This window comes from Pan troglodytes, chromosome 1, assembly GCF_028858775.2.
Source record: "Pan troglodytes isolate AG18354 chromosome 1, NHGRI_mPanTro3-v2.0_pri, whole genome shotgun sequence".
Lineage (NCBI taxonomy): Eukaryota > Metazoa > Chordata > Mammalia > Primates > Hominidae > Pan > Pan troglodytes.
The window spans coordinates 50,150,162-50,222,250 of record NC_072398.2 but is presented as its reverse complement, the minus strand read 5'-3'; the positions used below and the strand labels follow the sequence as shown (position 1 = coordinate 50,222,250).

At 34.2% G+C, this 72,089-nt stretch overlaps 1 long non-coding RNA gene across 1 annotated transcript; it reads right to left on the bottom strand.

Annotated features, from left to right (window-relative positions):
* Positions 1-26,986: 26,986 nt before the first annotated feature.
* On the bottom strand, positions 26,987-67,717 carry LOC129135772 (uncharacterized). The gene is made up of 2 exons (XR_008536890.2): positions 67,320-67,717; positions 26,987-30,583 (listed from the first exon to the last, which is right to left on the bottom strand). It is a non-coding gene; the product is annotated as an uncharacterized LOC129135772 (long non-coding RNA).
* Between the last annotated feature and the right edge of the window lie 4,372 nt (positions 67,718-72,089).

Below are 72,089 nucleotides of genomic sequence, written 5' to 3'. Positions count from 1 at the left end.
AGTAATGGCAAGTGGCTTGATTTTCCTCTGTCTTTAAATACAACTTTTTACTTTAAAGTTAACATTATATTGAAAGCACAATTTTTGTAAGCCTCTGTAATTACTAAAGATACCTTATTTGAAAGGACAGTAAAATTTTAAAATTAGATGCACATACATCATCACAAATTTGGAAAAATTTGGGGGGAAATAATGGAATTAAAATATACAGTGCATACTGAGAAATTCAAAACAGATGTCTCCTAAAATTTAGTATATTTACATCGTTGTAAACAGCATATCTTTCCAAAACATGACATTTCATCTTTAGGAGAGTTTTTGTGTGTCTATAGGATGATGCGGTGAGAGAGGGAGAATACGTTCTATTCAAAGTTCTACATCTGATAAAACCAAAATTGAGTTTTTACAAATTATTTTAAGTATGACAATGTTTCTAATTGAAGGAATTTACAAGTGAATAAAGTAATAATTTGCTTTAAGCTGACTTATTTTCAGGCTTTTATATGTGTAGTATAGAATATTTGTTTAGCCCTCACTCCTTGATTTTTATATTTTTGAAGATTTTAGAGACTTTTAAACAAAAATGTGTACCAGAGGTGTTTCACAATATTTCTCTCCACCAATAAGGCTGAATTTGGAGGCTGCACCAATTGTCTTATTTTATGGCATTATAGTTTGCTTTGGAATTCTCAGAAGGGTATGTTCAGGTCCTTGCTGTAAAACTGTGGAAACATAAGGGAAGTCTTCAGGAATCTGAAGTTCAAATTTCCAAGCAGGAATAACCCTGCCACCTTTTCAAATCTTTTTTTAGTTTTAGATGCAAACATGGAAACTAAAGGCTCTACTTTTATTGGAAATTTAGTAATTTTCTTTTTTTTCTTTTTTTTAAATATATTTTTATTATACTTCCAGTTCTAGGGTGCATGTGCACAACGTGCAGGTTTGTTACACATGTATACATGTGCTATGTTGGTGTGCTGCACCCATTAACTCATCATTTACATTAGGTATATGTCCTAATGCTATCCCTCCCCACCTCCCATCCCACAACAGGTCCCGGTGTGTGATGTTCCCCTTCCTGTGTCCAAGTGTTCTCATTGTTCACTTCCCACCTATGAGTGAGAACATGCGGTGTTTGGTTTTTTGTCCTTGCGATAGTCTGCTGACAATGATGGTTTCCAGCTTCATCCATGTCCCTACAAAGGACATGAACTCATCATTTTTTATGGCTGCATAGCATTCCATAGTGCATATGTGCCACATTTTCTCAACCCAGTCTACCATTGTTGGATATTTGGGTTGGTTCCAAGTCTTTGCTATTGTGAATAGTGCCACAATAGACATACGTGTGCATGTGTCTTTATAGCAGCATGATTTATAATCCTTTGGGTATGTACCCAGTAATGGGATGGCTGGGTCAAATGGTATTTCTAGTTCTAGATCCCTGAGGAATGGCCACACTGTCTTCCACAATGGTTGCACCAGTTTACAGTCCCACCAACAGTGTAAAAGTGTTCCTATTTCTCCACATCCTCTCCAGCACCTGTTGTTTCCTGACTTTTTAATGATCGCCATTCTAACTGGTGTGAGATGGTATCTCATTGTGGTTTTGATTTGCATTTCTCTGATGGCCAGTGTCTCTTGGCTGCATAAATGTCTTCTTTTGAGAAATGTCTGTTCATATCCTTTGCCCACTTTTTGATGGGGTTGTTTGTTTTTTTCTTGTAAATTTGTTTGAGTTCTTTGTAGATTCTGGATATTAGCCTTTTGAAGGCTGGTTCAACAAACACAAATCAATAAACGTAATCCAGCATATAAACAGAAGCAAAGACAAAAACCACATAATTATCTCAATAGATGCAGAAAAGACCTTTGACAAGATTCAACAGCCCTTCATGCTAAAAACTCTCAATAAATTAGGTATTGAAGGGACGTATCCAAAAATAATAAGAGCTATTTATGACAAACCCACAGCCAATATCATACTGAATGGGCAAAAACTGGAAGCATTCCCTTTGAAAACTGGCACAAGACAGGGATGACCTCTCTCACCACTCCTATTCAACACAGTGTTGGAAGTTCTGGCCAGGGCAATCAGGCAGGAAAAAGAAATAAAGGGTATTCAATTAGGAAAAGAGGAAGTCAAATTGTCCCTGTTTGCAGATGACATGATTGTATATCTAGAAAACCCCATAGTCTCAGCTCAAAATCTCCTTAAGCTGATAAGCAACTTCAGCAAAGTCTCAGGATACAAAATCAATGTGCAAAAATCACAAGCATTCTTATACACCAATAACAGACAAACAAAGAGTCAAATCATGAGTGAACTCCCATTCACAATTGCTTCAAAGAGAATAAAATACCTAGGAATCCAACTTACAAGGGATGTGAAGGACCTCTTCAAGGAGAACTACAAACCACTGCTCAAGGAAATAAAAGAGGATACAAACAAATGGAAGAACATTCCATGCTCATGGGTAGGAAGAATCAATATCGTGAAAATGGCCATACTGCCCAAGGTAATTTATAGATCCAATGCCATCCCCATCAAGCTACCAATGACTTTCTTCACATAATTGGAAACAACTACTTTAAAGTTCATATGGAACCAAAAAAGAGCCCGCATTGCCAAGTCAATTCTAAGCCAAAAGAACAAAGCTGGAGGCATCACGCTACCTGACTTCAAACTGTACTATAAGGCTACAGTAACCAAAACAGCATGGTACTGGTACCAAAACAGAGACACAGACCAATGGAACAGAACAGAGCCCTCAGAAATAATACCACACATCTACAACTATCTGATCTTTGACAAACCTGAGAAAAACAAGCAATGGGGAAAGCATTCCCTGTTTAATAAATGGTGCTGGGAAAACTGGCTAGCCATATGTAGAAAGCTGAAACTGGATCCCTTCCCTACACCTTATACAAAAATTATTTCAAGATGGATTAAAGACTTAAACGTTAGACCTAAAACCATAAAAATCCTAGAAGAAAACCTAGGCAATACCATTCAGGACATAGGCATGGGCAAGGACTTCCTGTCTAAGACACCAAAAGCAATGGCAACAAAGGCCAAAATTGAAAAATGGGATCTAATTAAACTAAAAAGCTTCTGCACAGCAAAAGAAACTACCATTAGAGTGAATAGGCAACCTACAGAATGGGAGAAAATTTTTGCAATCTATTCATCTGACAATTTAGCAATTTTCTATCAAAGCCTTTAATACAAATAAATAAATACTTTTTTTGTTGTCCTAACTTCCATGAGACAGAGAGAGCGTGTGTGTGGGAGGAATGGAAGGAAGAAAGAAAGGAAAAGTAGGGAAGAGAAGAGAAGGGAGGGAAATGAAAGAGAGGAAAAGAAAGGGAAGAAAGGAAGTAAGAAAAGAAAGGAAAGAGGAAGGAAGGAAGGAAGGAAAAAAGGAGAGAAAGAGGGAGAGAGAAAGAGGAAGAGAAAGACAATGGAGAGGTTTCTAATGGGCATGGTGCCACTGTAACAGATGGTCATGGGTGTAGACAGCCAGGAGAGGCCTATGAGCATCAAAGGACATAAGGGCTAAAGGCAAGGCTGATCTGGGACCACCTAAACATCTACCTTTCCTGTATGAATTGAGAGAATATTTACTAATGGATTGACTGGAGTCTTTTATTTTGTTCTTTAATCTAAACAACGGCTCTCTTGAGATTCCATACCTGAGCTGAGCAGGAATAAACTCTTGTACTTACTACCACTGCAGAGTTTTATATTTGGACAATTGGATAGTACTTACATGTCCCATTAGCTAACAGGTTACATTTATAGTCAAATATATGTTATGCAATAGCAGCTTTATTTTAAGAAAAAAATATTTTAAATTGCTTATTTTGGTTTTCTTTTGTGAAACTGAAAATTATATAAGTCTATGGTTTAATTTCAGAGAATGTCAATGTAAGAAGTAGATACCTAATAAAGCCTGTATTATACTTTAGGCATTACTTTGATTATAGATTATCAGCTGAAAGTGAGTATAAATTTGGGTTATTTCTCACTTAACTATACAACTATACAGATTCTGTGATAAAAAAGAAATCTTAAGAAGTAACCCTAAAATTAATATCAGGTAATAATGAAAACCTATCCACACTAATTCTATTTATTTTATTATAAAGAATATTCTACCTAGGTTATACTCCTTATCAAAATAGTTTAACTCTTAAATTTCTAGTTCTTTGGATGTTAACCACATAGTCTAATAGAAGCACTTAATTTCATAAAATGATGACTAAGAAAATGTAACAGACTTGCCTAAAACCCCACAAAAATATAAAGACACAGCCAGGAGTCAATGTATAATCTGGAGTCATTTCTAATAATCATTTCCTCTTTTTTAGGGGCTCAGTGAAATTTATGGGTTGGGCAAAAAGTCTCTTCCCAACTTTTAAGACTATGATTATTGCTTCAGCTCTTGTTCCATTTTTTGATTCATCTTACGAGTTTATTTTTATTTTATGTCAGTGCAGAGATAATACCTAGAGTGTTACAATGTTTCATTATAACAATACAAACTTACTGCCCTATTCTAATTTTTTTCTCTCTCTTTTGTTTTGTTTTATTTAACAAGTACACTCAAGAATCTAAAACTTTGCAGTGCCTTCAGATCAGTGTCATCACACTAGTACCCATGGAAAGCCAGTATCTCCAGCCCTTCCCTTCTGTCTCTCAGCCACAAGGAAATACATTTGATCTCAAAATGTTGTAAAACATCAGCATCCATTCATTGTTTTCTTCTGAAGAGCAAGGACACTTAACGGATTTTTCTGTATTATTTTATGTGAGACAACGCGTTGAATGCTTTATTCTTTGTAATAAATAAAATGCTTACCTGGTTCTTAAACTTCTCAATATTTTTTCTCCCTTCCTCCTCCTTCTCTTCTTCAAATAAATCACTTATTTTTCAATATTTGAAATGGTGAATGGTAAACCAAGACTTGAAGACAGAGCCAAAATTTGCCTTGCAGAAATATACATCAGACCTTAAAATAGTATTTTTTCAATATATCTTCCCATTAATTAATTGGTATCTTTAAAAAATATTTAAAAATTCAAATTATCTTGGATTCATGTGAGAGATACTTATGTGATATTTACCAACATTTCATATTAATATATATATTTAGGTAATTTGTTAACAATTATATCACTTTGAGAGTTATTTATGCTTTTCTGTCTTGTCTCCTACCTCCAGCCCAACCTATATACATTAATATAAAAATAATTAGACTCTTAAAAAAGTAAAATTATGCTAAGTCTACAGAACAATAGAAAATGAGAAGTGGGAATTCCATACAACAGAAATTTTCTGAATTCTTGTCTGTCCAGGCACAAAGCTCATTTCTGAGGTCTGCAATTCTCTCTATAAAATCCGTGTGCATTGTCAGACATGAGAACGGGTCCTGGATCCCTGTTGGCATATGTGGCAGAGTCATGGCCCTCTTCGTGCCACTGCAATTACCAGAAGAATCAATGAGCAGAATAATGTGCTGCCTTTTTCTCTAGGATTTCTTGCTGAGATGATTTAGGCAGTAGATTTCCCCAAAATCAATGAAGTTCTAGGTGACTTTTTTTTGTTTTTGTTTTGTTTTTGCTTTCTATGTTTGTTTTATGAAACACTCACTGTAAGTAATTTCTCTGAATCATTATATAAAATAAAAGGAAAATAATTAGGAAAGGTCAGATAGAATACTTTTTTTTTCATTTTAAATTCATTTCATTTAAAATGTATTCATTTAAATTAAGAATGGCCTAAGTTAAGAATCATTTTCCGTTTGTTTGAAGCAGGGAACAGTCATGTTGTAGTCCAAGAACTCTGACAGCAAATTTCAGGATGGCAAGGGCTGACCCTTTTTGCTGCGTCTAATGAGCTGGGAAGGCCTGAGGTGGCAGTGTTCATTCACATCCACCAGGGTCCTTTGCTGCAGGCTCTTTTGCCTTCCGTGAGGAAATGCAGAATCAGAGCCCCTGGGTACAGCGCACTTCTCAGCGCTGGGATTTTAAAAAGCAGATGTAACCTGAAGAGGCTGATCATGCGGTGGATTTGTTTCTTCTAGGGAATATTCCAAGGGGCCTCTTAGCTTTGCCCGTGCTCAAGTGACAGCTTTCAGGTGATATGGCCAAAAACCAAGGCAAGTAATCCGCCTTAGGCTGTGCATTGTCCCCACCCAGGCATTTCTCTCAAGAAGGACTCAGCCCATAAATCAGAGACAGAAAGTCTGTCTCAGAGGAGCGTGAAGGACCCATTGTCCGCAGCACTTGGCTGTTTGTTGAATGTGTGATTACAAGCTGGAAAAACGCAGCCCTTGCAGAGGCTCCAGTGCCTGAATTATATAACAGCGATTAATTAGGACAACCAAATTCCAAAGTTGTGAAAAAATGAACAAGTTTTTAGAATGAATGGGATTAATTTATGGTGTATAGTAGGCAGTCTGTCTAATTGATGTACCCTTTAGACAAGTAAAATAATTAAAAGCCTATATATTCTACCAACTTCATGTGAATTTTTTCAATCAATTTCTGTAACTCCTTTTGGAACTAAATATAGCACATGCTTTTTAATATGACAAAATCTGCTAAGTGTACTAGATGCTTACTCTTACGTAAAGAATTGAACTAAATAACAAAGTATAAGCATGGCTTCTAGTTTTAAAAATCCTCAAAAACTAGGATTTTGTTTGTGTGTGTGTGTGTGTGTGTGTGTGTATGAAAACACTTTCCTCTTTCTCAGGTAAGGTTGAAAGAAGATACTTTGGTGTTACATTGAAATGATAGCCACCTTCACAATGAGTTACTTGGTGATTTAAAAATTTTCTCTTCAGAAATGTCATCATGTTTATTGAAAATTCCAGAGAATGTGCTGAATGTGGAAAATAATAATGAATAAAAAAGTCTTCATTGATAAGGCATATAATAAAGCATAATCTTTTAAAAGTTACCTTTCACTTTCTGGCTTAGAATAATTATAAATATATATAGAATTTAGATTGAGGTAATCAACAATACTGGATCATTTCCTCCAAGGGAAGGCATTTTAAAGAGGTGAAATGAACTGTCTGGTAATATTTTGGAGTGTTTATGAGAACAAACAGTAGCTGGAAATAAACAAATTCTGTGAACAGAATACTGTTGTTATTCTATTGACTCATTATTTAATAAAATTCAGCTATATATTATAAGAGTGTAAGTGCAGAAAAATTGATAACACAGATTAGGACTAAAATATTTCAGGTTCTATGAGTGTGACTGCTACGTGTAATGTGCATTTTTTGAAAATGACTACAATCCATATTTTTTTTTTCTTTTTGAGATGGGGTCTCACTCTGTTGCCCAGCTCTGGAGTGTAGTGGTGCTATCTTGGCTCACTGCAAGCTCCGCCTCCCGGATTCACGCCATTCTCCTGCCTCAGCCGGGCCCAATCCATCTTTTTATTAGTCTTTACATACTTTCTTAAGTAAAACTTTACACACATCCCTTTCAAACCTAAGCTGCCTTCTGTCTGTGTGTTTTGCATTGTTCACGTCGAGTATATACATAGGGAATGAAATTAAGTGTTCACTTCTCTTTTCATTGTCCTTGTTTGTAACTTATAACTGTGAATCAGTCCATGGTAATAAATAACTTGCATTGAATATTTGTGCGCATGCCTGCTATTCTGCTAAGTGCTCTGATATGGTTTGGCTGTGTCCCCACCCATATCCACCTTTGAATTGTAATAATCCCCACGTGTCAAGGGCAGAGTCAGGTGGAGATAATTGAATCATGGAGGCTGTTTTCTCTGTACTGTTCTCATGGTAGTGAATAAGTCTCACGAGATCTGATGGTTTTATAAATGGGAGTTCCCCTACACAAGCTCTGTTGCCTCCTACCATGTAAGACGTCCCTTTGCTCTTCCTTCATCTTCCATCATGATTGTGCAGTCTCCCCAACCATGTGGAACTGTGAGTCCATTAAACCTCTTTCCTTTATAAATTACCCAATCTCAGGTATGTCTTTATCAGCAGCTTGAGAACAGAATTATACATGCTTTCTCTTCAATACCTCTCAACACTACATCTGGGTAGGCAGTCACATGATTAAATCTAAAGTCCTCACCACAGCTTATATGAATGGTCTGAACTGTTTCTCGCATTTTGTTTCCCATCTTCTTCTTTTCACTCACTCTTCTCTTGTCACAAATGCTTCTTTCCCATTTGCAGAGCATGCTAAATATGAAATAGCCTCAGGGCCTTTGCGCATGCTGTTGTCTCTATCTAGAATGCTTGACCATTAGTTGGAACCATGACTCATGTTTCTCACTTCATTCATGTCTCTAGTCAAAAGTTACCCTCTCAGGGAGGCCTTCCCTCACCACCCAATCAATAATAGTACCTTACTTACTCTATCAACTTACTGTGGTTTTTTGTTTGTTTGTTTTGCTTAATTGCAAATATCACCATAGAATATTACATTAGATACTAATTCAGTCCTTTAGTAAATAGGTAACAAACACCTGATACATACCAGGCACTGTTCTAAGATCTTGGGATATGGCAGATGACAAAATAGACAAATGTCCCTGGGCTTATGCAGTTTACAGTTTAGTGAGAAAGATGAAACATAAAGATAAATAAGTAAAAGACGTGGTGTATTAGAAAAAAAATAGGACTAACACTTGAAAACTAATAGAACAGGGAAGGGAATATGAACTGTGATGAGGGTGGGATTTAAATTTAAAGTAGGTAACCAGTGAAGGTGACTTTTAAACAAGAATTTGAATGGTGAGAGGGAGCTAACTCTTCAGATTTCTGTGGGAAGAAAATTCCAGGAAGAAGACAGCACATGCACATGCACTATGCAGGTAGGAGAAGACGGGTATCATTAGTCTGTCAGTTTATTATGTGTCCCCTACTACCAGAATGGAAGCTCCATTGCAACGGGTATTTTATTTGTGTGGTTTACAACTAAATCTTTATAGCCTAGAATAGAAATCTCTGAATAAATATGTTTGAATGCATTAAACAAATTAATTATTCTCAGTTTACCAGTGAGGAAATTGACACACATTTAACTAATTTGCCCAGAGTACCAAGGTGGTAAGTAGTGGGCTTAAGATTTGAATTTGAAAAAAAAAACACATGTATATTTGTATACCACCACAATCTGTGTTCTAATTAATATCTTCTGCTGTTACGGTAGCTTCCAGTTCTCTCGGAAAGTAAGAACATGTTGTGGGTAGATTAAATGACTGAACTGGTAATCACGGAAGACAAATCACTATTCTGGATATTTTTATTCCCAATTTTAATTTAGATTCAGAAAGGTTACATGAGGTAACGTCCAGAAGTTCCCAAGGTTAAGGCCAGAACCATCTGAATCAAAGGCTCATGTGATCACTGCTATAGAGACTGGCAAGTCATAGATAGTCATGATTGTATAATTTATTACTATATGACTTTGGGCAGTATTCTTTCTTTGTGCTTCAGTTTCCTTAGCCACAAAATGAAAAGATTGGGCTAGATAACCCCTAAATCTTTTTTTCTATTTTTATGGTATCTTATCTTTAAATATTAAGTCCCCAAAAACACTCTGGAAAGGTTTGAATAGTTCTTATCTACCAAAGAGATGAGTAGACATTATCTGTGAAGAGAAACAGACAAGGCATGTGAGAAAAAAAGGGTTATTAAGGGGGGCAACTTGGTATAACAATTCATATGTTAGAAAAAGAGCACATAAATATTAGACTGGTGTCACTGAAAAACAAAGTGAGTAGAGGGAGAAGAAGGATGTTTGAAGCTGCTAAATTTTCTGGGCTCAGAATATGAACAACTTTTAATACCATGGAAGGGAGTGTGGACCTGATTCTGTGGGCAGCAGAATGTCTAGACAATTGCAACACAAAGTTATCTGAGTTGTATATATTTTACATGGTCAGTGATACATCTACTGTATGAGCTACAGTAAAAGTTAATCAGCTTCTAATTTATTTATTTATTTATTTATTTTTGTTTTGAGACAGGAGCTCACTCTGTTTCCCAGGCTGAAGTGCAGTGGTGTGACCACAGCTCATTGCAGCCCTGACCTCCCTGACTCAAGCAATTATCTGGCCTCAGTCTCCCAAGTAGCTGAGACCACAAGCACATGGCATGACGCCCAGCTAATTTTTGTATTTTTTTGTAGAGATAGGTTCGCCCTATGTTGTCCAGGCTGGTTTTGAACTCCTGGGCTCAAGCAATCCTCCTGTTTCAGCCTCCCAAAGTGCTGGAATTAAGGTGGGAGCCACTGCACCCAGCCAATCAGTTTCTTATTTTAAAATATTTTCAACTTGATTTGAATTGTGACAAGTGAAGGTGGAGAAGCAAGAGACAGAGTTTAAAAAGTTATTGGAATAAATTATAAAGGTGTAAAAATAACTTTGGGAGGACTTCCTTCCTCCCCTCTACTTTCTATCCTGTACTGGGTCTTTGTAGACTGTAAGGCGTGGGGTTCCTGCTCTCAAGCAGCCTATCACAGCATAGACAAGAGCATTACGTAAACAACACAGAAACTCATTCCCCAAATCACTTACAAGGTGTAAAGTTAAAAAAAAAAGTTCTAAATTGAATGAGGTGAAATTTAGAGTTTTTAAAAGGCTATGTGGACATGTAATGGCAATTGAAGAGAAGAGTTGTAGGGTTTACCTAAGTAGTTAGTTCAATGGTCAAGAAAATAAAGAACAATGAAAGTTGCAGTTGCCTGTCCTCCCACACATTTATTTTTTTCCCTCCTTTCTTTTCCCTTCCTCCTCACATTTATTTATGCTTTGCATAGCCATCTGTGTAAAAATCTCAAAAAGCTTCCTTTAGAGACTGTGATTCACCAGTCATTGCACAGTATTGCATTTCTTGATGACTCACATGTTGAGTAACCCATGTGCACCCTTCATTTTTAACTGGAGATGTGTCTTTCCTCTAGAGTTGTTGAATATCATTTGTAAGGTCAGTTGCACATTAGTTCCTCTACCACAGAAGCCATAGGAAAAAAATCAATACATAGTTTCCAGCAACACCATATAAAATGCAGTACGGAAATTTAGTAGAAATCCACTTCAAAACAGATAAGTCAAAAAGAAAAAAATGTAAAATGCAAATGCAAAGAAGTAATGTCCATACTTTGACCATATTGGACAATTTCAGATACTTTCAAATCTAAAATTTTGAGTTAATTCTTAAGTATATGTAGTTAAATTTAAATTTAACTACGTTAAGCCAAACCACGTTACCAACATAAAATAATGACTTCATTCTAGAAACAACTGTAGTGCCTATCAATATACTGTATTCAAACATGAAATTAATTGCATATGATAGTGATTGTTTCTAAAAAGCAAAGGAATTATTGCACTGATGGTTTTGATTTGTATATATGTATATATGTAATTTTATATTATATATGTATATATTTTAGTAATATGCATATGTATCTATTTTTTAAATTATATAATTGCCTTGCTTTAAGTAGTATGTATTTTTAGAAGTGAACTAATAAGTCAATATGCCTTATTTTCCTTTCCCAAACAGATCCTCATATTCTGAGCAATGACAACCACAGACACCCGTATTATTTCCCCACTTTGTTCTTTTTCTTTCTTTGTTTACTTGACTGCCTTCCATATTTTTAAATCGAAGCCTTTATTTATTCACCTACCTTCATAATATTTTAGAATATATGTCTTGGTTGCCTCCAAACTGTTCAAGTTTTTAAAACATTTTGGGTCTCACATTTTGTGTATATTTTTACAGTAAATATTTTGAAGTGGGAGGAAGAGTATCGTATAAAAGAATGGCCACTTCCCAAACTTTAAAGCAAATTGATTTTGGAGAAGTATTTTCTCATAGTCAGAATGCAGCTCTTCCAAAATAAATGACTATATCAGTGCTCAATGGCAGCAGGCTTCTTACAAAGTTGATGTCTGATAGATAACTATTTCTATTTTATGTGGAAAAACTTCAATGCAATTAGTTGTTCCATGATAAGAAAAACAAAATTTATTCATTTAAATGATGAAGACATGAGGACAAATAAGCATTCTCATTCAGAAATAAAATTGTGTTGTAATAATATTTCAAAATGTTTGCATTTTTAAATTAATGTTCATATCCAAATTATGTTTCTCTTTTTTTCTAGTCAACTCTATTTTAGTTGTATCTGAAAATATTTTAGCATTATTACCAACTACTTTTTACCAACAAAATGTTTTGTCCTTTATTTCAGCTTTAAGGAATCATTAAGCTCCATTTTGTTTTACGCTAATGAAATAAAAATGTTGGAGGGAGTGAAATCAATTTAATAAAAGCAAAATGAACCTAAAATTGTATGCTCCAGGAGACAGGCACTATATGAGCATTGATAAGAGCTTGTTATAGCATAGGTATTACTGACAGGTTTAGAATATAGATCTCTTTAGTTGAAAATGAAGCCCAGTAGTTGTAAAGGTGATAAACACTCTTGTAACAACAAAGATGTAATAGTATTATGTTTTTTTAAGAGAAATACAGGAAGGGGTTCTGGGACTTTTTAAAAAGAGTACCATTCATATTTTATGAATTATTATGTGAACTATTATTTATTTCATAGTTCCACATTTAAAAATTAACAGTGCCTTTTGCTCCTTCTTTTTGGAAATAGATTATGATGAAAGGAGCAAAGATATTTTGATGAAGTGACTACAGGGTGAAATTTTCAGGCCACATAAAGAGAAGGATAAATTCACTACACCTGTGCTTGTTCTTTTGCATGAGCCTGTGGAAATGATAGTCCAGTTCTTTGACAGGAAACTGGATTAACCCAAAGGATAATGAGTAGTTACCTTTAGGGGATTTCCCTCATGTGTTAAGGCATGAATGATATTTCTATTCACTAAAATTCAAAAAGAACTAAACTACAAACAGTCCTCATGATAATTACTGAACTTTTCCATGCATAGATAAGCACTTTGGAAGATACCAAAGTGTATTATCTAGAGTTACTCATAAAGATGAGTTTAGGTGGCAACCCCTGAAAGATCTGGATTTGAAGCACCTAAACAATTCCTACCCTATCAGTTCAGGACAAGAAGGATTTGTATCTAAGCTCAAAAATATGTTTAGTACCACAAAAGCATTAATGCTCCCTATGACTATATTGAAGGAGATTTCTGCAGTAATTCTTAAGGTCCATGGGTCTGGATGTTTGAGAACTTTTCCCAAACTCATCAAATCTAAATGTGATGCTCAGTCCCCTGATTAAAGCAATATGGCATAGGGCAAGTTACATACTTAACTTAATATTTAAAATATGCATTCAGTATACACAGTTAAGATTTTATTGCCTGGGATAAAATACTCTATGTTAATATCAGTAAAAACTAAATGGTGGTCATGGGTTGCACAGGTTACGGAAAAAGTATACATTAAAAACCAGAAGATTTTCTTAATCCAGTCTATCATTGTTGGACATTTGGGTTGGTTCCAAGTCTTCGCTATTGTGAATAATGCCGCAATAAACATACGTGTGCATGTGTCTTTATAGCAGCATGATTAAGAAAATGTGGCACATATACACCATGGAATACTATGCAGCCATAAAAAATGATGAGTTCATATCCTTTGTAGGGACATGGATGAAATTGGAAACCATCATTCTCAGTAAACTATCGCAAGAACAAAAAACCAAACACCGCATATTCTCACTCATAGGTGGGAATTGAACAATGAGATCACATGGACACAGGAAGGGGAATATCACACTCTGGGGACTGTGGTGGGGAGCGGGGAGGGGGGAGGGATAGCATTGGGAGATATACCTAATGCTAGATGACGAGTTAGTGGGTGCAGCGCACCAGCATGGCACATGTATACATATGTAACTAACCTGCACAATGTGCACATGTACCCTAAAACTTAAAGTATAATTAAAAAAAAAAAGAAAAAGAAAAAAATAAAAAATAAAGAACTGTTAAAAAAAAAAAAAACCAGAAGATTTGAGATATTATTATACCACTTATCAGCTATGAAATCCTAAGGAAATTATTTAATATCTCAAAGATCTGTTTCTCAAGAGTAAACGAACAGCTGCCAACTCTGCTATCTACTGCATGGTGTTTTGGTGAGGATTCATTTAGCTAAGAAAGGCAGAATCTATAGTGGATGAAATGCATTTTGATACCAGGAAGACTAAAGTTTGAACTTTGATATTGCCACTTTTTAATTGAAGGGACTTGTACACTTTACCTCTCAAAATGTGTTTCGTCACCTGTAAAATGGTCAAGAAAGAGTTGAGCCAGACTGACTTGACTATCTATCTATCTATCTATCTATCTATCTATCTATCTATCTATCATTTATCTATCTGTCTATTGGCTTATCTATCAAATAATCATCTGATTGTATTGGCAAATATTAATGAAGTAGAATAAAGTATTTTTGATTAGTATTCCATGCAAATGTATCCCATTATTAAGTGGAGTAGCATGAAAAAAAGTGTTTATAAAATCTGCTATTCAAATAAGTAACTTTATGTCTATACTTAAAATTCTAATGGTTTCATATTATTGAAATTAGAATATAGCAATTTGGATATTCTATCAATAACACTTGTTCATTTTTAGAAAATTAAATGCATTCAAGTAACAAAAATATTGTAAAAGAAAATATATAAAACGTGTATTGTCTCTATCCTTCCTTCTGCCAATCTAAAGAAAGTATTCTCAGGGTGTTTTGTTTTGTGACAAGTTCCAGCTCTATTACCCAAGCTGGAGAGCAGTGGTGCGATCTCGGATCACTGCAACCTCTGTCTCATAGGTTCAAGCGATTCTCCCACCTCAGCCTTCTGAGTAGCTGGGACTCCAGGCACATGCCACCATGCCCTGTGGTGTATCTTTTATTTATTGTAGAGACAGGGTTTTGTCATATTGCCCAGGCTGGAGCTCAAGCGATTCGCCTGCCTCAGCCTCTCAAATTGCTGGGATTACAGGCATAAGCCACCATGCCCAGCCAGTCTCAGAGTTTTCTTTTAACACCTAGGATGGCAACTTCCCAGGATGATAACGAACGGGAGTTCTTAAAAATCTTCATAGCTAAAAATAATTGAAAGCAAAGACTAAAAAATATATTTGTATACGTCTGTTCAAATAAACAGTATTTACAATTATCAGAAAGTGGAAGCAACCCACTGCTCTCTGTTCATCAATGGTTGAATGGATAAATGAAATGTGATATACATATATAAAAATCTTATGATTATATATAATATCTTATGATTTTATATATATTATATATATATATACACACACACACACACACAGACAATGGAATACTACTCAGCCTTAATGAAGAATATTCTGCTACAATACGGATGAAACTCAAAGACATTATGCTAAGTGAAATAAGTCAGTCACAAAAAGACAAATATTACATGGTTTCACTTACATGAAATAACTAGAGTAGTCAAATTTATAAAGACAGAAAGTAATATGGTGGTTGACAGGAGATAGAAAGAGGCAGGATAAGTGTTAGGTGTTATTGTATAATGAGTACAGAGTTTTAGTTTGAAAAGGTAAATAATAGAAGAGGTAGAGATGATTGATGGTGATTTTGCACAATGATGTGAATGTACTAAATGCCCCTGAACTGTACACTTAAAATGGTTAAAATTGTTAAATTTATATCATTTACATTTTACCACAATAACAAAAATCTATCTAGTAATTTTCTGTACATTTCTCTACTTTCTTATACTTATGATTGTAATTATAATCTTCAGGTTTGGTGTTAATATTTAGTATTTCCAAAAGTGGTTTGAAAAGGGTATGGGAAGAAAAATGAAATGGGTCATTTTTGCATTGGCTCAGTCCTTTAATTTTAATCTCCATTTCCTGAGTTTAAAATAAATTTGTTTAATTAATATTAAGATAACCAAAATGGATTCTGGCTTTGCTTCCTCTTCTAGATAATAGATTTGGAGAGAATGGTTGTTGATTGGTTTAGCAAGGCAGGTATTTTATAAAACCACTCAAGTAGCTACTTATACATAGAATTGATGCCTGTGTATAAATAATACTTGTAAAAATGATGAAAGTAATATTAGAAAATATTTAGGTCTTTTAAAAGGAAGCTTGTCTAATTTTATATTAATTTCATAATATGCTTCACATATATTCATTAGAGTTTTAAAGTTTACCTTCCACATATATACCCTTAATCTATCCACAAACCTATGACTCAGAAATTTCTATTCTAGTACATACTTTAGAGCATTTATTGCCCATGTGCACCAAGAGATGCATACAAGAATACTTGCTGCAACAGCTTGCTTAATTCCAAAGCAGATAACAATTTAGATGTCCAAAAAGGAGGACAAAAAATAAATTAAGAATGCTTACATAATTTAATACTATACCCCAAGGAATAAAATAAACCTAAAACTATATGCAACAATGTAGATGACAGTTAGAAACATATTTTGACTGAAGAAAAGCCAGTAATAGTAGGAATATGTACAAAATATTACCATTTTTGTAAAGCTCAAACCAAGCTAAACTTTCATTTGAAAAGGTAACCCTGAAATTCAGGAGGATGGAGAACCATCGTGAAAATCTGTGTAGGTGATGCGCTGCACACTTTAAGGGGCATCGTTCATATCAGAACTGTATGTAAGGGTAGGCATTCCCTAGATTTGTAAAGTACACAACCTGCACAACTGTATGTGGAGACTTTGATAATAGTAACCTCTGAGGGAGAGAAGGCAGAGAAGTACAGAGGTTGCTTTATCAATTTTGATGCTGCTCTAGTTCTTAAATTGGATAACAGATTTACAAGTGTTCATTATATTGCACATAGTCTTTAGTATTTATCAAATAACATATTTCCAGAAATAATTCTGGGAATTATCCTAGTGTTGTGGGGTAGAAGAGAATGGGGATATAAAATAACTATTTTCCACACAAAGAAAAGTGTTCTTTCTACTCTATTCTTTTGCCTCTGAAAACCACTATTTTTTTTGCTCCCAATAAGAAAAAAAAGTATTTTAATGAAAATATTGCATCATATGTTCCCACTTAGCTACACAATATTCTGACAATAATTTCTTATTTGACAATGATTTCTTATCAAACGTCAGCCAAGTATGGAGACATCCAATCCTAATTCAATGAAAAAGTGTTATAATAAATTATCCCCATTCTCAATAAATACCTTCTGCATTTTTTACCTGATTCCTCAGCTAAGTAAAATATGTCAAAGTTTCCTTGGCATTTCCAGATTGAGAAAGACTTTACTCCTCAAATCTGTTATGTTTCCAGTAGCCCCCTTTATTTCTACTCTATATGTGGCAAACAGAAGATGTGATTTTCTACACAAAAATAATAGGTATAAAAGTCAGTCAAAATCAGAATCAATATATTGTAATGTTTGGCTTTTTCCAAAACAGATATACATATTCTCATAAATATTCTCAGTTGATTTTATCTAAGATAGTGTCACTTTAAAGAAATGCCTCCCATGGGCATGTTAAAATCACTTATCCTCAACAAGCATATTGCATCTCAATCTTAAAATGAACATGTGATTTAAAAATTCATTATATTTTCAAGTTATTTAAATCTACTCTTAAAAATGCATGAAACTCCCTGTTGTATTCTGAAGCACGAAAGCAAAGTTATCCATCAGTTACTAATCTAGCATATGCTCCTGAAAAAAATGTTTTACTTTTTAAAATGGCTGTAACTACTTATCAAGATATATAATATTGGATATCAGGAAGGTGTAGGTTAATTGTGTATTCCTGATTATATCTATTTTTGAGAAAAAGCTCATTGCTTCTGTAGAAAATGTAACATCTAGGAGGGTGTACAGCTCAGGAGTAGAGTATTGGACTGCAGATCAAGAAAATGTAACATCTTATTTTTATATGTACAGGAATATTCTGAGTAAAATGCTAATTTTCAGCAAGTTTTTATTGTTAAGTTACTATAATAAACATTATGTTAGAAGTACATATTCAAATGAAAACTTGTCTCTCCAGTGACATTTGAAACACACCATCTGCATTATGTGCTATAGCAGAATTCAGAGAACAGCTCTTTTCTTTTATATATAATAGTCATTCTATTATAAATCAGTTTAACATAAAATACTTTGCTTAGAAAAAGCGATGCTTTAGCTATAATTTTCTGATGGGAACACATTTTTATTTTTCATGTCACAAAAGTCTGTAGTATGCCATGTGCCATGTGATACATTAGAGAGAAGAAAATCCTAAAATCAAACAAACAAAAATGTGGAAGAACGAAAAGGATAAAAAAAATCTTTAAGTTGGTTTAAATTTATTAAGTTAAAATAATGTAAGCCAAAGTATGTCTGTCTATCTTGATTAGTTCAACTCGTAAACCTAGTTAAAAAGGTAGTTTACTCAATTTTTCTTCCAGAAGAGAAAAATGAGGGCAAGTACAGTATAGAAGAATTTTTAAATGAGACATACTGACAGAATATAACATGGTGTCCCATCAGATGATGTGGTGTTTTGACTGCATGGCTACAGAGGGCTATAATTTAAATGCCATTAAAGACACATAGGCTTTAGCACGGAGACAGGAATACTGTAAAATCTTTTGGTCTGTAGTCACAATGCAGATAAAATTGTTCCTTTGATCTTGCAATGCCAAAGTCTGTTGTCCAGAAGGGAAATGTCTTTGTGCTTCTGTCTTAAACTAAGACAGATTTCATTTTTTTAATCTAAGCCATTCTGTGAACACCATGTAAAATAAAGTGCATTTTATCAAGCAGAGCTTAGTTTTCTTCCATTGTTATTTTAGGTTACATTATGATTATGTAGTGCTCAAAAAAATGTGCCCAAAATACACACATCTGGGTTTAAAATGATGAGACGCTAACTTCAAATGTCTTGATGTGGACAGCTTAGTGGCATTTGTATGCTAGGAGTTAAGAACATTGTAGTTCTCTTCTTTATATGTTTTTCTTTTTAAGCAATAGTGATATATTTTGTCATAAGACTAAGCAGAACATAAACACACACATTTGACCTCTGTAAGAAACCTCAGCAGCTAAAAGTCTGTAATAAAATACATGCTGCATGATTTGCAGAATCACACCCAATGCTCTCCAGATCAAGTCTCTAAATTAAAAAAATTGTAAAATGTTAACAATTTTTAAGCATTACATTGTAATTTTAAAGGTATATACTACATTATTAAGGGGAAGCTACACTGTGGGAGATTCTCGTAATAGATTCATTATGTCTTATTTCTTTAAGAAAACTAGAAAAGGAAGTAGTTGTTGTGATTTGCACATAGTCTTGATGGCTCATTGTACATGAACTATTACATTTATGCCAAATACATATGTAATTTTTGAATGACAGTATGTCAATGATAGCTTCCAGCACCCAGTGTATTTTAGGTCTTAATGGCTTATATGGTGATTCTCCTTTATATTAAAAGATGAGCAATATTATTTTTAAAAAGTAGATAGTGAGTTCGATTTAGAGATACAGATATTTTTGCCAAGATTAAATCTAGTATTAAAAATGTTACTTATCTCTCTATTCTAATTAGACTTAAGAACTATTTCCAGTTTCTTTCCTAGGTGAAAATTTGGGGATGATTAAAGGCTGTATGTTTATTGGCTAAAACTAACATTTCCATTCTGTCAAAATTTATGTTATCAGGTGAGAAACTTTTGATAATAAACTTCACTAAAGTCAGGTTTGAATAGCTTAAAGGCAAAACGTCTTATGCATAAATCATATGCTTATTTTATTTTCTGCCTTGATACATTTTATTATATTATGGCATAGCAAAATTCTTGAATGCAAGTTTCTGACCAAGAGGTCTTTGGAAAATAAAGAGTGATTTTTAAATGTGTAAGAAAAAGGAAAAAAAAAAAACAGCTTAATCAGCACTATTTCTGGCACAAATCATGCTCAAAGTGAAGCAATTCAAACATATTGGGCATTTCTGCACAACACTCATCAACAAGCAAACAGTCAAAATCAAAGCCTGTAACTGAACTCTTCAATCATATTGTTATAAATATTTGATAATTTTAACCATTTGTCATGTAGCAAAGGATATCTATAACTTTTAGCTGAAAGGATGTGCTTTCTTTGTTCTAAATATTTCAGATCAGTTTGTATTTAATAGAAACAGAGGCTCAGTTTGCTGTCTGGCCCAAAGTGGAGATTAATGGAGATGCTTCTGTTGAAAAGCTTTTACTTAGTGTGTATTATTACTCAACTTTGACATATTATTAGTAAAGACTTTAGAGGATGAGAACAGTGTCCCAGGCATCCTCTTTGTGTTTCCCCTAAAGTCCAATACATGTGTCAAATGATGAGTGCCCTGACGGTAGAATGGTGTGCCCATGTCTCCTTTGTGTAAGTGGATCCCTTGGCAATTAAAAGTACATCACTGGCGTTTTGTCCAGACCTCTGCAAAACATCAATGATGTGTAAAGACACCATTTTATAAAAATAATTCTGCTTTGCTGATTCTGAAAATAATTTATCTGACTATGAATGTCCAGGAACAACCCAAGATTGATACAGCATTTTTTTGTGACTCATTGCAGGCTGATGAAAAGTGAATTTTAGTTAAGATAAGAAAGGCAAGCAGCATGAATGGCAAGAAAAACAATCCTAGAAAATGTGTTGTATTTTTTGTGTCTGATTTTGAAATAGCTTTTTAAAAACTTCCTATCAACGTCTTTCTAGAATCCATAATTGCTAATGGTTACAAGTATCAGCCCCAGGCAAATTGCCTAGTGAGATTTTCTGCAGCAGTGAAGGTAAACAAACCAGTCACTTTCTAAACAAACATTGCTTTTATGGCTATTTAAGCCTGCAGTATACATTGGAGCATTAAAATAATATGAGAATGCACAGTATCTTCTGGTTATCATAGGAACACTTGAATAAAAGTGATCAAATGCTTAAACATACACAGAATCAGTGTAATAGAAAAGATATTATAAATACATTGCAAAACTATTTTTAACAAGAAGAGGATATTAGAAATTAGAGTCACTGAATACAAGGCATCAGAAATCACTTAAGATGAACTATTAAATTGTGTGTGATAGAAAAAGAGAATTAAAAAAGAAAGAGAATAAGAGAGAGGAGATTGAGATTTAATCACTATAAGTGTAAAATTCCAGAAGAAATAATTAAGCAAGGAGAAATATTAAATTTAATTGGAAATTAGGTCAAATAAAAATATACAATGGAAAACTTTGCCATATTTTAAAAGAATGTAGGGAAGAGGGAAAACGGAAATAAAAAATAAAATTATAAACTAAATCAAAATCATATGTAATTAATTATATTTTTGCAGAGCTTTTCTGTGAATCAAAACAATCCTCAATCTGTTCTGTAGCAAGACAGTTTAGTTTCTTGGAGATCATTGGCAATCATTTTGATTACCAAAGTAATTGTAGGGCAGTACTAAAATCCATTTCATTCTTAATTTGATGAACAAAAGACACTAATGCTCTTAAAATGAGAATAACAATTATTTGTAGCCATTTCAAAGATAAATTTGCAGTAAATCAATCCAGCAGTCATCCCTTTGATTATTTTTAAAGAATAAGAGAAATCTGAATAAAAAATATATAGGTTTATCAGCTCAAAAACACAAAATAACTTTAGGCATTTGGTGACACTAAAATGCAGTTAGATTTGCCCAACATTTAATAGTTCTGCTCTTCTTTTGCAGGTCTCGATTTCTAGAAAATTAATAAGTATCTGAAAATCTCTGCTAACAGAGGTGCTGTGTGGGCAAATACAGAGCAGGATGATTCTCACAATACTTACTTTCTAACTCAAATTAATTAATTCTCTTCCAATGATTTAAATAGGAGCATATTTTTGGGTAAGTCTTCTTCCGTGTTGATCATTTGAGAAAATGATGGCAGAAGTGAGTATGAGCAGAATGAGGTTTAATTCTCTAATATACTACTCTATATTTAAAATGATTAAATTTGGAATATGATATCATTAAGAGAAAGACAACATTAACACCTGTAAGTTGTTCAGATTGTGACATGTTGTACATTTGTGTATAATTTCAAAATGTGGTTGCCACAAAATAATGTGTTCACCAATATCCAAGCTTTTTGAGCTGCCAGAAAATATCAAAACAATTGGTGCTCTTTGGAATGTGTAGTTAACTTCCTGCTAGGAGAGGAGTCACAGCTGCTACAGTAGCAGTGGGTTTCCAGATGTCAAGGCTGTGAGGATAGTGAGGTAATTGCAGGAAGGAAGGGATACAATTTTGTTATTACAGATTACCCTCCCCATTGAAATCTCTGGATACAGCATTAGTATCAGTGCTTTGGATATGCACATTGTGAACTGGAGGTCTTCATGTTGAAGTGTAGAGGTCTGTACATTTGCTTCAGTCGGAAAAGCTGGGCCAGGCTTATTAAAATTTGTGGGAAACAGAGTAAATGCTCTCAAAGCTGTATTATTGGATTTATAAAGCATCCATAAGTGTTAATATGTTTTATCAGCAAAAGTTGGTTTTATAAGGACAATAACCAAATAACAAAGTTTAGCTATAAATGTTCCAGTACTATAGCTCATCCACTGAATTAAGAGAAAACAAAATGTTTAGATACCGATAAATTAATCAGCAAATCTGCTTAAGTCCTTCTTTGTATACTAGTGACTGAGTAGAGGAAACAGATGATGATTTTTCCAGTATTCAACCTAGAAGAATTTCTTTCTCAACTTCCCATGCTATGTAGTCAGAAGAGTACAAATTACTGAAAACTCTGTTTTTCATTCAGAAGCTACAATCATGGTGCCATATTTCCATATGGGAATTTTAAACACTACAGTATTTTGACATATTTTATTGTCAAAACCAATACATATTTGTCCACACAAATTAAATTGAAATTAATTGAAGAAATTCAGTTTGATAATTTCTGGTGTTTTTTTTCTGTTGAGGGGTCTGTATTACTTATTGTACTGAATGTACATATTAGCTTAAGTTTCTCTGTAAATGAATGAAATAATTGGTGCATTAGTTTCACCTAAAACAAGGCAGGGTTGAGGATATTCTGAGACTTATGTGAAGTTGACAATTCTTGATTCATTCTACCAGCCATGAAGAGAGAGACTTCTCATCTCACTCATAACAGATACACCATCCTCTGCTGAAACTCTAAGCTTTTCATAGTTTTTGAGGGCAGTTACATATCACTATTGAATCACACTGAGCTATTCATGGTCAACTAATAGCCAAAAGTCCCATGTGCCATTCTTATTTCATGTCTCCCACATTCTATGGAATTTTGAAGTTAAGGCTAGAACTTTATGCCTGTCTTGCTAAACCTGACCTATTATATCTGACTAAGGCACACTGGATTGTACAATTCCAGAGAGTCCCATTCCTATCATTAACTCATAAGTGTTCTTTCTGAAGTTACACAGCCTCTATGGCCGCAGGTGGCCTTGTCTACCTTTGAATTTTGCTTTTAAATCATGGATAATTTATTCACTACAGCAGATGTCCTCTAGTTTAATTAATAATATACCTTAAATTTAATAGAATCCTATCAACGTTTAAATAAAATTATTGAATTAGTGGGGTCTTAAAGTACACGTAGGTGATGACTTATAGAAGGACAAGAGCTATTGGGTACTTTAGGGAGGGCTGAAGACTGAGGACATAAAATGATTAATTCTTTTGCGGCAGGTGAAATAAGGATAATTATGGGAAAATATAAACAAATATTGATAACAAAGTATTTGCTAGTCTAGGAGAATGAACTTTGACTTTGTAGTAGGCATTTGAAAAAAAAAAGATTTTAGCTAATTCAAATCCCCATTTAGGAGTTGATTATCAGTTTTGTTTTTCTTTTAAGGTTTCCTGTCTTTCAATGGCATGTAAAGAATCTCTCATTAAAACAACCACTCTCCTAAGTCATTCTTTCCAGTGGTAATGCTGATGTGGTCTGTTGCAAATGAGAAAACCCAAATGAATACAATTTATTTATTTTTATCTACACCGCCTTTGCTATTTTAATAAAGAGAAAGTTCTCAAGTCAAAATAAGTTGTACCTAAAATTAAGCATGTCTCCAGAACAATGACTCTCTATACTACTGCATCACCGGAGAACTTGTTAGGAACGCAAGTTCTCGGAAACTCTGAACATCAAGCCCAGCAATATGCATTCCAATAAACCCTCCAAGTAATTCTGACGCAGCTAAAGTTTGAGAAACTTTGGCCTAGCCAATCTATGGTAGCTGAGTGTTTCTTCAATAACTAAGTTGGAAGAAATAGTGACCCAGTACTTGGTTAAAGGAAATTGTAATTTCTTTTCAATATGAACATATTCACTGTAAAAATGTTTAGTCACATTTCAAATATACTGGCAAGGATAAGTTCTCATATCCACTTTTCCCCTTTATTGCATGCCATATTATTTGTTTTCAGGGAAAGACTTTACTGTAATTTAAAAGTGCAACATACAGGAACAAAGCATTGTTACTCTAAGCTCTTCATAAAGAAAAAAATTGAACTATAATCATGCCACCATCTTATTATTTAGTTACTACAAGTTGGACTATAAATCCTCCCAAGTTTAATATCTGAATTTTGATACTACAGATTCATGGTAATATGTTTAGCAACATTACAATTAATACCTGAAAGGAACTGATCCCACATCTATCCTCAGAGAACAATGCTGGGTCTACAAAAGAAAAATCTATTTTAATATTCATGGATCTAGATATCTTATTAAAACCTCAAATTTTAAAAATATAATAAAAGAGAAATATTGGTATATTTAAATTTGGGGGCCTTCACATCACCTAGTAGAAAGTTTTAAAGTAAGTGACCTGGTGAGGTGAGGAGGCTCATGCCTGTAATGCCAACACTTTTGGAGGCCAAACTGGGAGGATCACTTGAGTTCAGGATACCAAGACCAGCCTGAACAATACAGGAGGATTTCATCTCTGCAAATAATTTTTTTTAAAAATAGCTGGATGTGGTGGCACACACCTGTGGTTCCACCTACAATGGAGGCTGAGGTAGGAGGATCGCCTGAGTGGGGGAGGTTGAGGCTGCAATGAGCCATAATCACGGCACTGCACTCCAGCCTGGGCAACAGAGCGAGAACCAGTCCCAAAAATAAGTAAATAAATAAATAAATAAATAAATAATCCTTAGGAGCTTTGGGAAATTATCCATGAAAGTCATAAAGAATGAAGGGCAAATTAGCTAAGTCGTTCCAGGTGCTCAATGAGGAAGCCATATACACAAACACACACACTCATTAGATATTTATAAATTTATACTGAAGGGAAATCTTCAACATTGACTAAATCTTGAATTGTTCATGTAGCTTTTTTTTAACAGATAAACTAAGCTAAAAGTTACTGGTTTAACAACTTTCACCATTTTTGAAACAATAATGGATCAATTCCATATAATATACTTTTTTCTATTGTGTAAAGCTGAAGATTTCATACTACCTAGATATTTCTCTGTTATTGACTTGCCTCCTAAGCTTCCATGTGACTATTATTTTTTCCTTTCTTATCAATTTATTTCCACCAAAACACACACACACACACACACACACACACACACAGAGAGAGAGAGAGAGAGAGAGGCATATTAAGTTAATAGCTTCTCTGCCATCTCATCTTAGTTTAAAAAAAGTTAACAGTCCATATTTTAGACATGATTATCATGATTATCAGCTCAATTTAATGATGATTTCCCAGGTTCTCTTCAGATTTTATCTTTCACTCTCAATATTTGTGGTCTCCCAAGAAATCTGTGCTTTAATACATGGATAAAGCCAACATTTATGGAAAGACACAATGAAGGCTACTCTTCTGCTAAAATCAGCTCCATGTAGAATCATCATAGTAGGGTCTTGTTTTGTTCACTGCCACAGAAAGTTACCTCTAAAAACCTATTACCATATTTAACTATAATACACAAGAAAACTTTTTCATACCCAAAGGCAAACATTTTGCATCTATTTACCTTATTTACACTGCAAATTTTCAAATAAGGCACAAAATAAGAGCCTACGTTCAACATCTTTCAACATTCAACATGTGTTGTGTAGCAAATATTTCAAGAGATGAATGTACCATTGCGATTCTTATTTTTATATCCTGCAGAAACATTTGCATTGTAGAGCTATTCTTAACTTATTACATAAACTTTCTCTGTGCAAAATTCCTATTAATGTGAATGCAAATAACCAATCAAACTAATTTTGCATAAAGATAAATGAAGAAAGCAAAATCGCCTAGACAAATAGTCTAAGCAGATTTTGTTCTCAAGGGAACATTCGGCAATATACGGATAACACCATAGTGGGAGGGGATACTATTGGCATCTACTGGGGAGAGGTCAATAATGCTGATAAAAATCCTCCAATGCACAGCAAATTTCCTCAGGACAAAGATTTATCTGGTCCAAAATATCAATAGTGGCACCTGTTGAGAAATTCGGGCCCAGAGAAAAATAAAGTGTTCTCTAGGCCAATATGAATTGGCCATAGTTACTGTAATTTCCATGTTTCCTACTTGAAAAATGAAAGCCTTCCATCATAGCAGTGTAACCCTGCAACATGAGTGAAATTCACTTTTCTTATACTCAAAATCTCCACTTCCACTCTAATTCTCAACTCCTGGGGAGAGCTTTCCTTCTAAGTGCAGAAACTATGACTAATTATTACAGACAAGCATTGAATCTTTATTGACTAACTAACATTTTTGCACTGGCATTTTGAATTATGTGGTACATTGCCTTGTGTGAATGTTTAGCTTTGTTAATCACTTTCTTTTACTGAAAAGGAAGTTATTACATTATGAAATTACTGCTCCTTATAAAAAAGTAGTCATTTCACTATCTATATAATTACTATTCCTAATAAGACTTTTATTTCTATTTCATCTCTTTCTAAATTTTCTTTGTGATTGACAATTAGTTGACAAAATACTAAACCACAGCCAAATTTCTAAACAATATAAGCTGTTGATCAAAATATACCTTTCACTGTGCCTTTAAAAAATTCTTGGTTTTTAAAGGCACAGTGAAAGGCATATTTTCTAGAAATGTTTTCTCTACTGTACATTATAACCTTTTTATTTTTTAGCCAAAGGATGTTTCTAGGCTCCCCTGGCTAAAGATGTCACTCAAAATTTAGTGTAATTTTGCAACATAAAGTTAACAGTAGACAAATGTTGCTGTGAATTTACAATTTATCTAGCAATATAAAAATAGAAAATTGGGAATAATGTATTTTTGTGCAATCTGATTTCAAGTTTCATTGAGTTATATCCTTCAGTGCTATTTGTAGAATATGGGCAGGTGATACACAGCTGCACTTCCTGTCCCTGAAGATTCTAGGAAAGGCAGTTGGCGTGAAGCCTAATTATTTCTGCTATATTTGATTATAGATACCTTTATTAACACCACAGATACTGCACACCTACAAACTCTGATGATATCTTCATATCAGTTGTTACAGAGAAGTCTATAGAAGTAACAGGAAAAAATAATCATGTTCATCCTCCTTTGTGATGATTTCCCTGTACTCTTTTGGCTAAGAGAATTCAATTTTCCATATATACAAATTAATTATATGATAGTAGTGTATATTTTTGATATATTATTATTTAAATTATGACAGCCATTGAGACAATTCAGATCTTGATGATATTCATCTGAATTTGGAGACCATAAAATATAAATTAAGCCTGCCGACTGCCACATGATTCTGATTTCTTAAAAAAAGTGATTATTTTTATTTCACTGAGATGTGTCCTTGGTGTTTTGAGACTGAAACATATGCTCTGAATAAATAACAGGTAGCACTTAATTGTGGAGATGGAGAACGCTTTAAGTATTGTTATTTCATCAAAATGTTCATCTTTAACTGAAGAGATGACCATATTTTAAACATTTGAATCAAAATATGTTTAGGTTTAGAAAGCTAATCAAATTATGATTACCTAAATACATTGAAGACTTGCATTGTTAATCCTAAGGCAGTCTTGAAGCCTTTTGGAGCAATGACTATTTGCTCTTCTAGTTTTCAAAAATCCTCATTTTCAGTAATATCACCACACACATTTTTGTATGATATTTGCAGTATTAATCTGAGTGGATATTTCCTTTAAAATTTCTTTATTTCTCCAGAAAAACTAGAAAGCCAGTTTAGGGGTAAAATTTAAATTTTAAAAGCCTTGTTTAACAAAAATATTTACTGGTATATTTAATATGTTGGTTTAAAAAATATTATATCTATTAAATCTTCAAGAACAAACTATATTTTCTGCAGAATAAAACTGATTGTCTCCAATAATAGGATCTAGCTGTTTATTGGTAATGCATTTCCTCCCCACCTCACCACTGCCAAATTTTATGGGAATTCTTATAAATGAGAAGATGAGATTTTTTTTTCTCCTTCTTTTTTCTTTTTTAAGAATACAAAGCTAATAATAGAAAAAAAAACTTCTGATTTCCACCAAAACTGATGAAATAGCTTACCTTCTTTTCTTCTGGGTAATCCCTTTGTTCTGGTTAAAACTACAGAACTGTGAGTAATAAATAACTGGAATACACAAAAGTGAAATAGGGATTGTACTGGTATCCAAAAATATATTTATGTACAGAATTTGGTTGGTTTATATATTTTATACATATACAGAGGTCAGAAGATTTATTAGAAATTCAAGTAAGTTTTGCTATACGAATAATACACTCAGGCAATTCAATATATATTCTTGCCTATGTTGAATGATGGACGGTTACATTTTACTGTGTATATATTTTGATGATTATATTTCTTCTCAAACAGTCCTAACCAGTTTCTGAGAAAGTGTTTTCTTTGCCTAAATATATGCAAAACTATAATTAAGCCAACAGCACTTATAGACAAGCTGAATGGCTTAGGACAGTTGATTTTTTGTGCATCATTTTCTTCATCTGAATATGAGAGTTGTATATACAGTTTCTATACTTTCTACCAGCTCTGAGATTCTGTTAATTCTAATGAAAAATAAGAATAAAGACAAATTATACATTGAAATTCTCAAGATCATAGTGAATATTATGCAAGGTAGACAGGTACCTACATTTATCATTTTGTTGGTGATCCTGCTTCTATCAAAATTCATGCCTCAAATTACTTCATCTACAAATATTCCTGACACCCATACAGCACAACACATTAAAAAATGGACTAGTGGACTGGGGAGGCCCTTCTGAGATGCACTGTCTCCTTTCTAAACATACTCTATTTTCTGGGGACATCCAGCATGGAACAGTAGTCAGAGGCCAAGAACTACAGTAAAAAAAGGGGGTGGGAAAAGAGGAATGAGAGGAAGGAAAGTAAAATATAGAATTGTCAAAGAGGTAAAATCAAGTGGAAAGTGTGGGGACACAGGAATGGGGCAGGGAATAGAAACCAACTGGGAAATGGATTCAGCGAGAACTACCTACAGCACATCTTCAAAACTGGGAGCCTGATTCACTGTCAGACGCAGAAGTGTCTTCTTCCCAGACTCTGAGCTCCAGTAGCCACATCTTTAAATTGCCTGACTCCAACAGCTGATTTGGTTGCCACCACATAAATAGAAATTATAGCTTTCAACCCTTCATTTTATCTCTCTTACCTATAATCCTCTAGTTCCAGTCTGTCTGACCACTTGACAAAGGTTTCTTCGTTTTTGTTCTGTTTTGTTTCAACATTAGTGCAGCATTGGGGGAACACTTAAATACGTTTTACACATAGAGAACAGTAGACAGCCCTGGAAACCCTAGACGAGAAAAGATATATCCTGCTGGGAACATAAAATGGCGCACAGGACACACACTAATGATTCTTGTAATTGAGATTGTCATGTGTCTTATTAAAAGCCATCATTTACCTGGAGGTCTTTCTTGAAAAAAAATGCAAAGATGCTTTACAGATTTTACTTAAGAATGTTTCTCAAAGCCTTACTGATCTATTTTCATAGGTATGTTGTTTGGTTAGGTCCTTCAAAGGGCTTCAAGGTTTACTTTTATATTTAAAAAGAGTGAAGATGAAAGCTATTATTTGAATACAGCATTGCATTCAGTGGCACCAAGATGCTTATTACAAGTGCCCCGATGAGACAGTCGAAGCGTCTCATGGAAGCCAGTCTCCTCTAATGTGTATTTTGGTGCCCGGTCTGCTGGTTCGCGTAAGTGATGTGGCATACATTTGATTAAAGGACAGTAAATGACATCAATTATAAAAGACATCTACTAATGAGAGGAAGAAGAGGAAGAGAGAGACATTGAAAAAACGAATAAGAAATTCTCTGAAATGGAAACAGCAAAGCACTTTGATTGAACTAAAAGAAATGACGTACCTTAATCATGCCCTAATTTTAGGGTACCACCAACCAAGCTACTCACTCTTCTTTGGAAAGATGACGTGTTTCTTCAACTTCTGTACAACTGTCATTGAAGATTTAAATCAATCTCCCTTCAGTTTCCATCATTGATTGTTGGTAATTTTGCCAGGATCTCTGTACAAAACAAAACAAAAAGATATTATGTGAAACTCAGGCCATGCTGAGCAAATTAGCTGAAATTTATTTTTATCCTCTTATGGGGATGTTTTCCAGTTCAACAATCCATAGGGATCTGCCAACTTTTCACATTCTAAATTTTCTCCTTTCTAGGGCTACTAATTTGGTCGCAGAAAACATATTTTTTTTCTCTATAAATAAGCTTTGTCAAATAACAACCAGAGATTAGTGAAAAGATAAACTAGTTTTGGATATTTCTGGCATACTAATTGAATACAAGGTCCACATTTTCTCTCAATGCATATGCCATGCGTAAAAACACTTAAAAATATTACATTAAATATTAGCATAATTGTTAAGGAAATCTAAGATTTTATTCTCATACATCTTATATAAATATACTTGCTTTTTAATCATCCAGTATCTCTAAAGAGACTTTATCTACCTAATAATAATAATATTATTTTATGTTAACATCGTTCTTCTAGTCTATGATAATAAATTTTCAAATAAGAAAATATTAAATGTGATTAAGCAGTGTGGTTTTTCCCCCTTCAATTGGGCTAAATAAAGACAAACAAATCTGTTTCTTTTCTTTTCAATATTGAAGTATAGAATCCTGATATTTTGCTTAAAAAAATACTGTAGAGACTGCTTAGAATTTATAAGTTTGATGACCTTCTTAGGTTAGTCATTACATATCTCTCTGCAGGAATGCATTTCTATTACTTTTTTCTTGAACATTTTCTATATTACAATATGTTTTATTCCCATGATATTCTATATTCAAAGCTCTAGAGACTGCTTAGGAAGCACAACTAAAGATGTGTGAATGACCCTGTTGGCTGAAATGCAAGAAAGTGTATTGAAAAGCTTCACATGTCATCCAGTGCTGTTCTTGCCTTCCAAGGCAGAGGCAGTGCGCTTGGCAGTCTGGGAAAGGGCATAATCTTGCCCGCATTTTCTGGATGGATTTTTGGGTCACTCTGGTTCACACTGGCTCACTCAGCTATTCTGTGTACATATACTTAGTAGTGAAATGACTAAAAAAGGAAGGGTGAGTTAATATCAACCAATCATGTAAACAAATATAAATAAATAAAGCAGATATACTTTAAGAAATTAAAAGTCACAGAGTATCAGATTTAATTTTACAGCATGTGAAACATTCTGAAAAGTGAACAAATACACAAATCAACTGGTCTTTGGTGTAGTGACTACATAGCTTTGGACTGATTTATTTTACTGTATTCACCAGAGACTTCCTGTCCTTATTAATACACTGAACTGTTCTGCATATTAAGCTTAAAAGTTTTAAAAGACAACAAAAGTATTGCACACTCTCTTCAACTCCACATATTAGCATTTTGTAGTCAGTGCTGGCTTTGTAGATTTAGTCCCCATTTTCTTCAGTTGGCAAAATTCTTCATATTACAGACAGATAAACTAAGGCTCTAAAACTCACTAAGATTTCAGAGTAGCTGAATAGGGCTAAAAAGTCCAAATTCCCAAACCAGTGCTCCCATTTGATAAACAAATAGATGAATACTCACATTATTTTAATATCTCAAATGAAATATTAATTTTATTAATTAATATTTTAAACACCTTGGTTAAATACTCCATAGTATTCTTCTTAGATTCGAAATGATACTGAAAATGTATCCTGACATGAATGTTGCTCTGAGACTTTAAGGGTTTGTATAAAACATTTAACAGACATAGGGTTTACCTAATATTCTCTTTCCTTTCAATTTCCTTTCAATTATCTCTCATTAGATTATAAAGTAATTTCTTAGTCTCTTTTCTCTGTCTGATCCTCCTATTGACCAAAGAAATTTAAGAAATTCAGGAGCTAGGAAGGGGATGAGAGGGAACAAAGTGTGTTCTCAATTTTTAAAAAATTTGTTTTAAAACTTTCTTTTTAATTAAAATATCCCCAGTGCAATTTCTTGGTCTACTACTCCTGCCAGCTACTATTAATTATACTTTCACCTGTTAGGGGTCTAACACTCTCTAAAACATATTAAGCCAAGTTTTCTGTAAGTATTGAGCCTATCTGTTAAGAACAAAATGATACTGAATGGATTTGGGTGAATATGTAAGCGGACAGGAAGAAAAGCGTAACCTTCCTTAGTAAATGACAAACTTTCTTTGTCTCCCAGTCCTAGGCTTTGTACCTACACACTGCCTGGTGTGGCGTGGAGGCCGACCAGACGGCCTTCACTGTTAGATGCCAGAAGAAGGGACTGCAGAAGCCAAGGCCCTGGGCACACAAGCTAAAACTTGCATGCTTGGCAAGGCTCAGATGCCAGGTTTGAATCTCTAATAAACCACTCGCTGCCTCTCCAGTAATGATACCCTGGGGCTGCTGGGAGGGGATTCTTTTTATAGGAAACATACTCATAAGGATTTAATATTATCTTTCAGAACCCTTTGATTTAATGGTTTTTTTAAAAAAACTTTTCCCCCTTATTTTGTAGACCCTGTGATGTGAGCCAGTGTTAATTCCTAATCCAACAGTAGTATATAATCAACATCTCTCTACTGAGCTCAATATTCCTTTTCCTTTTCAGCCGTGTGCTTAAAAAAAAAAAAAAAAATATCTTGCCACTGAATGTCTTTTTACAGACTGAAAAGACTTTTAGGTTAAACAACATTTGTTAGGCTTTGATGCAATCAAATGCAATTTCAATCTTGAATTATTCAGCCCTGCCTCTCTGAAATTGCACATATGTGTCAGCTTTCAATTTTTCTCACTAGTGTTTTACACATGAAATCTATTTTCACTGAGAAAATGGAATCTTTGTGTCTTTGTCTCTAGGAGCGCTGCTTTCAGGCATGTTCTGGCAGGGGCTTTGACTGTCTAGGCACTGGGGGAGGGGCCTGGCAGTCATTTGTCAGCTTTTCTTGCATCTGTAATTTCTGGCCACTCAGCAGTATTAGAAGGTCTTAGAAAGGGGGTGAGGAGGGTGCGGGGAAGAGCTTGTCATTGATGAAAGCCAAACCCCGAATAACTGCCCAATGTTAATGACCAAAGAGAGGAGAGTCTGAAAAACTTTTATTGTGCTTTAATGAAAAAGACTTTTTGGAAATGGCTAATTTACAAAATTGCACATGGTAACATTTTCAGATCTCAGTTTAGAAAGCCCCTGTCCATATTGTTTTACCGATTTCATTGCTTTTAGCTTGGCAAGGGCTCATGAAACTATTTTAATTTTCCACCAGTGGCTTCTGGTTATTTCTGCTCTTATTTCCTTGTAACAAAACTGACAGCCCAATTAAACATCTGCATTTTTTAATCTGAATTTCCCCCATAACTATTTTGCTTTTCTTCTAAAACTTCCAGATGTTTTGGTTCCTTTATAATTTTAATGCATGCGAGTATATTTCTTCCCATTTCAAAGAGAGAGAGAAAGAGAGAGCTAGAGGGACTGACCAGATGTTTCTATATGAAAAGCTTTGTAATACACCAATAATCAGGTCAGTATTTTTGTCTCTTTATGAGAATATTTACATTAGAATACATCTCATTGTCTTTCAGCACTTTACAATTTGAGTTGATCTGTGCAACTTATTTTTGTGGGCCATTAGATTTCAGAATTCACATTGTGATCTGTTAATTAATCCTTGTGGCAAATGAAGAAAGTAACCAACTCTGTTATCTCAGTATCTAGTAACCAGGATAGAAGCTGCTGTGATTTGTTTCTTATTACTTGTCTTTTTACCCCCCCCCCCACCCGCCCCGTGGGAAATAAGAAGTTGTAGGTTATGTGAAGCAACCATGTATTTAAATTCATTTTCCAGATTTGTACAAACATGGACGGAATCATCAATATCTTGCCTTGAAGTGTCTGGACAAGAGTTTAAAGAGTCTCTTGTATATTTCAAGAAAAGCTGTTTCCCATAATTAATAACAGGAAGCCTGGTAAACAGACTTTTGCTGACAAATGAAACTGAAACAGTAACATATACACAGAAACATGGGAAAAGAAAACAATGCAGCATTGTATGGTTATTCCAGAAGAGTAGCTCAGTTTGGATACACTTATGCAATACTCACATAAAACCTCAAAGCCCAAGATTATTAATTATATATTTCTGACCATGTAAACACATACTTGCAGAGTACAATCATTTATCCCACTGCTTACTATTTGAAAATGATCTCTGGCTATTTAGACATTTAACATTTAGGCAGAAAATCATTATTTCCTGGAATATAGATTTTCCAGACTATCAAGTAAACATGAAGAAAGACAATTTTTAAAAAAAATTATTATAAGATTGTGAAAGTCCATTCTTGATGCATACTTCTGGAAATGAAATGGGAACACATAATAAGATAATTTTGGTGTAAGTTTTTTTTTGGGGGGGTGAGGAATGTATATCCAATTTGGGGAGCGTATATTTATGAGGTCTCAGGCACACTAAATGCAACAGTCATTAATTAGACCATTCACTGTGCAACTTGACCCACTTGTGCTTAAAGCTCTGGACAATGCTTCCCCTGGAAGTAATGGATCTTTATCTTCCAATTGTATCATAGAATGGGAACTCTCTGATCCCAATATTGACCTTGAAAGTAGCAAACTGAGGTTATCCATGGTGTCCCTGCTTAGAAACATGGAGTTTGAGTTTAAAATTTTTGTTTTTGTTTTCAAAAAAGAATTAGCTGCTTATTTAAGTTAACTATTAGGAATGAATTGCTTGATCCTTAAGTGATTTTTTAAAATTACATGTTAAAGGTGATTATCTGAGAATGGTTAAATGTAAAATAAGCTTAATCAGATATTTATTTCTGTTTATTTTAAGATCAATAAGAGAATAAGCAATGACGGGGGGAATAAGAAAATGTTTTTGTTTTATGATGTATTGTATTGCACATTAAAGGATGTATTTTGACGATTCGAGAGTAATAAAGAGACCTAAACTGTGCTACATAAGTAGAATTACTTCCCTTCTTGGTAGGCCCTTGTAAGTCGTATCTTAACACTAGAAAAAAGAGAATGGAAAGTGTCCCGGGTGGCAAGGGCAGCGGTTTGTGACATGTATAATATACATTCATACAACTGACTTAGGAACTGAAAACCAAATATATTTTTTTTCTTAACCATATCCGCAGTGGATATAAATTTGAGTCAAGGAAGTTACACTCAAAATGGAATAGGTCCAATTACAAATAAATAACACTTGTTTCATATTTTATATATACCTGAGTGAAAGAGAAGTACATATGACACACTTGAACTCTGGAATCTTATATTTATTGTGGAAGTTGGAATCAACCAAACAAATACTTTGAATTTAAAGGAACAGTTGAGTTGGAATAATTATCAGAGTAGACACTTGCTAATTGCAAGAGAAAGTAAAACATTTCCTTGGCTGTAAAATTTCAGTGAGTTTGTAGGTAAGCAAGAACAACATGCAAAAATTTAAAGTGATGAAAGTGTACTTATTTGAATTGCTGTTAAGTATAGGATGGACTCTATAAATTTTTTTAGGTATATATTAGCTTTTGGGGAAGCTTTTTGGGAAAAAAGTGTTAATGAATCCTAAATCATAAGAAATGTCAATAAAGCTGTCGTTTGTTAAATCCTTGTAGAAAGAAAAGAAAGCCAATCAGGTTTCTTACTAGAATTATGCTATTTGCAAATTGATGCTTTGGAAAATATAAAATATCCTTCCAAAAATTTTAGATAAAAGTCTTCTCGGAAAACTTTTAAATATAAACTAACTTTTAAGTAACAATCATAAATTTATATAAAAACAAGGAGGATATCCAAATTTAAAATAATGATTTTCACAGGCAGATTCATTATCATACTCTCATTTCACAATATTTAAAGCTATTCTTGGAAATGGTTTATCATAAAGACCATGTACATGATATGACTTACATTGTTTAGTGATATGATCCCAGAGCCATCCCAAATCTGGTTACACTAATTTCTCAGGTAGATTAGGTTGAATAGAATTCCCAATACCTGGTAGGAATAAAATTTCTCCTCCTTTCTTTGGCTCCATGAGAGCACAATGTACTAGTCTTTAGATGAATCAAACAGGAAAAATTTGGTGTATATATTTCAGAGAACTATGAGCTCTGTGTATGATTGTCAGAGCATCAGTAAATTATCTTGCTTTTGTAGGAAAGTACTAATGAAAGCTTCATTTCTTGAAAATGAGATCTGGAAGAAAAAATATTATTGACCACAGCATTATACATGCCACTGAACTTGGACAAAGATTTTAATCAAAGAGCTAAAATATATCAAGCAAAGTTCCAGGTTAGACTTGTTTAAATGTTCTCATAGTAACGTCTTTTGGTTCAAGTGGTTTGTGTATGGTGTATAAATTTCACTTTTGTTTGCTCATCCTATCATAAACACACGATTGGTGATTTCTCTAGTATACTGTCTTCTAGTTTCCATTTTCTTTTTAGTAATCTGCCACAGAAAACAGTAAAAATCTGCATCTTGACTTCTGCCTTTCCCTCTATTATTAATTTATTCATTTAGTTAGTCTTTTGTAAGTTTCCTCTAACAGGTATTCTACAGGGATAAAACGTATGGGTATAAGTGGAAACTGGAAAAATTATTTCTTGACTACTTGGTGCCTTCTAACACTTTCAGTAGCTCCTATAATCTATCTGATACCTAGTAAATTTCCAATACAAGCAGAGTAATTTCTGTTGTGAATGTCAGGTATGAACAGGGTAATCCCCATCAACAGGGTTTGCTGAAGAGCAAGGAAACAGCGTTGGTACAATTCTTTGACAGAGAATTTAGCAGTTTCAACACCTCCCTTCCTGCTCCCTTTTAAGATTCATTGTTATCATCAAACAAAACTCTAAGACTATTTCAGACTTCCCAAAACAAGGAAGTTCTTTCAAACTCCAACCAGGTTTCTGGAGATCTTTTTGTCTTGCATTGTCGTGTGCTTTGCTTAGAACATCCCAATATATTTCCTGTCATTGTCATCATTCTAAACACTGCGACCTGTAATACACGCTGAGCCCGCTGGAGGAAAACATGTTATTTTGTTAATAATGTGCTAGCAATAGAAATTATTAAGATTGAAGAGCAGTTTTTAAAAATCTATTCAAATGTGAATAAATGATGGTTTTGATAGGACCTACATTAAAGTAACAATTACAATTTTATTTGTAGCATAACTATAGGTCAAGGCTGGACATGCACATTGACTATAAATATCAAGAGTGCTGATTCTTCTGTAATAAACAACAGAACATGCCTAACATATAAAAATCAACCTTTTTATTTTGGCCTTACAATAAAAAACAAAATGGTGAATCATTACTGCTATCCAATTAGCATCCTTTTTTCTAATTTCTCACCATTTACATGTCTTCTTCCTTCAAAGAGAAATCAAATTCGCTTTGCTAGAGTGTAAATTATGTTTATAAATTCAAATTTTGTAGAGCAAAAGTATAACATTTGTCTTGGTGGTTTAACAAGTAGAATATTCATAATATATCCCATCCATAATATATTCAGAAACGAATTTAGCTCTGCTTTACAAAAACTACAGATATTTAAAAATAAAAATAATTTTGAAGTATAGCTGCATTTTTTTTGTTTAAATGAGAACTCATATGATATTGCTTGAGAGAGTTTCTGACTTTTAAGAACCCATGGATTTATTTATAGATTACTTAGCAAATGTAAGTATACATTATCAATTTGTTAAATTCTACTTGCTTCTAGATAAAGGGTTTATTGAAACCTTAAATATGTTGTATAAATACCCTATGAAAGGGAATTAGAACAATGTATAAGCAACTTTTGGGAATTGATGCTCTTCGATTCTACATTTCTGTTCTTCATGGGTTGCAATATCTCTAAAGTGTTCAGTTCACTTTTATTGAAGTGTGATAAATAGGCATGTCAAATTGTATACAGAGAATAGAACACAAATCAGCTCTGCCTGTTTCTGTTGTTTCTTCATTCTCTAAATAAGTATCCATTGCTCAATACAAACAGGGTATGTGCCCTTTTATTTGGCAGGTCTTATTTCTTCATTGACTTCCACATTACATGGGATGGCAATAGAATTAACAGCCATTTATATATCTGGGAAGAAAGATTTATTGGACAGAAAAACAACAATTTTCTTTCCTTTTTAGTATATTTTGTACTTTCTCTTATAAATTCTATGGCAGCAAACAGTGACTGAGTGAAACTTGGTATACAAATTTTAATCTTATAATTTCAGATAACAAAAATCATTTCTTTAACAATATTTATTATGCAAAACCATCAATATTTATTTTTCATTATGCACAATACAGTTTTTATTATACATAATGTGGAAATATTTTTAAATAGTTTGCTCATAAAATTAACACTGTAAATAAAATTTATTGTTTGTATATTATAAAAAGATAATGTTATATTTTATACTATGTTACTAGATTTTTATCTATAATTTCAAGAAGAATTATTTGGTTGTGGTCTTGAAGCTCTATGAGAAAATATTTCTTATGCTAATTATAAGCTTAGTAAACTTAAATATTTGAGATATTTGTGGTTTTGAGTGGCAGAGTATTTTTTTATTATTGTTAATGGGATTAGAAAATTCTGAACTTTGGAACCTAACAAAACAACCAAATAACCATTTCATTATACTCTGTCATCATATTTACGATGCTCATTGGAAGCAGAACAGAACAACGCTAAATAGAAGACAGAAGATGATACACTTCAATTTCTACTCTTACATAATCTTTTGAAAACATCTAAAATTTGCAATCAGGGTTTAAGCATGCCCGACTTTCAACAAATGCAATTCCCAAAAAGACAGAGTTGAGCATCAATAACTCTGACAGGATAAATTATTCTACTTTTAGCAAATCTACGTGCATCCATTATAGCATCTTCTTAGGCAAAAAAAAAAAAAAAAAAAAAAAAGAAATGAAAAAAGTGACTTTTTCCTCTTTCATTGGAAGGAAACCTAGCATATAACCAATGAGACGACTCCCAGTAAATATGCAGTGCCATCTTGATTGCTCTTGGTGACTATCCATACTTAAACAGAGACTGTTCCTTTCTGTATTTTAATAAATCCTTAACTCTGTTTCTTATACTCTTCTATCTCCCATACTTACTTTGCAAATTCCCCTATGATCAAGGATTAGCACAACACTGAGGGCTGAAATGAAAAGAAGGATCTAAGAGAAAATACCTTGAAAGAGACGACAGAACTCATCTTTGATGGAACAAAGAAAAGGTTAAAAAATTCTCTTTGGACACCTGAAAAAAATGTTTTCTTTTTTTTTTTTTTCTTAGAGAATAAGCAGTTGGTGGGAGTCACCAGATTATCAGTTATTTAACCTCTCAGGACTAGTGGCAGGTTTTTCCTTTCTTATTTAGCTTAAATGATTATTTAGGAGTTAGGTCCTCAGAAAGCACGGATTGTTTCCAATTCTCTGTTATCTTTGTACCACTTAGCCAGAATATCATGCATTTTAGGGGCTGTCAATAAATACACAATGCATTAAATTCTCTTTGCATTTCCAGAGGAAGCGGGTAGGGAAAAGAAATAAATGAATGCCTGACTCAAGAGACTGAGAGTCTATTTGAGTGAGGTGTGGGTCTAGTGGAAATCTGCAGAAAAGAATCTTGTAGAGGAAAAATGACTCACAAGTATGTGAGGGGGAAGACTTTTTAATGTCAGTGTCCATATTTCCTGATTAAAGTGAGGGTATTTGCATCATGTTCTAGCATTCTAAATATAAAAGCAGCTAAGAATCTCCAAGAATCCCTTAAATTCTTATTCAAGAACAAAAAGAAATGAATAGTTTAGAACTCAAATATTATAATAAAAAAGTATTCTCTAGCGCAATAAAATCATTACAATAAAACTTGTTAGCTGATTGGTTAGTGTTTTAGAGTGCTGTAAATGCCTAGTAACTGAAAAATGTTTCAGAATTTAAAAAACAGGTCATTGGTTAATGATTCAGAATAAAGAAATACGTGAATGGTCAGGACTAACAATAAAGTTAGACTTTGTCTCCTAGAAATAGTTTGTTAAATGATATCTTTAAGGATGCTTTTAATAATATTTATGCTTTAAACACACATATTTAAAAACAAGACAACACAGAACATATCACTAATAGGATGTATTTTCCCCATAGAATGTGCTTGTTAAAATTGTTCGAAAATGAATTATTGCATGTTTGTGTTCAGCCTAAAAAATGCAAAGCATTGCTAAAATCACTACACTAATCTTTTGAAAATAAGATGCTAACAATTTTTTATGAAGCTAACCATTTAAGTCAATAGTCAGAATTTTTCCTCATGCTAAAAATACGTTACATATTTTAAATCAAAACTCCTCTTGAATATGCAGAAGAAAACTGAGAACAAAATGTGAAATTTAGTAGAAGGAAAAGTAGCTTTGGAGCTCTGGGATCTGTCTTGACTTGTGACACAAAGCATGTCACCCAGGCCTCTCTGAGAGATGGGGTTAATCCTAACAGATGAGCTCCCTAGAGAGTAACTGTGAGAATAATTACCATTATAAATATGATATAATGAAGTCCTCTCAGAAAAGATGCTCTTTACATCTGGCGGAATCTTACTTGGTAAAGTCTTACACGATAATTTGACCTTCACTCTAACTTAAAATACACCAGAATCCAGCCACTTCTCACCACCTCCACAGCTGCCGCCCTAACACAAGGCACCTGCACCTCTTGCCTGGATTATTGCCATACCAGCCTCAGTGGCCTCCATGCTTCATCCTTACGCATTATCACCACCCCTAGCCTAAGCTGTTCTTTGCACAGAAACCAGAGTGATCCTTTTAATTCTAGAGTCAAATCACATATGTCCACTGGTCAGATCCCAATGGTTTTCCATCACACTCAGAATAAAATTTTGAATCTTAACCAGAGCCTTTCAATACCCTACATGATTTGCTCACCTCACTTCTTCACTGCGTCCCCTGCCACTGTCTCCTTGTTCACTCTAACGACCTCCCTCTTTACTCTTTGCTCATACATCCTAATAACATTCCTGCCTCAGGGCATTTGCACTTGCTATTCCCCTAGTCTGGTCTGGAGAGCTCTTCTTTGGATATTCATATGACTCCCACCATTCTTTCCTTCAAGGCTCAGCTCAAATAATATCATATCATAGAGGCCTTTCCTGATAGCCTTATATAAAATGTCATACCACATATAATAGTCTGTTCTCATCCTGCTAATTAAGACATACCCAAGACTGGGTGATTTATAAAGACAAAAAAGGTTTAACGGACTCACAGTTCCACATGTCTGGGAGACCTCACAATCATGGCAGAAGTAAAAAGCCACATCTTAACATGGTGGCAGGCAAGAGAGAAGGAAAGCCAAGCAAAAGGGGAAACCCCTTATAAAACCGCCAGATCTCGTGAGACTTACTGCCACAAGAACAGTGTGGAGAAAGCTGCCCCCATGATTCAATTATCTCCCATCAGGTCCCTCCCACAGCACGTGGGAATTACAGGAGCTACAATTCAAGATGAGATTTGGGTGGGGTCACAGACAAACCACATCATTGCACTTTCATAATTCTTTTATTTATCTTTTTAGTATTTATAGCCCCCTGATTGATTATGTACGTGTTTACTGTGTGCAGTGAATTTGTGTTTATCATTGTCTTCTCAGCAACTAGAAGGGTGCCAGACTTATAACAGGTACTCGATAAATACTTGTGGAATGAAACAATGAATCAGACAGCAATCAGTCACAGAGATACATCAGCCATAAGATATTTTAAGATTACATCTATTTGTTGTATTTCATAATCACTTCTTCTCCTAGTCTTATAATGGTACTTCTGTTATATGCAATTCATTCGTTTCTCAAGATTTATTCTTCGATAAGCTCATTATTTGTGCTTTTTAATGATGCATATTTAGGGCATGCTTCCATTAAAATCTGTAAAAGTAATCATTGTCTTCAACATTGGTCATGTATTGGGCATAGATTTTTAATTCATATAATTAGAATCCCACTCCTATCTGATTCCCCTCAATTCCTAAGGTTTTTGTTTTCTGTTTATTTTAAAAATAGGACTATTTGAATATTACAATTTAGGAAGAGGCAACTTAGTACCCTTCACATTTCTAGAGATATTCATGTTCTAGAGCTGGCTTTTGGATTTCTTCAGGGATTTTTCTAAATCCTTACACATTAACTCAATATTTTAATATTGAGTTGTATTTACTTGTATTTACTTGTATCTATTAGATCAAGGGCACTCTGCTGAATGATTGAGATCCTGCCTCCAAGGATTGGTCTTCTAAGGATGAAAATACAGTAACACAAGAAACATTGTTGTAAGTACCCTTAAAAGAATAGAGGTGAAAGGTTATTGACATTTAAAGAAGAGACTAAGTACCACAGTGGTAGATGAGTAAGTATTAGAGAAGGTGGCATTTGAGTTGAACTACATTTGGATATTCAGAAAAGAGCAAGAAAAAATCATTTCAATAGGAGGAAATAGCATAAGCAAATCTGGGAAGTATATGGAAAACAAAACAATAAGTTCACATAATAATGGGAAACCTTGGGCTATGATTGTTTACACACTCAATTTCTTTGTGCAAGAGTGTGCTTACTGTAATGCACAGTATGGCCTAAATATAAGTGGACTTGTACATACACTTGAAAACATGTACTTAAAAAATAAAAATTTCTTTTGTTTTTCCTGCTTTTATAACTTAAAAACCCCCAAAATCAATGTTTAAGTTGCATTAGAAAATTCAATAAGTAATATATACAATTGCAGCAATGTAGGCATATGTAGCTTTGAGCTCTTGAAGAAAAAAAATTACATAAGTTTTCAATTATTCTTTATATTCAGTGTAATCAGAGTATGTGGCACACACTTTAAGTTACTATTTAAATGTGTTAACATTATCAGGTATTTGCTTCCATGATAAAATACCTGCCTACATATGCACACTGAGATGGTTTTCATGTTTTCTGTGCCTAGTGATTACGAACACGGAGAACTTGCTAGGGAAACTTAGGATAAAACTGCTCTTCCATCTTTGTATTTTTAGTGAGAATCAACATGTTATCTCCTATGTGCAATTCATGACTTCACTATAACTATCTGGAAACATTGCATTACTAGCAAATATATGGCCAAAGAAGGACACAAATAACTTTTAATTGTTACAAGGCTTGCATCATGTGTGAATCTCAGGCAGAGCAAAAAAATGTAAACTTCAGTTCGAATGTCAGTATTAGGCATTTTCCTCATCCGAAAGCATTGCTTGCTTTATATAGTTTCTTTTTTGAATGATTTTGAGCAAGGCAGAGCAATTATGTGGAATGCTGGCAGAGGCCCATGCAACATCAGCCCCAAGTGACCAGGCACACACTCTTGGGAAGTCCATATGTGAATTAACAACTGAGAGTTTTTCCTGTGTGGGTTGCATTTGCTTTTTATACTATGAAATAATAAAATTATATCCGGCCTGAAACTACACCAACTTAAACATGTGCTCCAAATGTGTAAATGAAGAAAAACACGAGGAGAAAAATTAATGGCTGCCTGTTTTTAAGTCTTTTGTTTAGAGAATAAACACTTGAGGAAAAATATGAGTTACATTTCATGCTTAAATCCATATTTCATTTTTGGCAATTACGATGTCACCTCATCTGAACTGATGCCTGAGTTATCTTTCCAAATGCAGATTTGATCCTGTCATAGTTTTGTTTGCAATCTTCAGGCGACTGTCAATTACCTGATACATAGACGTGTTCAAGGAACGTGGTCGTATAAATGAATCAGGTGTTTGCAAAGGAGCTAGATGGCATTCCCAGAATAAAATCATACACATATATGTTGAGATCCATTTTGAGAATGGAATGTTGTATAAATGCCTCCATAAACCCATGAGCTTTTCTGAGAATTCTGCCAGCAGATTGCCTTCACACTCAAACTGCAGCTCCTCTGGGTCCCCGGCCTATGGCCTGCTCTACAGATTTTGGGCTTGCCAGCTTCCACAATCACATAAACCAATTCCTTAAAATTAATATCTGTCTCCCTCACTCTGTCTATACATATGCAGATGTATACATTTATATATACATATCTTATTTTTTTTTCTCTAGATAACATTGACTAATGCAGGAAAGTTGTATGGCTTGAAGATGACCATCTGAATACTGACCAGCCTCTTCACATATATTTTGCTCTACAACTCCTTGGTAAATCCTGTCACAGACTCCTTCGTAAAATTGTTTTAGAACTAGGACACTTGAAATCTGTTGGATATGTCAGCTTCACTTTTGCACTGAAATTATTCCAACATGCAGGACTGGCCTTCCCAGTAGTCAGTACAGTATCTCTAGAATGTCTGGTCTGAAAGGTGACAACTTTGAAGGCTATTTCTGCTGCATGCCACAGCCCTCCTACTGCTAGCTACCCTGGAAGGCAAAGGGTTGATGTCAATGGAAGAACCAAGAACAGATGATAATGGAGGAAAAGCATGAGAGAATTCCATGCCTCATCAACATCTTTAGCAAAATTGTTTCTACTCTCTGCAAAAATTAATACTACATGGTGAAATGATGTGGCTGGCGATGTTCTCATCTCCTGATTAGGACATAAATAACTTTTAATTGTTTTTAGAAGGTTTGCATCATGTATGAATCTCAGGCAGCAAAATTTTTCATATGGTAATGTACTTTTTTAGATATTTGCCATGTCCTATTATTTTCAAGTATTTATGATAGGCAATTTAAGAAGGAGACTTTGTAGAAATGTTGAATGAAATCCTTTACTTAAAATGTAGGGTTAATTTAATGTTGAGACCAGAGTTGAAGTAGTTGGTGGAGTGTAGACATGACGTTGAGGGGCAATTTTCTTGTAGCTGGTTTGGGTGGAGAATCAACTTGCTCTGCCCTCCAATAGTTTGGAGCACTATTCCTAAGTCCTGGGGAATAAAGGGCATATGCCTCTTGTGTAAATCCCCAATTCTTCTTTACCCATTGTTTTAAGTGGAGATTTCTGGCAATCACTTCAAGCTTTGGTAACTCTTTCCTGTGGAGAATTATCTACTTATTACCATATATGTGTAGGTTTTTGTGAGCTACCTTTATGAATATTAATTTAAATGAAGAAATAAAGCTAGGATTTTTTTAACTTTACTATATTTTTGTACTTTATATTCGATTGCCTTTTATTTCTTTTATGCATATGTTTATGGGGAAAAGTTTCTTTCCCTACTCTTGTCTTTTCATATGTAATGAGTTCCATTAATGTAACACTTTAAGCTCTCCTTTTTATTCTACTCCAGACATGCATTTAAATGGGAAGTTGGGAAGGAAAAACTGGACACGTGAGCCTGCATATCTCCATATCTTCTTTTTCTCTCTTTCTCCCTCATCCTCTCACTGTCTAACTCTCATGTTCCCTTCCTCTCTTTGTATTGCCTACAGAATGTAAATCCTCCCAGATGACCTCTCTATGCTATAAATTTTCAGCCCACATACTTGAAGGTGTGAGTCACATTCTTCAAAATGATCAGCTGTAGCAATAATAAAGGTGATATTCTGCCTCCATCTATTTTGCTTCTTTTTTCAGAACTTGAGTGGGGAAGAAGGGTGCTATTTATTGACTTCCTCAAGAACTCCAACTATCTAATGCATGGCTTGAAACAAATATAACCTTGCTTTCTGAGTGGAATGAAGTATTATCAACACATATTTACCTATATTTTATACTACTGTTTCGGTACTTTCTTTTTTAATTGTGATTCAGAAATATGTGTGCAGTAGGGCCTAATTATCATATTCTTATTTTTCTTCTCAAACAACAAATTAATTGTGCTGACACTTCATGTCTCTGAGGTAAAATGATAATCTGTACCTAAATTAGGAAAATAAGTCAAAAGAATACGGATTAACACTTTTGATGGCAAACACCTGGATTTTGCTCGATGAAGGAATATAAACTTGACCAAAAAAGAAAACAACTTCAACAACTTTCTTTTTAAAACTATTTTACCACAGATTGTGTTATTTTACAAAATTGACATATTTTACCCTTAATAAATCTTTTTAAATTCTCATTGCAGTAAAGCACACAGGGAGTCTCAGCAGAGGGTAACTCTGCTCTGAATTATGATTTCCTTATTCCTTCCTATAGTGTTCCCATTAATTCACAGGTACTATTTCTCTCCAATGAGAAAAATCATCAAAATCAAGAGCAGAAAAAAAGGCTACCTTTTCATTTACTCTCTCAGTAATTGAAACCCCCCATAACCACTCTAGCATCTAACATTGAACTACATAAAAGCTATAGCAATTCAGTCAAACTCTTGAAGCTGGCTGTATTAGGGACAATGAGCTACAATTATACTCTAAAAAACATAATTTGAGACTATACATATGTCAAAGTCAACACTTTAGAAGTGGCAAATAAAGAACCATATTGATACCGAAAAGTCATTAGGGACAATCAGCTGTGTTAAGGGGAAAGAATGACATACTCTGGGGGGAGCACCATGGCAGCTGTTATCATAGCTGCTGGGAATCCTACTGGAGTGCCATTTCCACAAAAATAAGAAGAGAGCATAGACTGTCAGGGGCTGCCTTTCATGGCACTTGAAATCTCTTTGGAGCTGGCATTGCACACCTGAGTCTCTATGACCCATATAAAAATGTGGCTATTGCTTCTGAATGCCTTCCCAGCTTCATCCAGATTCCTAGGTCAGAGAACCCCATGCATGGCTTCTGTTTAGTCGTCACAATGTGTTCCTTTGCTATCTCCTTGCAATTTCATTTGCTTTCTAAATCAATTCCAGCTGTTATTTTAAAAACCATCTTAGCTTAAAATCTTTTTAGCAGTTTCATTTGTTACATCTTCCAGGTTCACCCCATAGAAAGAATAAAACCCCTGACGTTTATGTGGCCAGTTTCTAGGAAGTATAATTCTGTCATCTGGCCAAAATACAGACATACCATATTTTATTACACTTCACTTTATTGCACTTTGCAGAAATTGTGCTTTTTGCAAATAAAATGTTTGTAGCAACCCTGCATTGAGCAAGTCTGTCTGTGCCATTTTTCCAGTAGCATGTGCTCTTTTTGTGCCTCTTTGTCACATTTTGGTAACTCTCTCAATAATTCAGAACTTTTCATTATTATTTTATCTGTTATGGCAATCTATGATCAGTGATTTTTTACATTTACTGTTGTAATTTTTGTGGGTACATGAACTGCACCTATGTAAAATGGAGAATTTAACTGATAAATGTTGTGTGTGTTTTGACTGCTCCACAGACCAGCCTTTCCCCTGTCTCTCTCCCTCTTCTTGGGCCTGCTTCTTCCTTGAGACACAGCAATATTGAAATTAGGCCAACCCTACAATGGCCTGTAAGTGTTTAGGTGAAAGATAGAACCACACCTCTCATTTTAAATTTAAAGCTAGAAATGATTAAACTGGGTGAGGAATGCATGTGGCAAGCTGTGACAGACCAAGAGCTAGGCCTCTTGTGCTAGTTAGCCAAGTTGTGAATGCAAAGGAAAAGTTCTCCAGGAAATTAAAAGGGCTACTTCACTGAACACACAAATGATAAGAAAGCAAAACAGCCTTATTGCTGATTTGGAGAAAGTCTGAGTGGTCTGGATAGGAGATCAAACCAGCCACAACATTCCCATAAGCCAAAGAGTAATCCAGAGCAAGACCCTAACTCTTCAATTCTATGAAGTCTGAGAGAGGCGAAGAAGCTGCAGAAAAAAGTTGGATGCTAGTAGAGGTTGGTTCATGAGGTTTAAGGAGAGAAACTGTTTCTGTAACATAAAAGTGCAAAGTTACAGAGCAAGTGCTGATGTAGAAGCTGCACCAAGTCATCCAGAAGATTTAGCTAAGATAATTAAAAAAGGTGGCTACACTAAAAATATATAATTTCAATGTACATAATACAGTCTTCTATTGAAATAAGATGCCACCTATAACTTTCACAGTGAGAGAGGAGAAGTCAATGCCTGGCTTCAAAGCTTCAAAAAAACAAGGTGACTCTCTTGTTGGAAGCTAATGAAGCTGGTGACTTTAATTTGAAGCCAATGCTCATTTACCATTCCAAAATTTCTAGGGCCCTTAGGAATTATGCTAAATCTACTCCACTTGTTCTCTATAAATGGAACAACAAAGCCTGGGTGGCAGCATATCTATTTACAGTATGGTTGACATGCTGTATTTTAAGCCCACTATTGAGACCTACTGCTCAGAAATATAATTTTCTTTTAAAATATTACTGCTCATTGAGAATGTACTTGGTCACCCAAGAGCTCTGATAAAGCTCTAATGCAAGAAGATTAATGTTGTTTTCATGCCTACTAACACAGCATCTATTCTGCCGCCCATGGATCAAGGTGTAATCTTATTATTTAAGAAATACATTTTGTAAGGCTATCACCGCCACAGATAGTAATTCCTCTGAGGGATCTCAGTAAATTGGAAACCTTCTGAAAATGACTCATCATAGTAAATGCCGTAAAGAACATTTGTGATTCATAGGAGGAGGTCAAATTATTAATAATAACAGGAGTTTAGAGGAAGTTGATTACAACCCTCATGGATTACTTTGAGGAGTTCCAAGACTTCAGTGGAGGAAGTAACTGCAGATGTAGTGCCAATGGCAGGACAACAAGAATTAGAAGCCGAGCTTGAAGATGTGATTAAATTGCTGCAATCTCATGATAAAACTTTAATGAATGAGGAACTGCTTCTAATGGACAAGCAAAGAAAGTGGTTTCTTAAGGTGGAATCTACTCCTGGTGAAGATGCTGTAAATATTATTGAAATTACAACAAAGGATTTAGAATATTACATCAATTTAGTTGGCAAAGCAGATGCAGATTTTGAGAGGACTTACTTCAATTTTGAAAGATGTTCTACTATGGGTAAAATGCTACCAAACAGCATTGCATGGTACAGATAACTCTTTAATGAAAAGAAGAGTAAATCAGTGTGCTGAGCTTCACTGGTGTCTTATTTTCAGAAATTACCACAGCCATCCCAAACTTCAGCAACCACCCACCTCACCAGTTAACAGCCATCAACATTGAAGCAATACCCAAAACCAGCAAAAAGATTACAACTCTGAAGGTTCAGACAATCTTTAGCATTTTTAACAATATTTTAAATTAAGATATGCAATTTTTTTACATAATGCCATTTCACACTTAACTCATTATCATATAGGGTAAACACACTTTCATATGCACCGGGAAACTAGAAAATTCATGCGACTCACTTTATTGCAATATTTGCTTCATTGCAGTAGTCTGAAACTGAAACCACAAAAATCTCTGAGGCACGCCCGTATTCTTCAGGTTAATTGTGGATCAGTAAAAAATCAAACTAAGCTCTTTCACATTTGTTTGGCATATAGAGAAATAAAAAGATAATGATGGTGACATTGATGAACGGGATGGAATTAGTATCAAGCTTCAATGGTAAGAACAAGAATCTCAGAAATGTAGTCCCAAGTTTTAACATGACAAGTGGTGAGAACTCACTTGTCAATTGGAGGGTGTCAGATGACCAATTTTCTAAAATCAGTGATTCCATAAACTACTGCTGCTATGAGAGTCCAAGCCATTCCAGAATTTACAGTTTGATGAGAGTATTCTGTCTTCATCTGTCTAGCTCCAAGAGCATCATGGCATCCTACCACTTCTCCTGCTCTGAAATGATTCTGAAACCACTAGTTTTTAGGTCTAAGGTTTGCTGAAAAAGCTATGTGGCATAGGGCGTCAAAAGGAGCACCGTCCTAATCTTGAAGATTCTTGAGGAAATCATATGTCATAGTGTATTGGATCAGATCATGTGGTCAGCGGTTATGCTAATTGTATTTATGCTATGCCCATCTAAACTCTCAATTATATCATTGATTTGATGAAGATAGATCCTGAAACATTGAGAATGACATGAATGAATGTTAAGATTCCAGTTGTTATTTGTAGTATATCTGAACTCTGCCAAAGGCCTGTACATTTATTGGAACAAACATCCTACCGCAGCTGCTACTTCTTTGATCACATAGAAAATGTCCCTGCTTGGTGATTTTCTTTTCTTTCATGACATGCACATCCTTTAAGAACTAGGGAAAATATGACTTTAGTAAACTAATAACAACATTTTTTACATACTATCAAAGCAAGAAGTAATTATGGGATTTAATAAAATGCCCTAAGAATTTCATAGGAAATACTGATACAGAAATGCAGGTTTTTTTCTGAAACTGATACATTTGATTAATTCTTGGAGTCTCATTTTAAAAACTCTAGATTTTATTATAATATCACACTAAACATAGTTTAGTGTTTATTTTTATTTTTTATTTTCCTTTTTTTTTTTTTTTTTTTGGAGATGGAGTCTTACTCTGTTGCCCAGGCTGGAGTGCAGTGGTGTGACCTTGACTCATTGTAACCTCCGCATCCTAGGTTCAAGCAATTCTCCTGCCTGAGCCTCCTCGGTAGCTGGCACTACAGGTGCACACCGCCATGCCCGGCTAATTTTTATATTTTTAGTAGAGATGAGGTTTTGCCACGTTGGCCACTCTGGTCTCAAACTCCTGACCTCAAGTGATCCACCTGCCTCAGCCTCCCAAAGTGCTGGGATTATAGGCATGAGCCCCTGTGCCTGGCCAATTTAGTGTTTATTTTTATAATTCTAAATCTTTAGAATATTTACTCCTCTGGTCATCATTATGAATATCAATTATATTAGCAAAGTATTGAACAAGGACAATTTAAAAAATGTAATTCCCTGAAATTTATTGCTATCCACAAATTTACGATTTTTACAATAAAATGTTCTGCAAACATGCAGAAGATATATTTTGAATACAAAAGAAGAATTAATTATGGTGCATATTTTAAAATGTCATTTTGAATCAATTTACTTATGAATACATCAAGGGCAGATAATACATTTTTCTCATATTTTTTATATCCTCCTACCTGTGTAGTGCAGTGTTTAGAATAAACAAAGCCTTAATTAATAGATACTGAATTAAGGTAGCACAGTGATCCAGTCTCTGTTCTCCTACCCTGAAAATTAACTAGGGAATTTGGTCAGCATCTCCTCTTTTGTCTTCTACTCCTCAAGGACAAATCAGTAAATTAACTTTACTCTTTACTTATATAGTTAAAAAAAATGAATATATGAATGCTTGAATTCGTGACTCAAACATCACTTATGAGTATGGAAGCTGAAGAAAAAAACTGATGAAAAATTATAAATGGGTACTCAAATACAAGACATTCTGGCTGGGTGCAGTGGCTCATGCCTACAATTCCAGCACTTTGGAAGGCCATGGTGGAGGATTGCTTGAGGCCAGGCCTGCAGTGAGCTATGATCTTGCTGCTATACTCCAACCTGGGTGAGAGAGCAAGACCCTGTCTCAAAACCAAACACAAACAAACAGAAAGCACAAACAAAACTGTTTCTAATAATAGTTTTTGGTTTCTTTAATGACTTTTGCAGTGACTACTCAATAACATTTGGAACTCTGATTTGTTTTTCAGGGATAAATAATGGAACTTCTTCAGGATATTCAACATGACTTCAGCAGACAATTTCAAATTTATTGTAGAATTTCTTAGAACTTAGGGCAATACTGTAGAGAACTTTGCCACAATTGCTTCCTGTTCCCTACTATTATGTTGCATTTGACCTTCAATAAAAGTTCTACTATAGTAGGCTGAAATTGCATATAAACACACTAGAGACATGTTTTAAAATAGTGGATACCTTCAAAACGAAGGTATTCTGAGGTATTCCTGCCTCAGCCTCCTCAGTAGCTAGCACCACAGGTGCACATCACCATGCCCAGCTAAGTTTTATATTTTTAGCTGAGATGGAGTTTTGCCATGTTGGCCATTCTGGTCTCAACCTCCTGACCTCTAGTGATCCACTCATCTCAGCCTCCCAAACTGCTGGGCTTATAGGCATGAGCCACCGTGCCTGGCCAACCTAGTTTCTAATATATATATATATATATATATATATATATATATATATCATATATATATCATATATATGATATATATATATCTAATATATATATATAATGCCTAAATATTTTTATGTATATTAGAAATTATTTCAGATCTAGCAAATAACAAAAACTGTTCTGTTGTTTATGGAATAAATGAGTTTCTATAGTGAGTTTCACTACCTGACATAAAATCAAGAACTATTTTTTTAGAAAGCTGGGAACCAACAAGAAAATTTTCGGGCAATGACTTAACACTACTTCTCTAAGAGAGAAGTTGACTTGAGTCACACTTTCACATCTTGTAACTTTCAGTTGATTAATGTGTAAAGAGTCACAGGACAGAAGAGAAGGACTTGTGAGTCCAACCAAGTCTCTAACTAAACCGAACTTTAGTTGTTTATGGAAATTTTAGAAAATGCCAAAAAAAAATTGAGAGGTGTGAGATTTTCGGATTTCTAAGTACATATTTTTAATCCTTGACAGACTCCATTAACCTTGATCCAAGATTGAGACCATCTACAGTTTTTATTTTTTAAACCATGAGAACATGAATTATGTTGATGCCCAGTGACTTCCCCTGAGCTAACATTTGAGACTGATTATAAAGTGACTACATTGTAACAATTTGATAACACTGTCCTTGGGCTCAGTTTTATCCTTTTGCAAGGATTATTGGTGGCTACATTGATTTGGATGGAAGCCACTACAGGCTGGACTTCTGTGCTACTGTGAACTGTCTTGTAGCCAAGCTCAGTACATTTACTAAAACGCTGTGAGATTATTTTTTAAATTTGCAGCCATTATTGGTATTTTTTTTTGAAACACTTGTTCTATTTAGATGGAATAGCAGAATACAACGTGTTGAACAGGTAAAGGAGATAAAAATACTAAACAGATGAGCCATAGGGAAACATGACTGAGAATAAACTGATATTTATAAAAATATATATAAGTGGTGTGGAAATGAAAAGTGTATTATCCACACAGGTCAAATCTTATTATGATGAATTTTAAGAGAGTTTAGTATACAGTAATTTTAAATAAATAAGTAGAACGAATGGACTTTTCCATTGTGCTTATACATGTTCTATCTCAATCTTCCTTGTAATGGAACTTATTACAGAGTTTTGACCTGTGCATCTAAGTATTGATTACTGATGATAATCTGAGATAGGGCCCACATCCTTTCTAGGATTAATATGATCTTGCATTTGAAAAATTATTTATTACTTTGATGTTTCCCCCTCCCCCCACCTATTATCTCATGTTTTAAGACAAAAGTGGTGGGAAGCCATGAAGCAAAGCAGTTAGATGCAGGAGTAAAAAGTCTCTCTAGCCTCTGAGTTCAAATCCTAGCCCTATCCCATAGGCATTATAGCATCTTGAGCTTATGACCTGGCCATCCTGTTTCTAAGTTTCCTCATCTCCAAAACAGGACAATAATGGGAGAGTTGCCTCATAGAAATTTTATTAAAATTAGGCGCAATATACATAGTTTTATGATTTACTTGTAGTAAGCACTTAATAAATGTTTCTCATATTATGAGATATATAGAGCATGTGCTGTTATGACTGTTCACAGGCGAGGAAACTGAATAAGAAAGGGGTTATGTCCTTCTGTAGGAAGTCTGATGTTTCTTATTAAAATGAATTGCTAAGCTTTATCCTTAGCAGGACTTTTATCAGAGCTAATGTTTTTAACCAAATGGGTTCATTGTGCCCTTTGTTTCCCTTGACACAGTCATTTTTAAGGGGAAGTCCAAGAAATTGAAAGAACTATACTTTTTATCACTCTAGATACTATATGAATGTAGATTACTTGCTTCTCTTCTCAGGCCTCAGTTTCTTTGTCTTTCTGTAATCTCTAAGGCTCTTTTCTGTTAGAAAATGATGTTACATTATTTCACAAACTAGACAATTAAACTCTTGAACTCTAAGATTTGACTCTAATAAACAAACCATCCTAAATTAAAAGAAAAGGAACCCACATTTTGACCATAAAAATGTTATGGATTATTTTGTGGTAATAATTAGGTACTGATATTAGGCACTCCTAGGCCAGTTCTTCCTTTTTTTTTTTTTTAACATCCCATTTCAAAAAATGTTGGAAGGGAAATTCAGATCCGTAAACTCAGCCTAACATTGACAGCAGTTATAGAAATAAAGTTTTACCTACCAAGTCCAAATATGATCATTAATAATGTACTGTGTATTAATAGGTGCACATGGTATAGACACATCAATGCCTAATGCAATGACAAATCACATCCAAATCTAATAGAAGTAAATATTACTAAAATTCTACATTATTTTTATTAAATAATTCCACATTTTCAACTAAGAAACTACTTTTGATATTTATTTAATATGGTCTGCTATTGCATCTCTAACCTTTTTTCCTTCATTTTCCTCTGTCTAAAGATTGGGCTTATATGACCAAATATCAGTTGAATACACTGATTTTTTTTAAAAAAGAAGGATGAAGAAAATCACAGACATTTCTGCAATTTCATATTATTGATAGATTAAGAATAACTGAGTTTTGTATGCTACGAATACCTAAAAAGCAATTTAACTTGAATCTATTCTATGTTTATAGAATATTCTAGACCCGGGGATAGTTTTGGTAAACAAATAGATTTAAAAATTTGTTTCTAATTGTCTGCTTTATGGCATGATCTAAATAGTTATTGATTAGAATTTCATAAATCAAATATTCTGTATAGACTTCAGTGGAAAAAAATATTGTCAATATAATTATAACTATTTACATTTCAAGTATATTTTTAATTCATGTTACATTTCTTCTTTAACTCACTTGTGATTTTTTTCTCCATGGACTACCATTACTCATGCTACACTCTTCATGTTTAGATTTATATTATTATCGCTACTTCTGACATTTGAATCTGTAAGTTCCATCCCTTATGCTTACTATTAATGGAAGTTCATTATGTGTACATCGTAGTTATAAACCAATTTAAACCTAAAGCATAGTCTGAATTAGCAAGAGAATTTATAACTTATTATCATTTATTCAGAAATAAGAAATCTGAGTTAAGTTTGCAATGATAAAATTCAGGGTAAAAGTGTTGGCAACAGTCACTCAATGATCAACTTTCCTATAATAAAAAATAATGGTAGTGCTAACTTAAAACACAATAAATTTGATAATACTCTGAGGACATCCATTTTGTAACTCTTAGTATTAATGTCTAAATCAGCAGTTGGAAACTCCCCACAGTCATATCATGTGGTTTCAGTAATAATAGCTAAAATGTATCCTGCAGTGAATCTTTTCTTTTTTTGAGCTACCCAATGGTTCCATATTATTACAGAATTTGCAGAGAATAATTTCTACCCCAAAAGAATCTTTACAAATAAGTGCCCATGCTGTTTCCTGACTTTACTTGGCTTATCTGTAAAATGCATTATCAGAATTGAATAAGATCCTTTTAAGCTATGTGATTTTACAAGTGATACTTCATAAAGAAAATCAGCGGATTCTGGTGAAGAATGCTTTTCAGAAGACACAGATAGGAACCAAAGTTCATATACAAATGAGTTTAAAATATGAAAATTAAATACTAAAAGAGAATAACCTTGAACAAGTGAGACCACATTTTAAATAGGATGGACCACTTGGCACATGTATAATATAGAGATTATTTTGAGAGCTCAGAATTTATTAATTGGCTAATGGTCTCATTTTTAGATAATCATGTAGAGATATGTCCTAAGACCTTGGAGATCCACCAGCCCTACATCTCTAAATTACTGATAAGGAAAATGAGGTCCAAAGAGAGCCACCCAGCTGTTGAATAACATGGCTTCTGACTCCTTACCCAGTGCTTTTCTTATTTGCTATTTCATCTTGAGAAACAGACATGGGTATTCTGAAAGACAGTTAATTAATTGACCAAAATTGTGGAGAAGAAAACAAAAAAGACCGAAATAATAGACACTGACTATGTAATTATCTGGAGGAAAGAGTATTGGTAGCTTTTTAAGTCTAATAAACATACAAATGTCCAAGAAAAAGAAAAAAATAATAAATATTTAGTTAACATATTTCAAGTTCTTTTGGCGAAATTATAAGAAGACAGCCTTTAAAAAACAGCTTTCCATATTCTTGAATTTATTTTATAGCAAAAATGTGATGTCTTTGAATAAATGACTTGGCATACAAAACTCACAGATTAAAGAATTTTAAATATATTATTGTATAGTAATAATATGCTCTTTTGATAAATGGTATGGCTGCAATCATTGTATCAGCATTTTTTATATAGATCTAGTGCAAAAAGTCAGGAGTCACATTTATTGAGGGCTATAATATACTCTCTCTGAACCTGAGAAAAAATGGAGTCTTTCATATTCACCTGTCTTCATCTTTAGACCATGTTAGCCCAAACATTGTCTGGAGTAAATATTTACTAGTGGATACTAATTGTCCAATTTTGAAATAACTCGTAGTTAATAAATGTGAGTTGAAGATAGTTTAGGTGGATAGCAATCTCAAATATCTAACAAAGGTAGTACAGTTGCTTACATGTTTTAGGCATTAAGATGTTGACTAAAGTTTTAAATTGACTATAGGTATCTCTTGATATATTGCTACCTAGATAATTTAATTAGTGAGGGAAGTATTAATAGGGGGCAAATCATTTAAACTCACCTTTATGTACATCTGAAGTTTTTTTGTCTATAGATTATGTTTAGGATCATACATGATAGGAAAGTTGCTGATGCAGATTTCTACTCTGATGCCGTGGCAGACACAGAGCATTAGAGGTTTGTATGGCAATGCATTACCACATGGTTCATGTAAATCTGCAGTAATACTGTATTCAAATAAGGATCTTGGTTTCAGTACACTTGTTCAGAATTGCGTTTGCCCCTTTTTAAAGGAAAATCTAGTTCCAAAAAGCAACCCTACTGTCAATGCTCTTTCTTTAACTATGATATTGGTGATATTTTCTTGGCCAACAAAAGACAATTCTTATGGATTGTTAGAATATTTTACAATAATCCTTTGAGAGTGTGGCATATGAAAATTAATGCATGGAGCTAACTGTAATACATTCTTCTTTATGAAAACAATAAAATGAGAGAAACAGAAATAATGTTAAAGAATAATATTTTAACCATATTACCAATTCCTTATGTAACATAAAAATAGCTAAAATGTAAGACTTAATTCCAAAGAATTTGAATAAAATAAAGGCATGAGGCATATTTTCTCAATTTCTGCAACCATGAAAGTTAGTTGAAGCAGGTGGAAAGATCTTTTAATTTAAATCTTTAATCAACGTTATGGTTTTAAACTAAAAATATATTAATAAGTACAGTATCCAATGAATATATTTATTTGAAAAATTTCAATAACTTAAAGACAAATTTAAAAACTAGTTAGGAATTTTATATTTGATACCTCATTCTTTTTATTGTTTCTGATATGTAGGTGATTAAAATGTAAAAATAGAGACAAGAAAGATAAGTTGCAAACTATGAGATAGTGATTACTTCCATAGCCAGAGGGAAATCAGGATATGAAATGAGGATGGGAGTCTTCAACTGTATATAAATAGTTCTTTTTTTAATAATTTGGGGGTAAGTATAGCAAAATATTATAAATTATAAATCTTGATCGTGGAAATATAAATATGTATATCATATTGCTTTACTTTTCTGTGTAGTTTAAAGTATTTCAAAATGTAAAATAAAGTTTCTTCTACATTTTAAATTTCTAGCTAAAAGAAATGCTTATATATTATTTCTCCAGTGAAATTTTAAAACCAACCTTTTCCTCAAGTTAGATATTTTATTGTCTTCACAATTCAAAGCCATGTATTTAAAATACATGAATTTATGTAATTTGGATAATTCTTCGCTAAACAAAGCATTCAGCAGAAAAGTAAAATAAAATTCTGAATGTTATTAATGTAATCCAATACTTGCAAAACTTTATTTCCCCTTTTTATGTTTATATAGTTAATATAGAGTCATTTCATATGTTTATGCATGTTATATATAATAACATTAGATTTTAGAGGCATATATATGGTTTGTTAAAAAAATCTATTAATTAGTATGTATAAATGGATGCTCATTTATATTTATCAAACACCATGTAAATACACAAATATATTTTATAAAATGTAGTAAAAATTGTTCACTAAAAACACTAAAGTAGTTGGTGTATTCATCTCTTAGTTTATAATTTTTAAAAATAAAATTAATCCTTTAAACAAATATAAGCCTGGAATAGAAGAGCTTTATTTATTACTAAAAGTGTATGTGTGAAAACATAGAGGAAATAATTATATAAAGTTTTCTATGTCCCCCTCAAAGTAAAGTAGCTTAAATAGAAATCACTATTTTAGATATATTCTTACAAGAATTCTTTCTAACAACAAATGTAGTAATCTGGTTTAAATGTAAGTTGCACTTGAATAGCCTTATATCTTGAAGAAGAGCAATATGCACTATTTATTAATTATAAAAGGAAACGAATCTAAGTTTACTGAGTTTTTAAAGTTTTTAATAAAAATGTGAGCATCATAGCTACTGGATTATTTGCTATGTTCAACACACTCCGTTCACAATTAAAGTTTGCACATAGTGTCTAATAATGGTCAAGCACTTGCAAAAATGTTGCACCTGGAACAGGGAGGAGTGAGAAGGGCAAAGGTCAAAACCAGTCCTTAATAAGCATTGACTAAATAGACTTTGGACTCAGTGAAAAGTCCAGACGACCCCTGCAGCGTCATCTTACAGCTCTGATTTTCCTCTTTTCAACATGTAGTATAATCCATAAATACAACCAAATCACTAGCAGCTTAGTCTTTGGTTTGGTTTTTATCTTTCAGTTTCCCCCCACTGCCCCCTTCAAAAAGATTTGAAAAATTAACCCCTTTCTGTCCTCAGACTAACCAAATAATGAATTTCTTCATAGTCACTGTTGTCAGCTTAAATCGTTAACTCTTTTCAGGGCAAGAGGCACTTTGTAAAGTGGCTCATAATAACCAGAGTAGTGACTGAGTGTTTCATTTTCTCCCAATATATTTTGAATAGATAACTAATAGTAACAAGCCAATCAAACAATTATACAAATCAGTGAATTATGTCTCTTTTATAAATGTTTTTAAAGCAATAAAATTAAATTAATACTTAAAACCTTGCAAGGAATTTTTACTTCTGTTTTCCCATCACACAGTGGTTGTATTTTCATGAGTTTCTTGATAATTCATAGGTATAATAAAAATGTCTATAACCAATTTTTGACACACTCTTCTAATTTCAAATTATTTGATACAGTTTACACCCTGATATTCTTATTGGCATAATCTCCTCTTTTCATACTTGTCTTTTATTTTTCTAGTCCAACATTTGCTGAAGGAGAAGTTAGTTCCTTTAAGTTAAAACAGTAATTTCCCTACAGGAAATATACCGAATCAAGTATAAACCACAAGAATGAGTCGAGCATCTACTTCAAGTGCATTAGTTGAGAGAAGCCTTCCACTCTGAAGTGGGAACACTTCATGAACCAGAAGTGAGAGCTGCCCAATCAAATTCAGTGTAATCGTATTATTCTGTCTACTACACTGCAGATTTTCAGAATGCCAAAGACATCTGCGTCGGTCCCTACATTTATCCTTTTGATGTCATGTCTACCCTGTTAACCCTGTTTCCCTTAGAGTTAAAAATATAACATTTTAAAACAAAAATTTAAGAAGACAGCTCTGTGTGTGAAACATAAAGAGCACCATTGAGGGTGAGGCAAAGTCCTAACTAAGCAGAAATGACTGGGAATGTAGCAAACTGGGTGGAAGTTCAGGAAGTGTGCTATAGTCTGAAGGAGGATCCTTTAGAAGGAGCATGAAAACAGATAGAAGTAGTGTCCCTGGAGAGTTAAAAGAGGCCTGGGTTTCTTAAGGATTGCTGTTCCTAACTGATTGTCGCAGTCTTAGAGAACAGGAAAGAGGATACAGCAAGGGGCAGACATTTTGCACGATTGCAAAGCTTCCCTAACTGGCCCTATTTTTTTATGCTCTGTTCGCCTACAGAATCAGGATACATGGAAACAGAGCAGTAAATCTCAACCATGACCCCACACAAATAAAAGTACCAAAACTTATTTCAAAGATAAGTAGAAAGTGTTTCTTATTTTATGTAATATTTTTGATTATCTACAATCTTGCAGGATCAAGACCAATTTTTCCAGAGTAACACGGAAAAGGAGAAAAATGGGAGTAGCTCAGAGTTCTATTCCTTATTTAAAACTATCTGTCCAGAACATCTTAGCTTCAACCATCTGAAATTATAACACCAATGTAATTTTACTGTTTTTTCCCCCAAGATTCTATTATCCATTACCTCCCACCAACAAAGTTAGATTCAGCACTATTAAAATGTATAGTTTTAAAAGTAAAGCAAAACTAGAAATTTTATAATGTAATACTTTTATGCTTTTTTTGTGTGTATATTTTGTTTGATTTCTTAAGTTTCTAAAAATATTGTATTTATTTGAGGTAGGAAAACAAGAATTGGCTAAATCACTGCCCTTAATTTTTCTAATGGGTTTTTATAATTCCTAAATTGATGGGAAAATCATCAAATATTGGAAAATTCTTATATTTTGGAAGCACAAATTGATTCACAGAACATATATATAATTATATATTCTCTCTATATAGATTGAATATATATATACACACACATATATATAAAAGACGATCTCAGATATTTAAATTTTCCATGTTCATAAAGAATTTACTTCATATTTTGGTGGCTTAGAACATGCCTTTATATTTGTGAATCCCATGAACAAATACAGTTCAGTTTTCTCTGAAATTTTGATTTAAAAAAATTATAATTGATCTTATCATTCATAAGACTTGCACTTTTCAAACAATTGAAAAAACATGGCTTTTGATGATTAGGCAGCACATATTTTTGGACAACGAATAGATTTGCTTGAGATATAAAGTACCTGATGAAGAATGAGCAAAGAACACCCAATCAGATAGAGTGTTGCCCTGAGACCATTTCAAAAACCCTGATAATTAATTTGGAGTTTTTCTTAACTCTATTATATATTTTTAAAGTATACACCTTTGGTTTATGGTTTTTTCTACCTTTATTAGGCGAACAAATGTCAATATGTCTGGATAACTTGTTTTCATCTAATATTTTCACCATTCGAATAATAAATGTCTTTTAAAAAAATCTTTGACTCTTTGCAATAATTAATTAAGATAATTATTTGAGTCAAGAATTTTTCAAAAAGAAAAAAATTCTGGGAACTTAGATGCCCACTTTTAATACATACGTAATTCGCTGAGCTATACTGAATATGGAGCTCACGTTCTATTCTTGATTTTTTTTTACTGGTCCAAGTTCAAATAAAATTTACATAAAAATATTTTCTTTATAAAATGACTATACAGATAATGAACCAAGAATATTATATAGTGAATATTTTCATGGTAAATTTAAAAAGCATATGTATCTTCCAAAAATAATTTTTTTTAAATAACAAGAAAAATTAATTTAGTACAACCATTCTTTCATCTTAATTCAACCAATATTTTATTTTTTAACCAATAAAGTGCTTACTAGACAGTTGAAACTGTGTAAGCGAATAATAACTTAAAAAAATTACTTGTGATAAAATGATAGAAAAAGCCAACTCAAATAATTTTCATTGAAGACGAATCTTGCAGCTATATTAATATTAATAAAAATTAAATGCTTTTGATTAGTCTAGATTGGCTTGTAATGGTAAAACACAAAGACAAAACTGAGGCAGTGAGCCTCACAATGCCTCTACTGATTTCTCTACTGGCCCTTCCTCTGCACATGGTCAATTAGAATTGAAAATCCTGTGCTGATTTCATTCGCTGGAATTTTTAAGCAGGTCAGGAAGAAAGATGTTATTGAAAGGAAAAGTCTCATCTAAATAAGAAAGGAGCACGTGGCCATCTGGTCTTAGCTATACATATAAAAAGTTATTTCAGCTGAACTGCAGGCTTGATGTTTAAAAAGATGTGCCAGAAATCAAACCAAAATCTGTTTACGGTAAAATATCCCAAATGTTTCTTTTTAAACTTTCAAATATGCAATACACAGTTCATTTCCTATCTGTGATTCATGAGCCCATTTGACCCCAGCGCCTCACTGAGCTTGACTGAGTTTCACTCAGTAGAACATTCAATCATTTTTAGAACACTTTTCCTTCATAGAGTGTCAACAAGACAGTGGATCTTTTGAAAATTGTGAAAATAACTTTGATAGTTTTCACTCAAATTAATTTTGAGTATTGTCGTCATGTAGGATTGCAAGAATAAAATTTGAAACATAAAGCAGCCAAACCAGTTTCCCCTGTTTTCTCATCGCAACTTGAGGTTCCTGTGCATTCTCCGCACAGTGCTCAGGTATCTACTCACAATAATTTCAGGCCCTATGCCTAAAGGCTAAGTTAAAAAAAAAATTCTCTTTTCATGAAGAGAAATTTTAAGTGTTGAGTCTTCTTTTGCAAATCATTTTCATGGTAGTAAGAAACAGAGATGGTTTTAAAAATCACATTTTATACTGTTTGTCAAATTAGAGTCATATCTTTTGATATTCTTTTTTGACATGAGGTATTTGTGGTAATTATAACATCAATACATTAATTCATCCAATATCTGATAATGCCCTTCTGGTAGTATAGACATAGCTAGTTGATATCGCAATCTGAATTTTATTGTATTGAAGTACATTAGTAGTCTTCAAGAACTCTTATTATAAAGTGACAACAATTATTTGGGGTCAGAAGACTATATTCAAATACATTATATATATACACATATATATATACTAAATATGCTACATGCATGTAAGAGACATACATGATCATAATATCAGCACATGCTAAACAACGATGTAGATTTAAGCTAAGTCTTCAGATAAATACTTGGATTAAAATATTCTAATATATGAAACAAAAGCCTCTTGACATATCTTTGACATAAAATGCCCATTGGTTGTTTTTGTATATCTACTATGTTTGTTCTGCCATTTCAAATAAATCATTGCCATTGTGTAAGAAGAATAAACTGTACTATAGTAAATTGTTCTTTCTCCGTTATGCTCTGAAAAACCATTTGTTCTTGAATTGGCGTTACGTAGTTCAACTATTTCAATCAAGTCCATTATCTTCTTGTCTTTGAAAGATGCCTTTTCAGTAACCTGTACCCAATGGGCAATGTCATGTATTGTTTTTTGAAAGTAGGTAAAATTTAAACACAACTATTTGCCCATTTTAATCTTTGATAAGGAAATTATATAATTAATCATCAATCTTCCACTATATGTTGGAAGAACTGTTTATGTCAAAATTACAGAGTTAGGCCAAGAATTTCTTAAAGAAGTTATTTATTAGTTCATAGTGGAGTCTTACCCTATAGACTGTCATCTAACTTGTGTAGCTTGTTTTCTCTAAGTACGAAATGTGTCAATTCTTTAGCTACATACTTTTCTTAACAATAGTAACATGAAAGCAGAAAAAGAACAAAACATTTTTTCATTTGTTTTAAAACAGTCACAAAATACATTGGCAAAATGAATCTTATTAATTTGTTGACATATACGTAGTGCTGTTTATACATATACGCTTTGAAATTCCTTTCAGATTAATTGCTTTTTAGTATGCAAGAATGAAGAAGTATTAAGAGCAAATTCCAAAATTTTAAAACTCAAGTATCAGATACGTGGTATGTAAAAACTGGTAAGTATAGCAGTCATTCTATTCTAATGAAGATTAATTTAAATTACACATCAAAACTTGGTAGTTAAGGGGTAGAATGTATACAGAGTTGTTCTATATCTACCTCTCAAATCTGGCAATGTGTTTTGGTAAAAGTATTAAACTTTATTAGAGTGAAATAAAATAATGTACTGAAATGTGTGCATTAATAAAAATCTGAGCACATGTTTGGTGAGTAACTATCCTGTATAAGACCCATAAAACAGACTTGAAAATAAATACAAACCCTGAACTAGCTCACACGAAAGTTAATTCAACTACTATCTAATCCATAGATATACCCTTATAAAAGCACATGAGAGAGCATTACTTCTAAATCATTGGTACAAAACTGTTCTCTCCTAAAGAAATAAGTTAAAAGTAAAAAGGATTTAATTGTTACAAAATGTTAAGTGGCGAATAAAAAACACCAAGTCATAATAAATTGAAGTATTGTAGCATTTTTATCCAACTTGATTTCAAAATGCTCACCATTTCTACATCCTATTTATATCATTGAAATTCAGCCACCTTTCAAATGTTCAAACAGCATATTAATAAGGCTTCCTAGAACCAGGAAACTCTGACTACATCTATCTTGATAAACATACCCATCCTGCCACATAAACACATCTTCAAAAGAAAGATAGCTGCGAATAAAATAGTCCTTTCCTGTGGGTGTCGGTTAACCCCACGAGCACGTGAACTTCCTATGGGCACACACCCAACATACATTAGCGATTAGGTGATTGAAAATGTTGCCCACAAAGGCAAAATTTTATATATGATGACATCACCAGCTAACCTGGATTTCTCTGTGATATAATGATATAATTTCCTGGTTGAGTGTGTGCATCTTGAGATAGAGAAAGAGAAAAGAGAGCGAGCATGTGTGTATGTATGTGTGTGTGTGAGGAGAGAGAGAGAGAAAGATGCTTAAAGAACAGCATCATCAGAAATGGTATATAACCTTCTGCAAGGTTTGCAAGAATCTTTCGACAGACCTTTGACTTGTTCCAGATTTCATGCAGCATAAGTTCATTCAAACATGCATTCCCCACACAAACAAATTACATTATGTTTAGTTAGCACACTATTAGTTCCTAAAATATTCTGATAAGATCTGTTGAGATGAGATTTCTACATCAAATGAGGCAGGTGCGTCTGTATGATGTGGTGCGGGAGTTGCAAAGTCCCTTGAGACCTGCCTTTGAATGGGTAAGACGTCTTGGTTTCAAAGGTAATGAAAGGGTTAAAAATTGAGGCTGTCTAGGGTAAGAGAAAGGGGATATTGTTGTCTTTAATCTTTCCGCAGTATGTGTAAGACTTCCATCCCGGATCTGCACATAGCAGTGGAATAGGCTCGGCATGCATTGCGTGCAAGCTCCTTGATTGTAGAAGGGGAAAAAAATCTGGCTGGAGTCCAGACAGGCTGGAGCTCTGTTGATCATTATGTCTAGCCTTCAGGTGTCTCAGCACACAGTGGGCGGCGGTGGGGGAGGTGTAGATAACATGAGAGCAGACAAAGAAAAAAAATGGTGTATTTTTATAAGATTATGTGAAAATTTGTATTTATTTTCAAGTCCTCCTTAAGAAAATGAATCCTAACGTCTTGGACTTTTATAATTAGAACACAGGCTCTGCTCTGGCAGCTCTCTTTAAGCCATAATTAGTTATGTCTGGAGCCTTTGAATAATTCCTTTCAATAATTGATGGAGTTAATATTCTCTTTTAAAAATGAGGAGGACAATGTTTTTCACAAACTCTTTTTGTTGGAGGCTTTGTCATTCAAAATCTTCATCAGTCATAATCACACTGTTGTGATTTGCCTTTTAATTTCTTATAAGACTTAGCTTATAACTTTTTAAGGATGTGGATAATTCTAAAAGTAAAGGCATAATGCATTGCTAGATTACTGTAGCTGAATATAAAAAGAAAGCAGTAATACAGGAACATTCTATCCATTTGTTTTCAATTATTTTATAAATTTAAAAACTGCATTGTATGTTGCTTCTGTTTGAAACTCCATCAAAAAACCTCACTATGAATGTAAGGAACTTAGATGCTAATCATATCTTTTGCTTGCTAGAAGAAGAAATGCCAAATTATTTTATTCTTCAAGCATTCTTCTATAAAGAAGCTTCCGCATGCTTCCTCCCCACCCCCACATCCTCACTCCACCCTATTAGGAATTAAAAAAAAAAAAAAAAATCTTTATACATGGAAGGCTAGATCCTAACACAGAAAGCTGTCTTTTCCTTCTGTCTTTACACTGGCCACTTTCAGTCGCCTTCACTTCTGCTGGGACTTTATTTCACATTGTGTGGACTACAACACCGAAACCAGTTCAGTCTCTATCCTTATTATAAAATTAAAAGTGGTGGTTAAAAAAACATATAAAGAAAGCCCTGGCTTGAAGCCATTGTTCAGAATTTAAGAGCTATTTGCCCCCAAGTGTCTTTGCAGTCTTTCATAGCTAATTATAATAACTGTCAGATGTCTGGAAAGTCTACGGTGCCCTTGTCAGTGGAGTCAGCAAAGTTTGTCTTTTATTTTTCTTGGGGACAGAGCAAATCTGATTAGACATAAAGAGCAAAAAGAAGTGAACTAAGTACATATGCGTGTGCCTTCATTTTTTCTTATGAACAAAGCAGCACACTAGAGCGATGTTCCGGCGCCACAGCCTCCTACAGCTACTCTTTGGAATGCCTGACTTTTATTTTTAATTCTTTATCCTCAACAGAATAAAGTATGCAACAATTGTCCCTGGAATATTTTCCTGCCAGCTGAATAACCTTCAATATACACATGAAAGAGTACCCTTAAGAAATCTTCAAATATTGGATGTTTATGACATAAAACTATTTTAATCAGTACACTTGACGGAAAGAAAGGTATACTTACAATTTCAAAACGGTTATTTGCTCTAGTTTCTTGTCCCCGGAGGCAGAGCAGAGGCTTTTGCCAGACTGTCCATGATGCAGGTGCAGAATCCCTGTTTTCATGCCGGAGAGGAAGGTAGAAAGTGCTTCATAAAGTCACTCGGAACTCAGCCACTTGTGCTCAGACATCCCTTGCTCCTGTGGAAGCTGTACTATCTGCAGTTCTGAATTGAACTAAATTACAGCCCATGTGAAAGACAGGGGCAGTGAGTCATGTGAGAGATACAGAGCTATCCTATTGGCCACAAAGACATAGCTTAGGCATTCTGCCTTTTCCACCATTGGTGAATAGTTAAAACTGAAAGCATCTAGATCCTCCTCTTGAGCTTATTTGTCCTCTATGTGTGGAAGAATGACTGTAGGATTTTACAGTGACAGAATTAGTTAAGAAAGGGACTGAAGTCATCCTTCACAGAGACTGGTGGGAGGTGATTGGAAGCTCAGCTTTTTAAAGATTTCTTTTTTCTTTTTATCCCCCTGCCCTGCAGTTTTGTCTATAATTTGCCTGTTTGCCTGTCAGAAAAATGTTTTTTGTATTTTTTTCTCCCTTCAGTTAACCTTGGAAGTGACAGAAAGTAAATTATCATCATATTCCTTTGCAGAACTGTCATGTTTTGAAGCACAAAATCAATTATTTTCAATGATGCATTTTCAAATTTTATTTTTACATTTACAGAGACTTTATTGTAGTTCTAAACTAACAAACTAAATTGTCCATTAGTGACACCAAAAACAGAATTAACTTTTGAGTAATTATTACATTTTGGAGAAAGGAGGGTTAGAAATAACTCTGGGAAATAATAAAAGGCAACAATATCAAAACAAATCAAATAAGGGGCTTTAACTAAGAAGGGATAAAGAAGAAATATATTTCTCCATCAAAGCCACTCTTTAATTTACCACTTTAGGTAAGGCAGAATGTCCAGAAAACTGCCAGTCAGAAGGTATTTTTAGTTTTGCTAGGATTCTTTAATTCACCCAATTCCTTAAAAATACTTAAATGTGTTTGTAAAGATTTAGAGGCTGTAAACTACCTTAGAAGTCATCAAGTCTCACATTCCCTATGTTAAAGGTGAGGAAGGTAGCCTCTGACAGTAGTGACTCTCTTCATAACACTGATCCACCGTGTTATGCAAAATAAATGAAGGAAACATTGAAATAAATACTAGTTTGCTCTGTCTTACGTACCTACTAAGAGCCAGTTACCTTCTCATTTAATTCAATAATTGTACAACCCATAGAATAAGTTTGACTACTTCCATTTCTCCTCGGCAAAAACAGACTCAAATGTTTTACTACCATGGTAGTGCCTGGATTTGAACCCAAGTGGCTGATTCCATACCTACTTTTTCCAACTAGGTATGTGTCCTTCCAAATAATGATGGTTGTCACTTATAGGTTCCTTCCTACTGTATGGCAAGCAATGTGCAAAACCCTTTAGAGCCCCTCATTCAGTTCTCACAACTGTTAATGAGTCAATTATTCTATTTTGCTGATTTCATTGATGAGGAAATGAGGTGTATACTACTCAGTATTATGTAGATGGTAGCTGGTAGCATGTGATTCAAACCAGCTCTTATCTGTTTTACACACTATATGGATTCTCATCACAGTGTTAAATAAGACTGGATTTTTCCGTTTTTTTTCTTGTCTGATATATTAGAATATTTTGGCATAAATATGGAATATTAACTGTGGTCATGTCATTATCTGGGTCTGTTTGGTTCAGACCCAGATCATACCATTAAGTGATCCATAGGGGACTGGAAATAAGCATCAGAGGAGCAGTCATGGAATCATATTTATCTTGGGGCCCTACAAGCAGCCTCACACAGGGTCTTGCAATCATAGGAGCTTCCACATCAGTTGAAGGGGCACATGTTCTCAGAACATCAGCCTGGGTATTAATGAGTCCTACTGCTGGTTCAAAATCTGAAACCCACTGTTTAGCAGAATAAGTACCAGATCATTTCAAAAATAGTGTCGAAAATTCCATGTCAGCCAGATATCAAGAGCCACCAAGGAGTTTCCTGAATTGTAACCCTCCTGCAGCAGCTGTAATCATACAAATGGGAAATTTGCATTGGCTCCCGCAACCCTTGTGTGGTTTGTTTGTAGATGGGAGGTGATTACTGAAGTGCAACTGCATCTTCACCTGCACTTTCTAAAGCACACATTGCTGTTGCTCAGAGTATCATATAGGACAGGTTAGGCAGGTCCCAGATAGCATCGGAAGAGAGTTTTTAGTCCTCTTCTGTTTTGAATACTTTTGCTTCTTTCCATAAGTGCTGCTTACTTTCCTAAACAATCCACAATCCAATCACCTACCTCATGCTGTCCCGAACCCTTCCAGGTCAGCCCTCTCATATAGTGAGCATGTGATAACATTATGTTCTCCTTATCTTCATCAAATAAGCTTCTCTATTATATCACAAATATTTCAAAGACTGAGCTGTATCTTGTTACATTGTAATCCTGCATAATGCCCATCACAGTAGAGATGAGATAAATATTTGATTTTCTTTTTTTTGGCCTTCAGTGACCTATTCACTGGTACACAACAGATCAGAAATAAATCTGGTGAGGTAATGCGAACATATTTTTTAAAAACTTAGCACTTTGAAATATAGTCTAAAAAAGTGAATCAGACACTGGAGAACAAGTAGGAAAATTATTATGAGACCACAGAGTCTCCCTAATATTGGTCTAAATCAATCACTTATACTAACTAAACTGATGGTCATGGTATTAGCACACACTTAGCCTCAGTCCTCTCTGCTGTCATCTACCAACTTCTCCTTCATTCCTCTCATTTACTGTTTTTCGGATTCCCTTTGTGTCTCTAGTCCTGCTTTAGTTCGGTGTTCACAAGGGCAATCTATTCAACACTCTAATGTCTCAGTTCAGCAACTTCCTCAATTTCAATGAGGTTCACCGCCACTCCCCATGACAATCACCCCATGCTCATGTGTTAAAGCTTGGAAAATTTTATTATTTATTTATTTTTTCTTTTTTTGAGATGGAGTTTTGCTCTTGTTGCCCAGGCTGGAGTGCAATGGCACAATCTCGGCTCACCCCAACATCCGCCTCCCGGGTTCAAGCGATTCTCCTGCCTCAGCCTCCCGAGTAGCTGGGGATACAGGCGCACTCCACCACGCCCGGCTAATTTTGTATTTTTAGTAGAGATGCGGTTTCTCCATGTTGGTCAGGCTGGTCTCGAACTCCCGACCTCAGATGATCCACCTGCCTCGGCCTCCCAACGTGCTGGGATTACAGGCGTGAGCCACAGCGCCCAGCCCAGACCGCCTACTTTCTAATCACCGTCTTCAATGTTTCCAACTCTTTATCACTATGCTTTGTTTTTCAGCTTCTCTAATACCTTCAATCCTTTGGTGTCTACATTTTCTCCTTATCTATCACCCCCTTCATTCCTTTTCTCCTCTTTCCTTTCATACTTCATTCTCTCTTAGAGTTCATGATTCATTATTTCATACAGTATCCTGAACTTTCTTGCCCTGTTTTTCTTCTGATGGCCTCCTCCTCCCAAGAAAACCAGATTTTGAATCAATCCAACTGTTAAGCTTTTCTTTTTTTTTTTTTTTTCTTTTTTTGAGACGGAGTCTCACTCTGTCGCTCAGGCTGGAGTACAGTGGCGCGATCTCAGCTCACTGCAACCTCTGCCTCCCTGGTTGACGCCATTCTCCTGCCTCAGCCTCCCTAGTAGCTGGGACTACAGGCGTCCACCACCACGCCTGGCTAATTTTTCGTATTTTTCGTAGAGACGGGGTTTCACCGTGTTAGCCAGGATGGTCTCGATCTCCTGACCTTGTGATCCACCCGCCTTGGCCTCCCAAAGTGTTGGGATTACAGGCGTGAGCCACTGTGCCCGGCCTAAACTTTTCTAAGCTATTCTGGGCTTTCTAAGAGCTGCTGGAGAAAAGTCTCTTAAGCCTAGAAAGGATGTTACTATAGGCCAATAGTTTCCAGATTTGACCAGTTACTCAGTGCTATATTAAAAATGTATGTTTCCCCAATCAGCTCTTTTTATCATTTTCCACAATGCTATCCAGTCTTTTCTCCACCACCTCTACTCTGCATTCTCACCAGATTGTGTTGCCTTCTTATTCTCAGGAGAACCAATGAACTTGCCATATGTAGATTCAACTTTTTCTTATTTATTCTCATCACAATGGAAAAGTTGTTTCTCAACCTTTTCAAGGCAGATCACTCACTGTGTACATGGATATCAATCTTTTCTACCTACTTGGAAATTTTTTCTTAGATGTTTTTATCTTTCTCAAATTGTCAACATGTCCCTGCCTACTAAACTCGTTGATATTAGCATTTAAAAAATGCTGTTTTTTTCTTTAATATTTAAAAATCTCCTCCATAGATACCAGGTCCTGCTTCCTGTCTTCTACCCTTCCTGGGTAAATCTCTTCAAAGATTTAGTGATACTCACTATTACTGCTTCATTTCCTTTTGTTTCTCTACTTAATCAATCTGGCTTCTGTCCTCATCATACTGATTTTTGAGAAATACCTCTGTGCTACTAAAACCTATGAACAATTTTCAGTCTTTGGCTTCTCTAAAATGTTTGTGGACATTTGGGTTGGGGCACGTATACACCATGGAATACTATGCAGCCATATAAAAGGATGAGTTCATGTCCTTTGTAGGGACATGGATGAAGCTGGAAACCGTCATTCTGAGCAAACTATCACAAGGACAG